The sequence below is a fragment of the Coregonus lavaretus genome, assembly GCF_964263955.1.
Source record: "Coregonus lavaretus genome assembly, chromosome: 11".
In the NCBI taxonomy this organism is placed as follows: Eukaryota; Metazoa; Chordata; class Actinopteri; order Salmoniformes; family Salmonidae; genus Coregonus; species Coregonus lavaretus.
The window spans coordinates 7,557,748-7,629,836 of NC_139998.1; the positions used below are offsets into that span (position 1 = coordinate 7,557,748).

The following is a 72,089-nucleotide window of genomic DNA, read 5'->3' on the forward strand; positions in this document are numbered from 1 at the left end:
AACTTCACCGCATCAAAGGGATGATGGACGGGGCCATGTACCGTCAAGTCTTGGGTGAGAACCTCCTTCCCTCAGCCAGGGCATTGAAAATGGGTCGTGGATGGGTATTCCAGCATGACAATGACCCAAAACACACGGCCAAGGCAACAAAGCAGTGGCTCAAGAAGAAGCACATTAAGGTCCTGGAGTGGCCTAGCCAGTCTCCAGACCTTAATCCCATAGAAAACCTGTGGAGGGAGCTGAAGGTTCGAGTTGCCAAACGTCAGCCTCGAAACCTGAATGACTTGGAGAAGATCTTCAAAGAGGAGTGGAACAAAATCCCTCCTGAGATGTGTGCAAACCTGGTGGCCAACTACAAGAAACGTCTGACCTCTGTGATTGCCAACAAGGGTTTTGCCACCAAAGTCATGTTTTGCAGAGCGGTCAAATACTTATTTCCCTCATTAAAATGCAAATCAATTTATAACATTTTTGACATGTGTTTTTCTGGATTTTTTTGTTGTTATTCTGTCTCTCACTGTTCAAATAAACCTACCATTAAAATTATAGACTGATCATGTCTTTGTCAGTGGGCAAACGTACAAAATCAGCAGGGGATCAAATACTTTTTTCACTCACTGTATAAACTAGGCTGTGTCAGAGGAAGGCCCCCCCCCCCCCCCCCCCCCCCTTTGTCTTTACACTGCTGCTACTCACTGTTGATTATCCATGCATAGTCACTTTACCCCTACCTACATGTACAAATTACCTCGACTAACCTGTACCCCCGCACATTGACTCAGTATCGGTACCCCCTATATATAGCCTCATTATTGTTATTTTATTGTGTTACCTTTTTAATTGTACTTTAGTTTATTTAGTAAATATTTTCTTAACTCTATTTTCTTAAAACTGCATTATTGGTTAAGGGCTTGTTAGTAAGTATTTCACGGTAAGGTCTACACCTGTTGTATTCGGCGAATGTGACAAATAACATTTTATTATTTGATTATATATATATATACAATTGTTTAAGACTACCAAGAAACACTCTGTGTGACCCTGATTGAGCCCACTGCAGTAAAAGTAATGCCAGTGGCATGTCATTGGTAAAAATAGAGGGCCTAGAGAGCTGCCCTACGATACACCACACCCTACATGTTTGACATTAGAGAAGCGTCCATTAAAGAAAACCCTCTGAGTTCTATTATACTGAACAAAAATAGAAACACAAAACATTCAACAATTTCAAAGATTTTACTGAGTTACAGTTCATTGAAGGAAATCAGTCAATTGAAATAAATAAATTAGGCCCTAATCTATGGATTTCACATAGATAAGGACTGGGCAGGAGCACAGCCATGGGTGGGCCTAGGAGGGCATTGGCCCACCCACTTGGGAGTCAGGCCCACCCACTGGGGAGCCAGGCCCAGCCAATCAGAATACGTTTTCCCAAAAAAAGGGCTTTATTACGGACAGAAATATTCCTCAGCACCCCCTCCTCAGACAAAGAAGCTGGATGTGGAGGTCCTGGGCTGGCGTGGTTACACGTGGTCTGCGGTTGTGAGGCCGGTTGGATGTTCTGCCAAATCTCTAAAATGATGTTGGAAGTGGCTTATGGTAGAGAACATAACATGCAATTCTATGGCAACAGCTCTGTTGGACATTCCTGCAGTCAGCATGCCTATTGCACGCTCCCTCAAAACTTGAGCCATCTGTGGCATTGTGTTGTGTGATAAAACTGCACATTTTAGAGTGGCCTTTTATTGTCTCCAGCAGAAGGTGCACCTATGTAATGATCATGCTGTTAAATCAGCTTCTTGATATGACACACCTGTCAGGTGGATGGATTATCTTGGCAAATTAGAAATGCTCACTAACAGGGATGTAAACAAATTTGTGCACAACATTTGAGAGAAATAAGCTTTTTGTGCATATGGAATATTTCTGGGATATTTTATTTCAGCTCATGAATCATGGAACCAACACTTTACATGTTGTGTTTATATTTTTGTTCAGTATTGATAGCTAACTCTGAATCCACGATATGGCAGAGGTTGAAAAGCAATAAAACATAAGTTCCCAACAACAGGTTATGGTCAATAATATCGAAGCCTGCACTGAAATCTAACAGTACAGCTTCCATAATCTTCTTATTATCAATTTATTTCAACCAATCATCAGTCATTTGTGTCAGTGCAGTACATGTTGGGTGCCCTTCTCTATAAGCATGTTGTCAATTTGTTTACAGTGAAATAGCATTGTATTTGGTCAAACAACATTTTTTCCAACAGTTTGCTAAGAGCTGGCAGCAAGCTGATAGGTCTGCTGTTAGAACCAGAAGGCATCTTTGCCACTCTTGGGTAGCGGATTGACTTTGGCTTCCCTCCAGGAGTGGCCATAGAGTCAGCTACCATCCTCAGTAGCTTTCCATCTAAGTTGTCAATGCCAGGAGGTTTGTCATCATTGATCGATAACAATCCTTTTTCCAGCTCTCCCACACTAATTTTACAAAATTCTAACTTACAATGTTTTTCTTTCATTATTTGTATTTTTATGCATGAATACGATGGATCACTGTTCGTTGTTGGCATTTCCTTCCTAAATATGCCCACTTTGCCACTGAAGTAATCATTAAAATAATTGGCAACATCAAATGGTTTTATGTTGAATAATCTGATTCGATGAAAGATGGAGTTGAATTTGTCTTTCTGCCCATCATTTCATTTAAAGTACTCCATCGTTTTTCCCCCATATCATTATTTATACAGTATCATTGATCTTGGCTTCATAATACAGTTAAATTTTATTTTTGTTGAGTTTAGTCACATTATTTCTCCATTTACAGTAAGTCAGCCAGTCAGATGTGCAGCCAGACTTATTTGCCACTCCTTTTGCCCAATCTCTTTCAACCATATAGTTTTTCAATTCCTCATCAATCCATGGAGCCTTAATAGTTCTAACAGTCAGTTTCTCAACAGGTGCATACAGTACTTACCAATAACTGGAAGGAGCAATTTCATAAATTTGTCAAATGCAGCATCTGGATGATGCTTATTAATCACATCAGACCAACAAATATTTCTAACATCATCCACATAAGAGTCACAGAAAAGTATTTTGTATGATCTCTTATACACTATTTTAGACCCAGCTTTTGGAACTTTGGCTCTCCTAGATATAGCCACTATATTGTGATCACTGCATCCAATGGTGTGTGCAAGTGTGTGTGTGGGATACGAACCCATAGGCGTGCGGATGAGGGTTTGCTTTTTGACGGTACCAAAGATATTTATAACTAACCCAAGACAGTTCATCTGTGTCGTTTGCAGTGGGAGCAAATAAAGCACAGGGGCAGAACAAGCAAAGAGGTGGGCAAAGCCAAGCACGAGCTAGCGAGATCCTATTTGCGGATTTTACCATGTATTTGAGTATTTCCGTCAGGCAACGCCTCCTCTGTGAAGTACCCGTGTGGACAATTTGACCTGGCAGTCTTTCTAAACAACAATTTTTTTTTTAACTAGCAAAGCGTCCAGTCTATAAAATTTAGTGGACTGTGTTCATAACATATTTTTGTTTTGGGAACAGAAAAATGTATTGAGACCAGTTTAATCGATGAGAAAATGTGCAGAATGTCGGCCCAGTTTCACCTAGTTCCAGCCTCTCCCACTGGACTTCCTTTCACTACCACATTTGGTGGTGAGAAAACGTTCTTAACGGATGCTTCATCTTTATAGTCCCTGTGACGTATCTGGGTTAACCCTTCTGTCTGTGACGGTACGCTTTTGACCGCACGCGCCTGGCTGAGGCTCTCTGACTCTATCCAATCACCGCACTCATGCTGTTGACCAATTATGAAACGGGGCATGGTTTCGGCTAACTCGTTTAGGGGAAAAAATACGCTTTCTAGAACGATAGGTGGCGGTTTGAGTTTTGATGTTGAGTCTTTGCCCGACAAAGTGATGTTAGGATATATAAGTTATCCTGTACAAGCTTTTGTGCCAAATACATTACGTTGTTAAAGGTGTCAAGCTTATGGGCATGTGGCAGCAGTGTGTAGGAGGGAGGTTCCTAGGTGTGAGAAGTGTGCAGAAGGGCATGAGACAAAGGAATGTGTAGCATTCGGGAAAGTAGTGGTATGTGTTAATTGTAGGGGTGGCCATGGGGCTGGGGATCAGAAATGCCCAGTGCGAGAGAGGCAGGTTGAGGTTTCCAGGGTTAGAGTAGTGCAGAAGTTGTCATATGCTGAGGCAGTGGAGAAAGTAGAGGAAGATGGGTCAAGGGGGAGGGATCCTGAGAGGAGTGGTGAGAGTAGTAGATCTGTACCAGTACAGAGGGATAGGCCAACAAGTGATATATGTTTCAGTGAGATTGGATTTTTAGCATTTATAGCAATGGTTATCAACTGTACTGCAGGGATGGAACGTAAGTCTCAGAAAATTGAGGTTGTGGTGGTAGCTGCAGAGAGGTATTTGAGTGTGCGAGACTTGGTGTCAGAAGAGTTTCAGGGTGTGTTAAGTGGTGGTGTCCCATCCTTTCAGGCTGTTGGCATGAAGTAGGACTAAATAGATTGAAATTGTGGTGTTTGTATGGTGTTTGTGTGGTGTTTTTTTATTTTTTAAATAAAAAAATTGGAGTGTAGTGTTAGATGGTAGGGTATTTGTTTATTTGTTTAGTCCCTTGTATAGCATGGCGTTTGCAACGCCAGAGTTGTGGGTTCGTTTCCCACGGGGGACCAGTATGAAAAAAAATGTATGCACTCACTATCTGTAAGTCGCTCTGGATAAGAGCGTCTGCTAAATATGTAAAATGCAAAATATATTTTAAAAAAGGGAGTTATACTCCAGTCTAATAAGTGGCGGTAATGCAACATTTATTGGATGCCAACCGCCGTTAAACCTCATCGAAGAAGAAGACGAAGAGGAAGAAGAAAAATAAGAAGATAGGTGGCGGTAAACTCAGCGTAACATACTGCACTCCGCCTATCAAACACCGACGAGGAAGAGGTACAATTTTGGTCGTGGTGTTTGTTGTCAAATGTTGCACATGCAGAAAGGTTTGGAAATATATTTTAAAAATCTACTATTTGATCGCAAAAAATGCAAGACTACCTTTAGTACTAATACACAGAGCACGTTCAGCTGGTAAATTCGTTTTTCCTAGCAACAGCTTCAGTGTAAGCTAGCTAGCAATTGCCAGCATCTCTGTTTGCTAGCTAGCTAGGCTAGCTAACTAACTATCCAATATTGTTCGTACTAGCTAGAGACGTTATCATTGCAATTGACTTAGGATGTTTATATAGCAACATTATTAATCATCAGGGTCGTATTTCATTACGCAGACTCTGTTGCAAATCGTTTCTTACACGGAAGCAAATGTAACGAAACTGGGAGGGCCCCTAGCTGCCTGAATTTTTCCAATAATAGAAACGGTCGTTTTAGCAAGTGTGTGGACTAATGATTACACCCCAGGGGTAATTCAGGTAGGTCCCTCCCCGTTTCCTTCCGTTTAAGAAACGTCGTAATGAATACGCCCCAGTTGAATTTGTTTACATGTGCTATTTCTCTTTCTGTGTCTTGTATCCTAGTTTTTGAATATCAATCACATTTGTATCAATACACTGCATAGACAACTCAATAATTGTTAAATATTCATCAATATTTACAGGTTTTACATTCTCCCAGTCCAACACCACATTGAGGAGCCCTTCAGCGACAAGGAGTAAGTTACCTACAGCTATACCACACTCCACTACAGTAACTGAAAAATCAGTGTGCACAATATGAAGGGACAGTTATACTGAAACCCTGATGCCTAGCTCAGATACTTTCATAGTTTGATTTGCCATCTCTCTGTTTGCTAGAGTATAAAAGTTATCTAAGTCTCCTTAGTGCACACACTGCCTGTACACACTGCACAAAGTTACTGTCTAATGAGGCATTCATGTGCTTGTGGGAAACTGGGAAGTCCGACATGATTGTGTTTAGTTGCTTTTGAAGTCGGACCAATTCTTCAACCAATAGGATTTCAGCTAGCTTGATCTCAGCGCAACCTCAGTCTCCAACTTAACAGTTCACAGGCGAAACGTCAAGGATTTCGTTGCCGACCCTAGGATTACAGCTTCTTGTCACACAAGTAGGGCTGTCGTAGTGACCGTATTACCGTATTCATGATCAAACAAGCAGTGGACAATTAACCCATTTTAGTTTGCGTCCCTTTGGGTTAATTATTGTCTAGGCTGTGATTGTATGCTTGTTGTCCCTTACTTGCAGTGGCATACAGGCGAGACCGAAGCCGAATCAGAGAGGCCTATGATGAGCTTATTTCAGAGAGAGCGGTAAGTGACTGGTCATTCTAGCACTTTGCACAAAGCACTCTTTGGGCAGACAGTGTAGATTACTTTTGCATATGTGTTGTCGTCACGTGAGTGTTTATTAGGCCATAGACCATCCTTCATGAAGTTGTCAATATAAAGAGATGTACAGATGTCTAGGTACGTTCATTCATAGAGTACATTAAGTCTCTCACTGCACTCGTGTTTTTTAAAGAAACTAATCCATGTCGTAATGCTTCTTGTTTAGGGAACATACCAGAGAGTTGTGAATGTTGTCGAGAGGAGGACTGCTGTGACAAGACCAGAGCAAGAATATGACAGAGAATTTGAATATGAAACCAAGCGGTATAGTGGCATTCAAAGTTACCAAGATGATGACCAGAGAGGGTACCCTAGCGACAACATTCACACAGGAAGTGATCGTGGATACCATGGTGACATGGTAGGGAGCATCCGAGGGAGGAACTCCCCACCCCCCCGACAGGTTGGTGAAGCTTTATAATGACCATTGTCATATTGATCTCAGAAAACAAAGATTTAGGTTACTTTCTTTGCAGTTGAACTGATATAAAAACTGACCGTTTAGATGGTAGCCTAGTTGAATATCAATAGATTGTCATTTTCAGCAGTCTGTTTGTATTATTCACACATTTCGACACAACCTCTATCTTTGTATGCAGGAGGACTACAGGGATCCATACTACAGGGGATCCAGAGATGATTGCCAGATGGGGCGTCAAGGAGAGATAAGGTAAATCAGGCTTGACCACGTCTATAAGATTGAGAGAGCCGTTGAATTAATACTTTGTTAATTCCTGTTTAAAGTACTGTGGTGGTTCTATACTATGAACCACCAGATGGCAGCAGTGTTCTACATTTCTCAAGCCACCATAATGATTAAGATTAGGATCACTTCATTGGTCAATTGCACACAAGGTCCCCTCCGAAAGACACATGTATATTCCGGTTTTGGAGCAGTGCGGGGGGCTGCCACACTGGGCGCACTGGGAGTTGTTGTTGTGGGAGGTTAAGTGCCTTGCTCAAGGGCACAACGGTAGGCAATGGCATCTAGGATTTGATACGGCTCGCCTCTCTAACTACGTTTTTGAGCAGTGTTTTTCAAATCATGTATGTGTCTTTGTTTAAAGCACAATTTGCATAACATGTAGCATTGATTAAAATCTCTAATTATTGCTTTTAATTATTGCAGCTCGGTAGGCATTTAAAACGTTCCACAGGGTTGCTGCCCCATGTTGATTCCAATGCATCCCACAGTTGTGTCAAGTTGGCTGGATGTCCTTTGGGTGGTGGACCATTCTTGATACACACGGGAAACTGTTGAGAGTGAAAAACCCAGCTGCGTTGCAGTTCTTGACACAAACCGGTGCGCCTGGCACCTACTACCATACCCCGTTCAAAGGCACTTAAATCATTTTTCTTGCCCATTCACCCTCTGAATAGCATACGTACACAATCCATGTCTCAAGGCTTAAAAATCCTTCTTTAACACGTCTCCTCCTCGTTATCTACACTGATTTTGAAGTGGATTTAACAAGTGACATCAATAAGGGATCATAGCTTTCACCTGGTCAGTCTGTCATGGAAAGAGCAGGTGTTCTTAATGTTTTGTATACTCAGTGTAAATCCCCACTCAAGATATTACATTTGACATATATCGCACAGTCACTGATTTTGAAGAGGGGTTGAAAACACTGAAGCGAATTTGCCAACCTGTCTCTGAGTTAATGCAAGGGAAATACTGAGAGGAGGCTCTTGGCTCTCGTTTCATACCATATTCCACTTATCAGCCACCACACTCCTCACTCCTTGCCTTGGAGAGCTTGTCAGCTCGACGCCATACAGAGCACAGCTAAAGCCAGTGGATCTGCTCTGCCCCTGTGCTGCCAAGACATCCGTCTAGCAGTGGCCCAATACAGAGTGCCAACAGTTCACAGGCCAAGACCCACCCCTCCTCATTCACTCCTCCCCAAGTGTCATACCAGACTCCAGACAGGGACAAAGGGCACCAGTGTCAACTCACTGAGCCAACAAGGCTAAACCCCCACAGGAAAACCATCTGGGCCGCCGGCCACTCCCTCTCCAGCCAAACAACCACCACCACACTCTCGGCTTTCCTCAGACTCGCTGTACAGCATACATGCGCTGTATGCTGTCTTCTGTGCGAGAGAGGGAGAGCAAGCTAACTATGGTGTAGTTTCTCACCTCTTCCTTCATTACTGCATCCAGTCCAATTATTTTTAGCATCCATAGTATGACACCTCACACATTTATCACAGACATGTGCTATTCTCTCTCCCACATTGGTTCTAGTTGGTTCACCATTGTCATTGCAGCTCCCTCGGCTTTTAAGCAACGGAACCTAATGGAGAGACTCATGGTGTGGTTTTGACAGGGTGGCAGGCGGGCATCTGGGTCTGGTTTTCCGCCATTAGTGTGGTCAGGAGGTTGACTGGAGGCCTCACCCTTGCAGTGTAGCCCACAGGAAGCAGCGGTCAGGAAGTCTTTGTTGGGTCTCTCTCCCCTGGCCGGAGGTGTTGAAGACTGAGGTGGCCAGACACCAGACGAACAGCAAGGCCACTCCACCACCACAACATTCTCCCCTTTCCCCTCAACACAAGACCTGGGCCTGGGTGCTGCTGTTCATGGTCTTCACAAGACTCCCACACACATTTTGATGGGGTGTGTGTCTGGGGGGGGGGGGGTACACACTGCAGGTGGGCCTTGGCGATAGAGGCAGGTGGGCGGCGGCGGATGGATTGCTCAATCTGCTCCATTGTGGAGCTCTTCACCTCGTGATGAATAGCAGATAATGAGTTAAAAATGGGGAGCCTGTTAAGTGCACTCATGTTATATTTGTGCACAGGGCTGATTGCAATGATATATTATTGATTTCACTATTCAGATAGATGATGGAGAGAGGGAGGCGTTGGCTGTAATAACCTTATGACTAAAGCCAATGACCTAAATTGATATTGTGTTTATATATTATTTATTTTCAAAATGAGTTAATTTAATGTTTAATTTGTTTGTGTAATGCTTTCAGTGTAATGGATTGTGGCTTTAAATGGCAACGCATTCCCTATTTAGAGGCTCTGGTCAAAAGTAGTGCACTATATAGGGAATAGAAGCGCTCTCAGATCTTCTTGAATACTTTCAAGCTTAGTCAGGCCAGGGTCTCCTTTTCCCGCTCTGGTATTATGCAGTTGTGTTTCTTCCTGGACCTGAAAGAGCTAGTGTTTAGTTTCCCTGTTATTGCAGGTGGGACTATGACACCCAGTTGTTCTGGTTATCTTTTTGATTACTCTTGCTCTCAGATCAGCATGTTTTATTCTCTCTGGTCTGCAAGGATATAACCTGCGTTTAGAGAACCTGTTCCTATGCTTTGAAGAACGGCTTTGAAAATGCAGCTATAGACATACTTGACCAGCAATTACATCTAGGAATTTTCTTCAGAAGATTACATTTGATGTATAGTGACCACAGAATTCCTTTTTCATAGCTTTTTTTATGGAAAGACGTGAGGTGAGTTTGAGGGATCGCTCACTGCAACGGTGGTAATTAACTTTATTTGGCAGGCTGAGCCTTGGCTACTTCAAACGGGCCTGGGGGCGTATATGATGGAGGCCTTGTTAGGCCTGCTCTTTGTTTGGGACATGGCCCTCGAAGTTCAAGCAGGGGTCATGAAAACCAGGTGCCGCTGGTTGGTTCATTTATACAGTTGCGGCCAAATAAACTCAGCAAAAAAAGAAACGTCCCTTTTTCAGGACCCTGTCTTTCAAAGATAATTCGTAAAAATCCAAATAACTTCACAGATCTTCATTGTAAAGGGTTTAAACACTGTTTCCCATGCTTGTTCAATGAACCATAAACAATTAATGAACATGCACCTGTGAAACGGTCGTTAAGACACTAACAGCTTACAGACGGTAGGCAATTAAGGTTACAGTTATGAAAACTTAGGACACTAAAGAGGCCTTTCTACTGACTCTGAAAAACATCAAAAGAAAGATGCCCAGGGTCCCTGCTCATCTGCGTGAACGTGCTTTAGGCATGCTGCAAGGAGGCATGAGGACTGCAGATGTGGCCAGGGCAATAAATTGCAATGTCCGTACTGAGAGACGCCTAAGGCAGCGCTACAGGGAGACAGGACGGACAGCTGATCGACCTCGCAGTGGCAGTCCACGTGTAACAACACCTATTGTAAGGCCTGTTGTAAGGCAGGTCCTCACCAGACATCACCGGCAACAACGTCGCCTATGGGCACAAACCCACTGTCGCTGGACCAGACAGGACTGGCAAAAAGTGCTCTTCACTGACGAGTCGCGGTTTTGTCTCACCAGGGGTGATGGTCGGATTCGCGTTTATTGTCGAAGGAATGAGCATTACACCGAGGGCTGTACTCTGGAGCGGGATCGATTTGGAGGTGGAGGGTCTGTCATGGTCTGGGGCGGTATGGCACAGCATCATCAGACTGAGCTTGAAATCGAAAAACACTTTTGGTCTCCACACCTTATTAGATTTCCAACATTGCAGAACCAAATTAATTTTTGTAAATTTTAGTTTACAAATTTTATTTCAAAAATTATAGACAAATGTCATGGGCAGAATTATTGGCGCCCCGGAGCTAGTACTTGGTTGCACAGGCTTTGGCCAAGATAACTACAGACAAATGGTTCTTGTAGCCGTCAATGTGCTTGCTGCACCTTTCTATTGGTAATTCGGCCTACTTTTCAGGAGCAAACTGCTCTAATTCTTCAACGTTTGAGGAGTGCCCTCCACCATCTGCTGTTTTCAGATCTCGCCATAGTGTTTGGATGTGATTCAGATCTGGACTCTTCGCTGGCCACTGGTTACTAACGTTATTTTATGCTCTGGGCATTTTTTTCCAATCCCACAAAAATCGCAACAAGCGCATATGCAAAGCCTTCACTTAATCCAGCGTCTGCCTGCCAGCTGGAAATCTTTGCCAGTAGGGGTGTGTAGGCTACCTGCCCCTTCCTCTCTGAAGCATAGGTTACTGTAGCCTACTGATGACTTTACATGCGTAATTCAGAAATTAGGGAGAGATGTTTTAGAGAAGAATGGATTAACTTTTGCAATGCTAGTTAAGGATACTATAGTTATCCCGTTTCACATTGGATTTATTAACTACAAAAAGTAATTATAAATATTTGCAGTGTTGACCCTTCTTTTTCAAGACCTCTGCAATCCGCCCTGGCATGCTGTCAATTAACTTCTGGGCCACATCCTGACTGATGGCAGCTCATTCTTGCATAATCAATGCTTGGAGTTTGTCAGAATTTGCTGGTTTTTGTTTGTGCACCCACCTCTTGAGGATTGACCACAAGTTCTCAATGGGATTAAGGTCTGGGGAGTTTCCTGGCCATGGACCCAAAATGTCGATGTTTTGTTCCCCGAGCCACTTAGTTATCACTTTTGCCTTATGGCAAGGTTCTCCATCATGCTGGAAAAGGCATTGTTCGTCACCAAACAGTTATTGGATGGTTGGGAGAAGTTGCTCTCGGAGGATGTGTTGGTACCACTCTTTATTCATGGCTGTGTTCTTAGGCAAAATTGTGAGTGAGCCCACTCCCTTGGCTGAGAAGCAACCCCACACATGAATGGTCTCAGGATGCTTTACTGTTGGCACGACACAGGCCTGATGGTAGCGCTCACCTTGTCTTCTCCGGACAAGCTTTTTTCCGGATGCCCCAAACAATCGGAAAGGGGATTCTTCAGAGAAAATGACTTTACCCCAGTCCTCAGAAGTCCAATCCCTGTACCTTTTGCAGAATATCAGTCTGTCCCTGATGTTTTTCCTGGAGAGAAGTGACTTCCTCGCTGCCCTTCTTGACACCAGGCCATCCTCCAAAAGTCTTCGCCTCACTGTGCATGCAGATGCACTCACACCTGCCTGCTGCCATTCCTGAGCAAGCTCTGCACTGGTGGTGCCCCGATCCCGCAGCTGAATCAACTTTAGGAGACGGTCCTGGCGCTTGCTGGACCTTCTTGGGCGCCCTGAAGCCTTCTTCACAACAATTGAACCTCTCTCCTTGAAGTTCTTGATGATCCGATAAATGATTGATTTAGGTGCAATTTTACTAGCAGCAGTATTGCCTGTGAAGCCCTTTTTGTGCAAATCAATGATGACGGCATGTGTTTCCTTGCAGGTATCCATGGTTAACAGAGGAAGAACAATGATTTCAAGCACCACCCTCCTTTTAAAGCTTCCAGTCTGTTATTCTAACTCTATCAGCATGACAGTGATCTCCAGCCTTGTCCTCGTCAACACTCTCACCTGTGTTAACGAGAGAATCACTGCCAATTTCAAATAAAAAAAACAAAATATACATTTACATAAGTACTCAGTACTTTTTTGAAGCACCTATGGCAGCAATTACAGCCTTGAGTCTTCTTAGGTATGACGCTACAAGCTTGGCACACCTGTATTTGGGGAGTTTCTCCCATTCTCTGCAGATCCTCTCAAGCTCTGTCAGGTTGGATGGGAAGCGTCACTGCACAGCTATATTCAGGTCTCTCCAGAAATGATTGATTGGGTTCAAGTCCGGGCTCTGGCTCGGCCACTCAAGGACATTCAGAGACTTGTCCCGAAGCCACTCCTGCATTGTCTTGGCTTTGTGCTTAAGGTCATTATCCTGTTGGAAGGTGAACCTTCACCCAAGTCTGAGGTTCTGAGCGCTCTGGAGCAGGTTTCAATCAAGGATCTCTCTGCATTTTGCTCCGTTCATCTTTCCCTCGATCCTGACTAGTCTCCCAGTCCCTGCCGCTAAAAAACATCCCCACAGCATGATGCTGCCACCACCATGCTTCACCGTAGAGATGGTGTCAGGTTTCTTCCGAACATGACGCTTGGCATTCAGGCCAAAGTGTTAAATCTTGGTTTCATCAGACCAGAGAATCTTGTTTCTCATGGTCTGAGAGTACTTTAGGTGCCTTTTGGCAAACTCCAAGAGGGCTGTCATGTGCCTTTTACTGAGGAGTGGCTTCCGTCTGGCCACTCTACCATAAAGGCTTGATTGCTGGAGTGCTGCAGAGATGGTTGTCCTTCTGGAAGGTTCTCCCATCTCCACAGAGGAACTCTTGGTTTTTGCTTTGACATGAACTGTCAACTGTGGGACCTTTTATATAGACAGGTGTGTGCCTTTTCAAATCATGTCCAATCAATAAATTTACCACAGGTGGACTCCAATCAAGTTGTAGAAACATCTCAAGGATGATTAATGGAAACAGGATGCACCTGAGCTTAATTTCGAGTCTCATAGCAAAGGGTATGAATACTAATGTTAATACGTTTTGTTTTTAATAATTTTGCAAACATTTTTTAAAACCTGTTTTCGTTTTGTCATTATGGGGTATTGTGTGTAGATTGAGGGGGGAAAAAAATAATTTAATCAATTTTAAAATAAGGCTGTAATGTAACAAAATGTGGAAAAAGTCAAGGGGGCTGAATACTTTCAGAATGCACTGTAGTGTATGGTGAAGTATTTACCTTAACATTTGATTGAGTTATACAAGTCTTGGTAACACTTGACACCCAGCGTCATAACACGTTATGACACGGTCATAACCATGTCATAACAGCTGACATGCATGTCCTTGGTTTTTTTCATTGGCAAGATTAGCAAATCTAGGCATGACATGCCAGCAACAAACGCTGACACTACACATCCAAGTATATCTGACCAAATTATGAAAGACAAGAATTGTAATTTTGAATTCCGTAAAGTTTGTGTGTGTGGAAGAGGTGAAAAAATTGTTGTCTATCAACAATGACAAGCCACCGGGGTCTGACAACTTGGATGGAAAATTACTGAGGCTAATAGCTGACGATATTGCCACTCTAGTTTGCCATATTTTCAAGTTAAGCATACTAGAAAGTGTGTGCCCTCAGGCCTGGATGGAAGAAAGTCATTCCGCTACCTAAGAATAATAAAGCCACCTTTACTGGCTCAAATAGCCCACCAATCAGCTTGTTACCAACCCTTAGTAAAGTTTTGGAAAAAATGGTGTTTGACCAGATACAATGCTATTTTACATTAAACAAATTGACAACCGACTTTCAGCACGCTCATAGGGAAGGACATTCAACAAGCAGAGCACTTACACAAATGCCTGACTGGCTGAGAGAAATTGATAATAAAAAGATTGTGGGTGTGGTTTTGTTAGACTTCAGTGCGGCTTTTAACATAGTCTGCTGCTGGAAAAGCTTGTGTTAGGGCTTTACACCCCTTGCTATATTGTGGATAAAGAGTTATCTGTCCAACAGAACACAGAGGGTGTTCTTTAATGGAAACCTCCAACATAATCCAGGTAGAATCAGGAATTCCCCAGGGCAGCTGTCTAGGCCCCTTACTTTTTGGATCTTTACTAATGACATGCCACTGGCTTTGATTAATGCATGTCAATCTCTCCTGGCTCAAAGTAAAGGAGAGATTGACTTCATCAATAGTATTTGTGAGAGGTATTGACATGTTGAAAGCACCGAGCTGTCTGTTTTTTAAACGACTAACACACAGCTCCGACACCCATGTACAGTTGAAGTCAGAAGTTTACATACACCTTAGCCAAATACATTTAAACTCAGTTTTTCACAATTCCTGACATTAACTCCTTGTAAAAATTCCCTGTCTTAGGTCAGTTAGGATCACCACTTTATTTTAAGAATGTGAAATGTCAGAATAATACTAGAGTGATTTCAGGTTTTATTTATTCTATCACATTCCCAGTGGGTCAGTAGTTTACATAGACTCAATTTGGTAGCTTTGCCTTTAAATTGTTTGACTTGGGTCAAACGTTTCAGGTAGCCTTCCACAAGCGTCCCACAATAAGTTGGGTGAATTTTGGCCCATTCCTCCTGACAGAGCTGGTGTAACTGAGTCAGGTTTGTAGGCCTCCTTGCTTGCACACGCTTTTTACATTTTAGTCATTTAGCAGACACTCTTAGCGACTTACAGGAGCAATTAGGGTTAAGTGCCTTGCTTAAGGGCACATCGACAGATTTTTTACTTAGTCGGCTCGGGGATTAGAACCAGCGACCTTTCGGTTACTGGCACAACGCTCTTACCCACTAAGCTACCTGCCATATAGTTATATTTTTGTTTCATCAGACCAGAGGACATTTCTCCAAAAAATATTATCCTTGTCCCCATGTGCAGTTGCAAACCGTAGTCTGGCTTTTTTATGGCGGTTTTGGAGCAGTGGCTTCTTCCTTGCTGAGCGGCCTTTCAGGTTGTGTCGATATAGGACTCGTTTTACTGTGGACATAGATACTTTTGTACCTGTTTCCTCCAGCATCTTCACAAGGTCCTTTTGCTGTTGTTCTGGGATTGATTTGCACTTTTCGCACCAAAGTACGTTAATCTCTAGGAGACAGAACACGTCTCCTTCCTGAGCGGTATGACTGCTGTGTGGTCCCATGGTGTTTATACTTGCGTACTATTGTTTGTACAGATGAACGTGGTACCTTCAGGCGTTTGGAAATTGCTCTCAGGGATGAACCAGACTTGTGGAGGTCTTGGCTGATTTCTTTTGATTTTCCTCTTTGTCAAGCAAAGAGGCACTAAGTTTGAAGGTAGGCCTTGAAATACATCCACAGGTTCACCTCCAATTGACTCAAATGATGTCAATTAGCCTATCAGAAGCTTCTAAAGCCATGACATAATTTTCTGGAATTTTACAAGCGGTTTAAAGGCACGGTCAACTTAGTGTATGTTAACTTCTGACCCACTGGAATTGTGATACAGTGAAATAATCTGTCTTTAAACAATTGTTGGAAAAATTACTTGTCATGCACAAAATAGATGTCCTAACCGACTTACCAAAACTATAGTTTGTTAACAAGAAATTTGTGGAGTGGTTAAAAAACAAGTTTTAATGACTCCAACCTAAGTGTATGTAAACTTCTGATTTCAACTGTATACCCCACAAGACATGCCACTGGAGGTCTCTTCACAGTCCCCAAGTCCAGAACAGACTATGTGAGGCGCACAGTACTACATAGAGCCTTGACTACATGGAACTCTATTCCACGTCAGGTAACTGATGCAAGCAATAGAATCAGATTTTTTTTTTTAAAGATAGAAATACACCTTATGGAACAGCGGGGACTCTGAAGCAACACAAACATAGGCACAGACACATGCATACCTACACGATAACATACGCACTATACACACACGTACACATGGATTTTGTGTTGTAGATATGTGGTAGTGGAGTATGGGCCTGAGGGGGCACAGTGTGTTGTGAATTCTGTAATGAATGTATTGTAATGTTTTAAAAATGGTATAACTGCCTTAATTTTGCCAGACCCCAGGAAGAGTAGCTGCTGCCTTGGCATAATAAATACAAATAATATGGTCATAACACTGTCATGATCCATATATTTACAGCTGTTGTGACATATATTGTGTTATTTTATGGATGGTTATGACGCCTATATAGAAGTGTCAAAACCCACATTTATTCAAATATGTTGTTTCCCTGTCAAGAAGTTTTGTTTTGAAAGTTTGTTTCTTTAGTCCTTTATTGTTGTAATGAATTCTTTAGTCATGTTTTTTTTCTCCATCATATTTTAATTAACTTGCAGAACATACTCTTTATGACAGTCACTGTCATGAAGCATTATGACCATCCTGTGTCACTTTAATTGGACTAAGAAAATACGCTTTCTGACACTGTCAAGAAGCATTATGACCATCATAATCATATAAGCCAGATAGGCCTATCACGTACCTGCCCTTATATCTGTCATCAGTCAAAAAGAAGGTGTATTGTCCTGTTCCTGAAAGCTGCTCCTGAAATCTACTCCTGCATGCAACCCAGTTATCAGCAACAGAGCATTCGATTAGGTTCATGTCTGACCTAACCAATGCACAATTACAATGATAATTTAATATGGTCAATTTCAGAAAACATACTGTTGACAAGTAGGCTATCGTGTAATGAAATATTTTGCGTAGTGTGGTTTTGTGCGTTTTGACACTCTTATGTAGGTGTCATAACCAGCCATAAAATAATGCAATATGTCACCATAGGTCTAAATATGTGTCATGCCAGTGTTATGACCATATAATGACAAGTTATGTCAGCTGTTGACATATTATGACCGTGTTATGACCGCGTCATAACGTGTTATGACGCTGGGTGTCAAGTAAATTGTTACCCGAGTATTTTTATTTTATTTTGTCATTTTAGGAACAGCAGCAGAGCGGGCTCCCACCCCAGCAGCAGAGTTCAAGGGTTAGCTCCTCTCTCGAGGACCGTGTCTCCAGCCTACCCCGACAGAGTAGACCCCAACCTGAGGCATGCCCTCATGTACTTGGGCCAAGGGTAGGCCCGTTCTTTCTAGTGCACTTAATTAATAGACCAAGTGGCAAGCACCAATGGACCGACCCGGTAACTTCAGTTGTTGTATACTGTTTTTCAAGATACAAAGCACTACTTATTTTGTTCTAAGTCCAGCAACTTCATTTTCATATCAAGTGGTTAGGATTTCTTCTTTCACTCGCTACACTCAGCGGTAATTAGAATCCAGGCGCTGATCATGTGTAGAGGCATAGCTTTACTTCTGTAATTGAGTGGACCTGAATGGATGGGCCCTTGAATCCCCTTCTCTCGCTCTTTGTCTGTTTTCTCAGGGAGAACCCTGAGGGTTTCAGGCGGAGGGTCCCGGGCCCCTACCCTGCAGGCCCTGCCGGGGACTCCTACACTACAGTACGGGACCGCTCTCCCATCAGAAGGGATACCCCACCAATACCAGGCCCCATTCTTATGCGCTCCGGGTCCAACACCAGCAGAAGGAGCTACTCCCCAGACAGGGACCAGAAGGGCTTCTCCTACCATCAGAAGGGTAACTTTGCATCCCCAATGGAACCATATTCCCTATATAGTACAGTCGTGGTCAAAGGTTTTGAGAATGACACAAATATTCATTTTCACAAAGTCTGCTGCCTCAGTTTTTATGATGGCAATTTGCATATACTCCAGAATGTCATGAAGAATGATCAGATGAATTACAATTAATTGCAAAGTCCCTCTTTGCCATGAAAATTAACTTAATCCCAAAAAAACATTTCCACTGCATTTCAGCCCTGCCACAAAAGGACCAGCTGCCATAATGTCAGTGATTCTCTCGTTAACACAGGTGAGAGTGTTGACGAGGACAAGGCTGGAGATCACTCTGTCATGCTGATTGAGTTAGAATAACAGTCTAGAATCTTTAAAAGGAGGGTGGTGCTTGAAATCATTGTTATTCCTCTGTTAACCATGTTAACATGTGCCGTCATCATTGCTTTGCACAAAAAGAGCTTCACAGGCAAGGATATTGCTGCTAGTAAGATTGCACCTAAATCAACCATTTATCGGATCATCAAGAACTTCAAGGAGAGAGGTTCAATTGTTGTGAAGAAGGCTTCAGGGCGCCCAAGAAGGTCCAGCAAGCGCCAGGACCGTCTCCTAAAGTTGATTCAGCTGCGGGATCGGGGCACCACCAGTGCAGAGCTTGCTCAGGAATGGCAGCAGGCAGGTGTGAGTGCATCTGCATGCACAGTGAGGCGAATACTTTTGGAGGATGGCCTGGTGTCAAGAAGGGCAGCGAGGAAGTCACTTCTCTCCAGGAAAAACATCAGGGACAGACTGATATTCTGCAAAAGGTACAGGGATTGGACTTCTGAGGACTGGGGTAAAGTCATTTTCTCTGAAGAATCCCCTTTCCGATTGTTTGGGGCATCCGGAAAAAAGCTTGTCCGGAGAAGACAAGGTGAGCGCTACCATCAGGCCTGTGTCGTGCCAACAGTAAAGCATCCTGAGACCATTCATGTGTGGGGTTGCTTCTCAGCCAAGGGAGTGGGCTCACTCACAATTTTGCCTAAGAACACAGCCATGAATAAAGAGTGGTACCAACACATCCTCCGAGAGCAACTTCTCCCAACCATCCAAGAACAGTTTGGTGACGAACAATGCCTTTTCCAGCATGATGGAGCACCTTGCCATAAGGCAAAAGTGATAACTTAGTGGCTCGGGGAACAAAACATCGACATTTTGGGACCATGGCCAGGAAACTCCCCAGACCTTAATCCCATTGAGAACTTGTGGTCAATCCTCAAGAGGTGGGGTGGACAAACAAAAACCAGCAAATTCTGACAAACTCTAAGCATTGATTATACAAGAATGGGCTGCCATCAGTCAGGATGTGGCCCAGAAGTTAATTGACAGCATGCCAGGGCGGATTGCAGAGGTCTTGAAAAAGAAGGGTCAACACTGCAAATATTGACTCTTTGCATAAAGCTTAATGTAATTGTCAATAAAAGCCTTTGACACTTATGGAATGCTTGTAATTATACTTCAGTATTACCATAGTAACGTCTAACAAAAATATCTAAAAACACTGAAGCAGCATACTTTGTGAAGACCAATACATTCTCAAAACTTTTGACCACGACTGTACACTTCTTTTGACCAGGTCCCATAGGGAAGCATCCTAAGTTTCCTTTGGTTTCTCTACTGAGGCGTCAGGCATATAGTTCAGCTGTCAATTACATTTACATTTTAGTCATTTAGCAGACGCTCTTATCCAGAGCGACTTACAGTTAGCGCATACATTATTTTTATCGAACCCACTACCCTGGCGTTGCAAACGCCATGCTCTACCAACTGAGCTACATCCCCTGCCGGCCATTCCCTCCCCTACCCTGGACGACACTGGGCCAATTGTGCGCCGCCCCATGAGTCTCCCGGTCGCGGCCGGCTACGACAGAGCCTGGATTCGAACCAGGATCTCTAGTGGCACAGCTAGCACTGCGATGCAGTGCCTTAGACCACTGCGCCACTGATTTAATAATATCAGATTTAATCAATCACTTTAGAGTCTGGCTCTGTTCCAGTGTCCATTCTAGCATATCACTTGGAATGAAGCAATGTAAAGGACATGCATTCTCTGTGTGGTACGCTAGTGTGGATACTGTAACCTCTTTGTTTGTATCTGCTGCCAGTCATTTTGCTGACCTTCTCTTTCTCACCCCTCTTCAGGGTATATCGAAGAGCCTCCCAGCCAGAGCAGAGAACCTGGTAAGTCTACACTTCTTATCCCTAAAGAACGTTGGCACGTTTTGAAGTGATGCTAAAACTAATATGTAGAGGCCCGGCCACACTCTGAGAGGAGCATCTGTTTTCAGTGGAGGTGTGTATTAAATAGAGGTGTTGGAACATTTTAATTACACACACATATACTGTGTATATGTACACACACAGGTTATAGAAGGCTGGGAAAAGGATAGCCTTGTTTTATTGAGGTGATTTGGCTTTTGATACAAGGTCTGACCTTTGCCTGGCGTGCACACTGAGCTAGCAGATGTCTTCAAGATCAAACCAGCACTCACTCCCAGTCCCATTACCTTCCCCTTTGAGTGGAGTGGAGCATGCATACCATTATGTTGTAGCCTAACTCTCTTTATGACAGGTCTCCCTTGTCATAGCGGTCTTCTGACCTCAATGGGACAACCTGGTTAAATACAAAGAGAACTATTACCTTTTTTTGTGTAGATTAACCAGGAATCTGCATATGTTAAGTTAGGCCTACCTTCAATTGAAGTGGGGAGATTTTGAGATTAAGAATATTGGCAAAGTAGGAGAATCAAGGAAAGTAACCGAGTGTCCTTAAATATCCCCATGTCTAATGCAGCCATTTCACACTTAGTTTTTTCACTGAAGAAGTCCTTTCTCATAATCACTGCAGAGGGGTTTTAAAGCCCACATTCTACTCTGTTATGCTACCGTGTAAAGAGAGCACAGAGGAAGCCTTCAGTTTAGTCTGAAGATCCCCCACCCCACCCCTATATTTGGGCTGCATATTCTATCCCCCTTTGAAGATGCAATAAAACTGGTCGAAAACACTTGTCCCTCCACCCCTGTCTGGAACACATCAAAGTGTACAGAAAGACACCGTTTGGGGTGACGATAAGGAATGCACACCACACAGGGCCCTGTAGGCCTCGTTTTACTGAAGATAATCCTGTACAATGTCTCTGAGTGAGCATTTGGAGTACAATGGCTTAGTGATGCACTTACTGAAAGCATGCTGCCTATAGGTTATGGTTCAGGTTTTTAGTGGCCAAATAGTACCTCTTGAAGACTATTCTACACTATATATACAAAAGTATGTGGACACCCCTTCAAATTAGTGGATTAGGCTATTTCAGCCACACCCGTTGCTGACAGGTGTATAAAATCGAGCGCACCGCCATGCAATCTCCATAGACAAACATTGGCAGTAGAATGACCTTACTGAAGACCTCAGTGATCCCAATGTGGCACCATTACAGGATGCCACCTTTCCAACAAGTCAGTTCATCAAATTTCTGCCCTGCTTGAGCTGCCCCGGTCAACTGTAAGTGCTGTTATTGTGAAGTAGAAATGTCTAGGAGCAGCAACGGCTCAGCCATGAAGTGGTAGGCCACACAAGCTCACAGAACAGGACCATCGAGTGCTGAACCGCGTAGCGCGTAGAAATCAACATTCACTAGCAAGTTCCAAACTGCCTCTGGAAGTAACTTCAGCACAATAACTGTTCATCGGGAGCTTCATGAAATGGGTTTCCATGGCCGAGCAGCCACACACAAGCCTAAGATCACCATGCGCAATGCCAAGCGTCGGCTGGAGTTGTGTAAAGCTCGCCGGCATTGGCCTCTGGAGCAGTGGAAACACATTTTCTGGAGTGATGAATCGCGCTTCACCATCTGGCAGTCCGATGGATTAATCTGGATTTGGCAGATGCCAGGAGAATGGTACCTGCCCGACTGCATAGTGCAAACTGTAAAGTTTGGTGGAGGAGGAATAATGGTCTTGGTCTGTTTTTCATGGTTCAGGCTAGCCCCTTAGTTCCAGTGAAGGGAAATCTTAACGCTACAGCATACAATGACATTCTAGACAATTCTGTGCTTCCAACTTTGTTGCAACAGTTTGGGGAAGGCCCTTTCCTGTTTCAGCATGACAATGCCCCCGCGCACAAAGCGAGGTCCATACAGAAATGGTTTGTCGAGATCGGTGTGGAAGAACTTGACTGGCCTGCACAGAGCCCTGCCCTCAACCCCATCGAACACCTTTGGGATGGATTGGAACGCCGACTGCGAGCCAGGCCTAATCGCCCAACATCAGTGCCCGACCTCACTAATGCTCTTGTGGCTGAATGGAAGCAAGTCCCCGCAGCAATGTTCCAACATCTAGTGGAAAGCCTTCCCAGAAGAGTGGAGGCTGTTATTGCAGCAAAGGGGGACCAACTCCATATTAATGCCCATGATTTTGGAATGAGATATTCGACGAGCAGGTGTCCACATAGTTTTGGTGAAGTATAGCCTAGCTTACATGATTAGTAGTGATGGGGGATAAACTGAATACAGTTACAATATTATTTTGGACGATATTATATCGATACTTTGACTCAAGTATTGATTTGTAAAATAAAAAATGAATATTTTTTTTGTATTTTTGCTAGGTAGCATTAACTAGCACCAGTTGGCTATACCTGTGCCAAAACTCTAGTATTTTTCATCCTGTAGCTTGTTCTCCATTTCTTTTGAAATAGTGAGCCAATGTGTTTAACACTTTTACTTCCATTACTGATTTAAAACTCATTTTCTCTCATGCAGCAGACATACTATATAGTGAGCAATATGTTTGGAACATCAAATCAAAGTAAAATTGCAGCATCGAATCGCAATACTGATAGTATCGTGATATCGTATCGTGAGGTCCCTAGCAATTCCAAGCCTTAATGATTAGACTATACAATATATCCTAACTTTTCTTTGTTTGGATTGGTAAGACACAACAATTAGCCCATTTTAAGCTGACAGAAATACCCTCTTAGGCCTGCTCTAATACATTGACTGTTGGTAGGGATTAGTCTTCTTATCAGCAGTCTTGCAGGGTTCTGTTTCTGACTTTCATTCATTCATTAGCCATTAGTGAGGTTTGATGTTTAATCTGCATTGATTCCTTTGCTGCTGCTTCACTGAAGTCATTACGTTTCTCTTTGATGGAACACACACACACAATCTTCTGGATGTCCCTCTTCTGGATTTGCAATTCATGAGCATCTGGCATCTGTCACTAATCATTTAAGTTAAACAGCAGCCTAGTTTCTTCTCCACATATTATGTGTGTCTGGTGAGTGTCATTCCAAGTTACCAGGTTTTCCTCAAAATGCAAATGCCTGATCTGTCATAGAGAGTTCTATATCTGTGGTCTGCGCTACTCTGTTCTTCAATAGCATTTGAATATCAATTCAGCCTGCAAACATTTTGCCTGAATAAACATCTCTCATTCAAATAATAATCAGTTAATAGTATCAGAGGAAATCCAGCACTCAATCAACTTCAAATGTTGCTGCATTTTGAACTAAGGAGCTGCTTTTTCATGGGTTACTTGGTGTCTCTCACAACCTGAGATCTCTGCAGTTTAGCTGGAAAATTTTTATAAAACATCCTGGAAGAAGTGTGTTTTTAATTTCACCTTGGCTCAGTCTCATCGCCATGGGAATAAAAACAAACATTTCCACCCAGCCATATTTGTTTTTTATAGACATATTGGAGCCGGCGGAGCATAATATTTCAATTTAGTCACAGCTGAACTTGTCGACCGCTATTGTGCAAGCTGTTCCGACGAGAACGTCAAATTAACAGAGATTTGTCTGTGCCGCGCTTGTCGACAGTACCATAGCATCTTGTCCTATCCATTGTTCACTGTACGAGAGCAATGAGTGATTGCATGGTGGATGACAATAGAGAATAAGTGGTGGTAGTTCCCCAGTGTGTTTTTAATACAGAGGATTTCAATGGAATTGTACTGCGCTTGGTGGTCCTGAGTTTTATTTTGAGTACCTTCCTTTTCTTGAATGATGTTTCTTTTGTTTTAAAATGTTTCTCAGTTCACTGCGTGAGTTATGTGAGTGTTTGACGGTTTCTATATTTCTCCTCTCCCTTCTCCTTCTATCCCTCGTCTGTCTTCATCCCTCTTCTTCTTCACTCCACAGGTAAGCCCAGGTTGCTAGGCCACAGCAAGAGTGCCTCCTTAGACGGATCTCCACACAGCGCTGTCTCAATCAGGGTACGACTGCAGAACTATGTTGGCCATAGCTCACTGCTCCTGATTCAGCTCAGCCTCTCGCATTCAGTTGATAGGATCGTTTTATTAAGCCTATATCAAAACGATATGTTACCCGTTAGAGTAGCAGCATGCCCTTTAGTAGCGTAATGCAAGTCCTGAAATGTAGAAGAATCTCTTAAGACCTGAACAACTGTTTTCCATCACTGGGTTGGATTATGGAATTCCATGAGACTCGATACATAGTTGCAGACAGTTGTTACCCATACAGGCAATTTTTTGTGTCGTCGTTTCAACATTGTCTGACCATCACATTTTCCATACTTTCGTATGGAAACACAATTTATCAACACAATTCATTGCCTTGTCATGGTGTATGGAATCTGTTGCAGATCCCTGTTCATGTCATTCATTCTAGAACCCACATCGCGGAGGAACAGTTGATGTACATTAAGTGGCCTGTCTCTATCTTGTGGTCTGACGATGTCACGATAGACGAAGACTGGAAGACTGCATTCACCGTGTATGACCCATTGCCTTGCCATGGATGAAAGCGTTCTGGATTCTGTAAACTAAAAGTAGTTGGTGTTTCAAAAGTTGCTTGTTTTCAATGCTAACACGGTCACAAAAGGCCTCCTCTCGCTCAAATTGACACTCGGAGATCTTATGTTTTTGTGTCTCATTTCCCTTTTAACACTAAATGATGCAGTATGATGCACTTACGTTGGTGGGCCTTCATCTTCGGCTGTCGACGGTCTTTGATCAAAGATGTTGAAGGAAAAACATTCTAGATCACTGTTGAGATGCGGCATACATATTCAAGCGTTTGTTGTGCTGAAAAACAAAATAACAGCAACAACAACCTTGTTGACTCTAATCGCTGTTGCCCTCGCATGCTTTGAATTTGAAACCAGAATCAGTTAAGCCATTTGAACTGCTGTGTCCTGCCTGGCACTCTAACCCATAAGCTTTAACCTTTACCCTCCCAGGAGGAACGTGACCCCACCCCAGCCCTGCTAGCGGAGCCGGAGGACACGGTGCCGGCCAAGGATGAGACAGACCAGACGCAGGAGGACAACTTCAAGACACGGCGCTCTCAAGCCATCGCAGCTAAAGCCCTCGAAATTGAGAAGGTAATACAGGTCCCACTATCCAACAACCCCCAACTGCTAGCTAGTAATTCTCTGCTACTCTGCTGGCTGTGTGGTAGAGTCCTGCATCGGGTTGGATACCCACGGTTCCCCGCAAAAAAAATCTGCTGGTTTGGAAAGATTTTTGTGTCATTGTGGACAAGGACAACAACCCGGTAGATGGATACACAGCCAGCAAAAAGTGCAATCAGGTATTTGTTTACGATAGGCTAATTCAGTTTAATATCAGTTAATTATTACGTTAATTCAGGCTTTTGTTCATTTAGACCATATGCAGGCCATATCATGTCTAAAAACGGCATGCTGGTAAAGGTTTGACTAGCCTAGGCTATAGCCTACAAAATACAATAATTTTTACAGCCTATATTCGATTCTGGGAATTGTTTTAATTAAACTATTTGATTATCTTAACAATTTTGAATGTAAATGTTTTTATGTCGGCTATAGGCTTTCATTCGGTAAGAAGGCTATTTGAGTCGTCAATGTGCCGCATCTTGTTGTAAAAATAAAAAGATATCGTTCTTAACACACGGGATGTTTCCTTTTATCCAAATGTTGACTAGACATGCATAGAGGGGAATCATAGGCTACTCTGGAGTCGTAAAAACTATTAAATCAATTGACGTTATTTGGCGGGGCACTGATCGGCTCTCGGAACAATTCTATGCGGGTGGGTCAGGTTGCGGATAAACATCTGTCCTGATTAGGGATGTTAACCGTTTAATCGGTTAGCCGATTTTGTGGAATTGTGTATTTTCGTTACTCATCATGCATCGTATTTATCACACGCACACAGTATAGAGCCTAGTTTGAGGAGAGGAATAGCCTACCACCTGTCAGACCGTGCGAAATTAGCTCCTCTAAAAGTCTGTAGGCTACCTGCTTTGGTATGCCCAGTCATTGCGCAAACAAATAACAATTCTAAATGTGATCGCGTGTTAAAAACGTTGGTGGCCACGATTTTAAAGCGGCTATTTTTTTATTTCACAATCTCAACTCGTAATTAAAGCGCACCTCCCATTCGGGTGTATAGGATATAGCCTGCCTACCGCTGACTATCAGCGCGTCAGCCACCACTTTGCAATGTGAGCTTGAGGCAGTAGAATTGTTTGAAACCTGAATGTTTTACTTTACTTCAAATAATGAGGCATGTCTTACCTTGCTTCAAAGTAGCCTTGCGAAAATCCATTCTTGGAAACGTGGAGGCAATTATTTTATAAAGACTTCCTCATGCCATTAATCAGCATTTCTCTCCTGTTCTATTGGTTTTCATATCAACCAAAGGCACAATCCTAGTCATATTAGCAACCCATCATAGCAACAACTATTAGATTCCCCCTCTTTCTACGTGTCTAATGTGAGATTTTAATCTCTGTCACAACTGTTCGCATTAGGTTTAGAACGGTGTTTTCTTCCAATTGCATTTTGGCAAATGTTTGAAAATGACGTTTTATTAGCTGCTTCATTACAGCAGTTGCATGTTCAATAATAGACTATAGCCTTTTGAACTGTAAGGCGATAGGCTTGCTATTGTTGAATGCTTCCATTAAGCTCTTAATGAAAAATGTCCGGTCCGTGCATGTATGTATGCTTATTACCAGAGAGGAAGAGGCAAAGCGAGAGGTTTTACACTCGCCAAAATAAGGCAAATAAGTTTCTGTGGGCTTATTTTGGGCCTAAGCTTCCCGCCTGCCTTTCCGCCTTGGGCCGACTCCCATTGTTAGAGCGGAAACATTAGCATCTCGTCATTATATACAGAGCTCTAGTAGTATTTTCTGTTGGTCACGTTATTTTACTTTTTTTTTTTAAATGTAACCGTTTGTTGATCGGTTAATGAGGGTCAATTAGTCTGCAGCAAAATTGACCAAAATGTGCATCCCTAGTCCTGATGTCGGGTATCGGGTGGGGCTTGGAATTGATGTGGGGCAGGTGCGGCTCCAAAAAATGGACCTGTGCAAGACTGCTATCTCTAGTCCGACTCCTAGGCCTGAACCGTTCCTCCATTTGGATTAGTGGCTCTCTGAAGCCCTATTTGCCTGCGAATGGCAGCTTGGGAAACATCATTTTGATTTGGCAGGGAGAGCGAGAGCACAGGGAGGGAGGGAAGATGAGAGGGGGAGGATGAGTTGGCAGAAAGGACTTAAGCATCTCTGGTTGTGACGCTCTACACAGGGCCTGCTATTTGAGTCTGCCAGCCCGGCCCTTCCCTCCACACACACACACACACACACACACACACTGTGCTGCACTACCACTTATCTGTTCCCGTTAAACCAGGGCAGGAATTGCCCTGCAGGATTCTGGCAGGCCACCCACGGTGTGGGTACTTCTTTTGCCATTACACACATGCGTACGCACACATAACACACACATGCTTACCCTGCCATTTCCTAACCAGGTCACAACAGCAGTTGTGTGGAGAGGTACCGGCTTGTAACATCTGTATTGACCTTAGCCAAATGCAGTCTGATCCCCCATCCCTGTACAGTGGAGGGCCAAGCCAAACTCACCAGACCAAATGGAAACCAAGATAAATGGGATTGGGAATTGAGCTGGGTTTGCATGGGGATGTGGCTGGGGTACAGGGCTGGGGATGGGAATAGAGATGTGGCTAACACTAGGGATGTGGTTGGGGCAGACAAAGTCTGGAGCTGGGGATAGGGTTTGGGATGGGATGAGGATGGGGCTGGGCACTGGCACGAGGTTCTGACCTCCATTGAGGCTGATTTAGTGCGATGGCTCCTGTCCATAGCTGTTTATTCAACTCCACATGGAGGGAAGAGACTGCCCGTTACTAACCACATCACCCCTGAGCCATGAGCACTCACTCCTTTATCACTCCTTTATGTCCTATACTGATCTTCAGAGGAGGCTGTTTTGAATGAGCACATTTTCAGTGAGACTGAGGGATGAAGTCTAGAAATATACACAACTCTCCATACGATTGGGATACTCATTGGGGTCAGTCAGGTCTGGAGATGTTTGTTATGTCTGGTTCATGTTCTCAAAATACAGCACTGTAGGGCTACCGTACCTATGTAATATGTGGCTGATTACGGGCTAGGAAAGCAAATGAGAAAACGGAGACATTTTATTTATGCTAAGTTCCTGTAACTTCCTCTCGGAAGGCTCCTGTGTTACATTAGCGGAATTACTTTTGAAAATGACAATCAAATTAAACAGATAACAAGCTAGCAGCAACCCTTGAACTTGTAAGCCTGTATCCCATCTTCTCCAATTTGGTTGATGGTACTACACCGTAAAGCATTAGCCTACAGGTGTTCCTCAGATATTTGGAGGATGGATGTACGACTATTTACATTTTGGTTAGAAACCTAGATTAAATATCAGAAACGATTTAACTGAATTTGAGTATCGAGACCAACGTTGCTGGCACTGATTTTCGGAAGAGTCCCTCCATTCATTATTTCAATCAGTGTAAACTAAACTTATCAATGTCTTCCCTGTTAGTCCCTCAGAGGGCGTCTGCTTCCCAAATGACACCCTATTCCCAATACAGTGCACTACTTTTGACCAGAGTAGTACACTATAAAGGGAATAGGGTGCCATTTGGGACTCAGACTAAGCGGTCCAGTCCGGTCTGCATCCAGTCCAGGCTGAGTGATTTAAATGGCTGTTTAAATAATATCCTCTAATGTGTACCAGGCCCTCCAGTCATTATATCCACTCATTACTCCACTTCCCTTATTAGCTCAGGACCCCTGCCTCTCTGCCTGCATCAGGGCTCATTTGAGCAGAGCTCCAGTATAGAATCACAGCTTTGTGAGTTCTGGATGTAAAATCTTCTAAAGACGAAACCCCCAACTCTGTATCCGTTACGCTTACACGCATACAAACACACACACCCACTGTACCCCCATAATTCAGACCTCCATGTCTGCTCCAAACGCCCCCTCATCCCTTCATCCCCTTTCTCAGCCATGGCTTCTTAAACCATCCTGTGTGGCCCTACCTCTCTCTAGTATCAGGTCTGGAGATCAGTCCCTGGCTCCCTCCGCTGGGAGGTAGGGAGGGAACCCAGGCAAAAAAAACACACACACACACACACACACACACACACACACACACACAGAGAGGGAGAGCAGGTTCGGGTCAAACCACCCTTCCTGTTTGGTTAAGTAACCAGGGACCGGTTCTGTCTGAGAGTTCACAGTACAGTTTGAGGAAACACTACTCCCTAAAATACTCTCTATTGTTATAAATACAGTGTGACACTCTTCCTCTCACACACATAGAAACACTCCAAGGGTGTTTGTGCGTCCTTAATAAAGTTTTTTTTTAAGCTCCAGTGATGTCTAGGGAAATGTATTTAATTTTGATTTCATTGTTCATCACAAGGCCCTTTTTTCACCCATTCCCACTTCTTCCTCCTCAAAGCTTCAAAGCATGTAGAAGAAGTGTATATAGGAAGTAAAGAAATGAAAATGTAATCACTGTCAACACACTGTAGTTTGGGAAAAGTTTAGGGAAGGTTTTGTTTTGAAAAATGGCAAACATAATCATCTCTAAGTAAATGGTGAGTAGGTCTGTTACGGAGACCGTATTACCGCCACACCAGCGGTCACGAGTCATGACCGCAGTCAAATTCCTTCTCCAAGCTCTGATGCTGCTGATGGTCATTAGTAGCCTACCAAACGTGCTAACTGCCTGGTACTCAGCACTCTATTGTCCCTCTAATCACTCTGACAGCAATGCAAATGTCATCAAAAATCAAATCAAACACTTCATGAGAGTCCATGAATTCATTTCTATAGGCTATGCAATTGAATGAGAAAACAGTTTTGATGGCCTCTATTAAAAAGAGGATCCCATCAGCTTTCTATAGGCTAGGCCTACTATATTTATTTCTCAACTTTCCTAATATTAAGCACTTTGCTTTGTTTTACAACAGGAGTATAGCCTACCTGTCTGGCAGGAAGAGTTCAGAAATCAATATTTGATGGAATAACCCTGATTTTTCAATCACAGCTTTCATGCGTCTTGGCATGCTCTCCACCAGTCTTTCACATTGATGTTGGGTGACTTTATGCCACTCCTGGCGCAAAAATTCAAGCAGCTCGGCTTTGTTTGATGGCTTGTCCTTCACAAAGACACATCTGCCCGATTCCAGCCTTGCTGAAGCACCCCCAGATCATCACCGATCCTCCACCAAATTTCACAGTGGGTGCGAGACACTGTGGCTTGTAGGCCTCTCCAGGTCTCTGTCTAACCATTAGACGACCAGGTGTTGGGCAAAGCTGAAAATTGGACTCATCAGAGAAGTTTGAGGCAGGTAGCTTAGTGGTTAAGAGCGTTGTGGCAGTAACCGAAAGGTCGCTGGTTCTAATCCCAAGCCGACTAGGTGAAAAATCTGTCTGTGCCCTTGAGCAAGGCACTTAACCCTAATTGCTCCTGTAAGTCGCTCTGGATAAGAGCGTCTGCTAAATGACTAAAATGTAAATGTAAGATGACCTTACTCCAGTCCTCTACGGTCTAATCCTTATGGTCTTTTGCAAACCTCAGCCTGGCTCTTCTTTGCATCTAATTGATGAAGGGCTTTTTTCTAGCTTTGCACGACTTCAGCCCTGCCCCTAGGAGCCTGTTTCGAACCGTCCTCGCCGTGCACTTCACCCCAGCTGCCGTTTGCCATTGTTTTTGTAGGTCACTTGATGTCATCCTACGGTTGTTGAGTGACATTCGAATGAGTTGGCGGTCATCCCGGTCAGTAGAGTCGTTTTCGCCCTCTGCCGGTCTGTAGCTTTGTTGTCCCCAATGTCTGCTGCTTGACCTTGTTCTTATGAACCGCCATCTCACTGTATCCCTCTGCCAGTAAAGCCAGAATTGAACCCTTCTTTTCCTCACTCAAAACTTTCCTTTTCAACTCTTTTGGCATGGTTAATAGTTATTTTTTGATTTAATATTACTTTTGAGGTACTATTAGCACTGTTTTTGCCATCCAGCTGGTCAAAAGGATAGTGATGACCACAGCAGTGGTTTTTATACTTTTCCTCGTTAAATAATATTTGGTTCAGGTGATCACCTAATCAGTACCTAATTCAGTAGAATGAGGTGTGCCTGTGTTGGAATTCAACAGACACTGGAATGGAATGGCTGTCATACATGTAGAGGTGCTGATTTAAGAAACATTTGCAGTTTTCTCTTAATTTTTTCCACAGCTGTATATTATTTAGTATTTGTAAAGACTAGATTAGCCTATCACTTGTGAATGATATATTATCACTTGTGAATGATGCCCAGCGTGTGCAGTAAGGCAGGAAACAGCGCATGCCTTTTATTGCAACTTTTTCAAATCATAGTTGTACACATCATGTAGCCTAGCCCGTAGGCCTATATGTTTTGTTAAGGTTTGTGTCACAACTAAAGTGGCCAAATAAAATTAAGCACATTAATCCGCTTTACAACCGGTGTAGAGCCTAACTGGCATACATAGGTGTGAGTTTCAAGTTTGGAGGAGATAATTTTCACCATAAAAATTCACATTTTATAATAAAGCATACATGCATAATTACATGCATAATCACATTTGCGGTCACTTTTGAGAACAGTGTTTTACCGCTAATTGCAGAAGGGAATTATAATGATTATATTCAGCCCAAGGGCTTAACGCCCACTTTGGCTGCAAAAGGCATTGATTTTTTGGGGTGCATTACGGCCACACAAGGGGGATGCTGTCGTAAAATTCAAGTCCTGGTGAGACTATTATCAAGTGCTTGTCAAATTGTGAATGAGAGACTGATGAAGTGTCGCATCATGCAGCTTTAGAATGTATTAAAAATCTAAACGTATAGCCCAACGTTTGTATCACAACTAAAGTTGCAGAAATAACTCTAAATTAAGCATATAGCACTCAGAAATCGTTTGGAGAAAATATCCTTTCTATTTTATTCAGCTATGTTCATATTCTTCATACTATAAAATAATGCCATGGAATTCTAAGCAAATCTTGTATGGTAAATGAACTAGTGTAGCCCACAGCCATATGGCATAGCCAGATCAGGACCTAACATAAGGACAACTCAGTGTTCTATTCTGTTCTTCTGAAATAGACAACATTTTCTTTGTGTCATGTTTCTTTAGACCTGTCTAAAATAAATAATGGATTCATTGTGATAGTGTAGGCTATATTAAATTGATTTATTATACATTTTAAAATGTAGATGTTCCAAAGGTCTGCATCAATGGCTTGTAGGCTATGCGTGGAAGCCAGGAGATGCTAAACGTGTTTATGTTAATTAACGGTTATTACCATGAGACCGGCAGTTATTTGCATGACAATCACCGGCTGACAAAATGTCATGACCGCCACAGCCCTAATGGTGAGTAGTGGGTACTATGAGATGTGACACTGCGCTGCATGCCTTTGTCTTGTTAATGTTACTGGTTTCTTTATGCATCTTTAAACATGGAACCAATTCTTCTCTCTTCACAGTTATGCTTATTCCCTCTGAGTTAAACAAAGAAAGCTCAGAATTCAAGTTAGTTAGCCTACATTTACAATTGTCAATGTATAGTGCTGAAAGTCACCTGAATTCAGTTTTGCTGTAATAGGACTATATGATTTGCACTGAGTGTACAAAACATTAGGAACACCTGCTCTTTCCATGACAGACTGACCAGGTGAATCCAGGTGAAAGCTATGATCCCTTATTGATGTCACTTGTTAAATCAACTTCAATCAGTGTAGATGAAGAGGAGGAAACAGGTTAAATAATGATTTTTAAGTCTTGAGACAATTGAGACATGGATTGTGTATTCAGAGGGTGAATGGGAAAGACAAAAGCTTTAAGTGCCTTGAGCGGGGTATGGTAGTAGGTGCCAGGCACACCGGTTTGAGTGTCAAGAATTGCAACGCTGCTGGGTTTTTCACGCTCAACAGTTTCCCGTGTGCATCAAGAATGGTCTACCACCCAAAGGACATCCAGCCAACTGTGGGAAGCATTGGGGTCAACATGGGCCAGCATAGCTCTAGAACACTTTTGACACCTTGTAGAGTCCATGCCTCGACGAATTGAGGCTGTTCTGAGGGCAAAAGTGGGGGTTGCGACTCAATATTAGGAAAGTGTTCCTAATGTTTTGTACACTCAGTGTATATTCCATGTTTGGTAAAACTGTTCCAAATGAAGTAGAAACGATTTGTCCCTCTTTGACTTGTAGGAGAATGTTGTTGAAAGAGGAACTTGACCCTGGGCTTACTTGGCAACACAGTGTGTTCCTAGTCTTTCACTTCCCTGTGGGTGGTGCCTGTAAATTTTTTAATAATTTTAGTCATTTAGCAGACGCTCTTATCCAGACCGACTTACAGTTAGTGAGTGCATCCATTATTAAGCTTTTTTTTTTTTTCATACTGTCATTGTCGCCCAGTGGCTACGGTTGACATGATGGGCCACAGACATTAAAGCATCAGTCTCTCAGGCCAACATATGCCACATATATTTTTGTCTGTTTTTTTTGTTGGTACTTTGTGCGCAGGTTTTACTCTACAATCGTGTCGAATTTTCTCTCTAGAATCTAACCCGGTTATGTGTTCTAGAATCTTGTCTACATCGGCAAAACACCTCTGCAGGTCATAGCAGTTCTGCTCCAGTTCTAAGGGCAGTCTACAGGGAGGAGAATGTGGGTTAGAGATGCGGGAATGAGCAGATAGCTGTGTCTGGGTTAACTACCTCAACATGCTGCAGCTAGTTGATCTGAGCTGAGCTGGGGGTTATTTTCAGGGTGGAGGAGAGACTCAGACAAGCGAGAGGGGGAGAGGGAGACTGATGAGAGAGAATGCTGCTGGAGACCTTGAGACGTCTGGAGGCATTGATGCTCTTTTAATTTAGTTAATTAGCAGGTAGAGCAGAGAAGAGAGACCCCTCATTTAGTCTCACTGGAGAGTATGGTGGAGTGTGTATAATTTCACTTAACTGTCTTTACCTAGTTTGCCTAACTTTGCTCTACCCCACCCTAGCGTAAAAAATCCCTCAGGTGGTAGTTGTGCTTGGTGACAGTTCGTGAACAGGAATCGTCAGTAGCATATGGCTCAAGATGCGCTTAAACCACAATATAGGCCAAATGGTCAGTCAATGAGCAGCATTACTTATTTCTGTGCTTTTGTAGTTACTGTACCTGGAATTTGCTTGTTATTATTCACTATTGTGTAGAACAGTCTCTCTCTGTCAGTTTGGCCTTCTGAGAGCCCTGTGGTTGTTTGCTAGTGACCATGTTTCATCCAGGATACAGTATGTCCTGTTCTGAACCTGTGAGTTACAGCATCATAAACATCACATCCTCCTCTTTATCTGTACCGCATTGTCAGACTCACCTCCCACACACACACTTTTTTGCTCCTAGCTGAAAGTGTCCTGGAACAAGGCCTAATTTTATATGGTCAAGCCCAGCTGTCCTTAGACCACTCTGCAACTCATATATTTAGTTTGTGCAGTCAGAAGATAACACATCTGAAAAAGTACACATTTTCTTTGCTTAAGTTGTTCTAAAGTAGAAAACAAGAATACTAAAGCCCAGATTCACAAAATGGCTACAGGGTCTTAACATGACATACTTTTTTACCTCTTAAGGAAGCATCCTGGGACTTCTTGATTAGATCACTACTGTAAAGAAATAGGTCACAGGAATCTCTTGCTGTTCTGTGAAATTGATGCGGAGAATGGCCCCCTGTAGCTCAGTTGGTAGAGCATGGCGCTTGCAACGCCAGGGTTGTGGGTTCGATTCCCACGGGGGGCCAGTATGTTGAAAAAAATACAACGTATGCACTCACTAACTGTAAGTCGCTCTGGATAAAAGCGTCTGCTAAATGACTAAAATGTAAATGTAAAATGTTATTCCTGTAATGAAACAGCTTTTACCACTGGAAAAAAGTTTGCCACTGACTAAAAATAGTTTGAGACTACTGCAGCTCAGTGACTACAAAATACTTTCTATCTTTAATGAAGCTAGCATACAGTTATTGTGATTATTTTAGAGTGACTAAATAACCAAGGCTTGAATTCAAAGCACATTACACACATGGTATAAAGTGTTTATTGGTGCTAAAAGCAACAGTAAAGTTAAACTTACCACCAGCCAGCTCCAGTGAACTTTCATCAAGCATTTTCAATATGCTCTGAAGAGTGGTGAGGACTGTGGAAACTTGGCAGGATTAGATTAGCTGAACCCTTGAGCTCCCTGTGCCCTCTCTTTGGAAGAGCACTCCATAGGGCACTTTCATAGTACACTTCAGAGGAGACTTGTTAGAATCCACTGAAACCCACAGCTGAACCCTTGTCCCAGACTGCTCCCTTTGTAAGGGCACTTCATAAGGCACTTTGGTGTGAAAGCCAGGGCCAGACCTGCTGACTGCTGACCTCCAGGAAGGATCAAATAAGGGGACACACACACATAGTGGGTCTGTTCACTTCAACCCCCAGGTGTTAAAGACCTAGTGCCCAATGGGCTAGCACCTGGCTGGGACCCCAGCCCTGCTTTAATAGAGGTTAACAGCCCTTTCTAGTGTGGTAGTAAACCAGAGCTGCCTGCTGGACCTGAGGGCCTGTTTTGTTACCATGTGGTGTGAAAGAACTGAGCAGCTAACGCTAACAGACTCTTAATATAACACCTTCACTCCCTTCTGTTCCAATGGATGGTTGGACACACACACACATCGGCTCGCTCTCACACACATGCACACACCTGTTTCGTTGAATACACCTACTTGCCAGAAATGTGGGTTCATGAAGTTCACAGTGAAGTGTTGGAACAAGGACTAGGTCTGAACCCATAAAAACTGTGTTCGCTACTTGTGCTACAGCTATTAAATACACTTTGAAGCAAAGGTGTCACTGCACAACTTTGTTCAGTTGTATTTGTGTAAGACGCTGGCTTCTCCTGCTTCTAATAGTGCATGTGTTGATTGTTTTAATAGTTTGTTAACATTTATTGATTGATTTACATTTACGTCATTTAGCAGACGCTCTTATCCATGTCTGCCTTTGTACTTCGTATTGTCGACTATGTGGTGATGATCAATCAATTTCCCTTGGTATTAATGAAGTTATTTTACTAAGTACTACTATGTTTCAGAACATTGTTCACTTTATGGTTTGTACACATTTCTAATGTAATGATTTGTTGCTGTGTGTGTCTCTAGCTATACAAGCGGGACTGCGAGACGTTTGGCACGGTTGTCAAGATGCTGGTGGTCAAGGAGCCTAGTCTGGAGAAGCTGCTCCAGAACCCTCTGAAAGACAATCTGATTGAGATCAGGGAGCGTTGTCTTGACGACCTCCGACACTTTATCATAGAGCTGGACCAGGTCATAAAGCCCAAACCGTCAATGTGAGGGGGGAACCACGAAGCCCTTATTACGTGCAGGAACTGATGGACCAGAGGTGGAGTTTGTGTGGTGGTATAGAGACTGTGAGGAGGCAACCTAGTGTGGCATCCTCTCCACACTGTGCCATTAAGAAGAAATCATATTCATATTGAAGTACCAATTTAGTTTTTTTGTTTTTGTAAATTATTTTGACTTTTACTCCTTTTTCTCCCCAATTTTGTGATATCCAAATTGGTAGTTACAGTCTTGTCCCATCACTGCAACTCCCGTACGGACTCGGGAGAGGCGAAGGTCAAGAGCCATGTGTCCTCCGAAACATGACCCTGCCAAGATATTCAAGTACATTTTGAAGAAAAAACTAACAATTGTAAACTAAAAGAAAAATTGTTGATTTTATAATTGGAAACATGCTTATTTGAGAATATATATTTTATCGAATTTGAGGTCACTTTAGAGGGTTCATATATGTATATATATATTTTTTTTGTTATTTTTTTTTGTGCTGTTATATAGATTTCAGACTTGAGAAGACAATTCAGGTGTGGTTCCTTTAAACCTCATGTCCAGCAGTCATTTCTTCTCTCCTTAGTTACACACATATTGCAGAACTCCACTTCTGGCTTTCTGACCAAGTGTTAAATAACCGAATCATGCAGATTTTTTTAAAAGCACACACTGTGTGTGTGTTATATATATATATATATATATTACACACACACACACAGTGTGTGCTTTTAAAAAATCTGCATGTGTATATATATACACACAGAAGGAATGTAGAGAATACGCTTTTTGGAGAAATTCAGTCATCAACATTTAAGTGTACTGTAATGAAGAGTTATGAGTGGTGTTTTCAATACCTACAGTTCTCTCCAGAAAAATTGTGTCCGAAAACAAGATTTTTGAATGTTTTGCATTTACAAGTGTTCACTGTCATGTTTTACATTCTTAAATTCTTTGTTCCTTTTTCTATTTTTTAATAAAGTTATTTAACTTTCAGCATTTTCTGTTCCTCTACACTATAGTCATTCTTCATACACATACTAGTTCTGTACCAACTTTTTGGGGACATTGCTCTCCTTTTGGAATAAACAAAAAACCTGACATGTTATAATATATTTTTTATTACAATTATTATCATCAATCTTAGCCTTATATTCCAGTTTTTACATTTATACAGATGACTGATCTGTTTACAATATAATATAACCCATAAATAAAATAGTCAACCCAACCAGGCCCTATATAGTACATATGCTATCCCCACTTGTCAGGGCAGCAAATGCGTACCGGTAAGCCTAAATACAAAAGAAGCACATACGTGGAAATAGCTGATGTCATCATACTTGTATTCTGTAATAACTTCGCTGGTGGAAACTCCTATCATACTTTTCATTTTTAAAACCTTGGTTAGCAAAAGAGTAGATCCTATAATAACTGCAATCAGTTTAGTCTTTCAATGCCATTCCACTACAAACAAAAAATCTCATGGAACTCGAGGTTATAAAAAAATATCAGTTTTGTATTTGAACTTTACAATATATGCATTAATTTCTATCTGCACTGTTAAATAGTATTTTCAGTTGGTCTCTAAATCCTGCTTTATAAATACATTTGTTCCAAGTTATTTTGTGTGTTACTTTGTTGACAATTCATAATATTGCAGAAACTTTTTTTCTAATAAAATTATGAAGCGCTTCGAAATACAACTACATGTCTGTTTTTTGCAATCCATCTCAAGGAGAAGACCAGAGCCATATTAACATGTAGTACACCCAGTTGGCAAGATAATTTTGGCATTTGTAGCAAGCAGGCAGGCCATTTCCATATTCCAAACAGTGGCAACAACAAGTGATGCAGACAGAGTATATTTTAAAAGGGGACTTATGAAATTATACAGTTTTTCCCCTTGTGCCCCTTCTTCTTTTTGGACTTAGTCCGTGGGACTTCCCCGTAAGGTGGGGAGGGCAGGCCTGCCACGGGGCTGGGCAGGTCATCATAGTAGTGTCTGTGTGGCCGAGGCTGGGGGATGGGCTGCCCCAGGAAGAAGCCTTCCTCCTCAGACTCCGAGGAGGAAGACGAGCAGGTGGAGCACCAGTCATCCTCGTCCCTGTCCCCACACAACCCCAGGAACCTCTCCATGGCTGGGCCCTGCTGGAGCCCGTAGTCTGAGGTGGCGGGGTGGGGATGGGGGTGACCAGGTTGGCCCTGGCCATACCTCTGCTGGTTGGGCAGGAAGGTCTGCTGCTGGGGCCCCTTGTGGCCAAGGCCGTGGCTCCCATGGCCTCTATGGTTCTCTCTGAAGTAAATGCGGTTGGCCCTCTCCTTGGGCACCAGGTGGAGAGCATTGTCGGAGCGGGACTTGCGGCTGCGGCGCCTCCTGTGGTGGCGGCCCAAGCTAAGAAGCTCCTGGTCCTTCTCTTCAAAGTGGTAGGCCCGCCGCCGCGTCCGCTCGCTCATGGGGGGCTGGCGCATTGGCAGGTCACCATAGCGACTGTTGTCAACGACATCTGGGGAGAACTTGACCTGTTGGGGTCGGGACTGGGAGCGAGTCCTCCTCAACTCCGGGACGTGAGGTGGCTTTGGGGGAGAGGGAAGAGGAGCCTCCTCTTCCTCTGGTACATTCTCCTCCACCTGTTCCAGCTCGGACGTAAGGCTCTTCAGGGAATCGGCACTGCGGTGTAACGTGGAGGAGTTGAGAGTTCCCATGTTGCTTGTGTTCTCACAGTTCTCTGCCTCGAGCTCCTGGAAGTTTTGTAAGGAGTAGACCAGAGGGCGCTCTTTACTGTCTCCATTTACTGACGCCGCTGGAAGAAGAGAAGGAGAGAGAATGAGAATACATGTTTGTACAAGGTGTCTATTCACCACAATACTGTTTCAAATAACAATCTGCCATCACATAACATTGAACAGTAGGATGCTACACAGATCAAGACCTGGTTAAGCCAAGTCCTGGACTAAAAGGCTATTCCAATGGAGATGTAACATGTCTTACCGGTAATGTTGGACAGTGCCAGTGAGTCCATGGAGTCCCTCACGCTCTGATCCGTCTGTTTCAGCCCGTCTGTGATACACTCCAGAGAGTCATCATACCACTGCTTTTCCTCCCTCTGGAAGCCTGTATCCCCGACGCTACCAGCCCTGTGCTCCATCTCCAGCTCCTGGAGCTTTCGGCTGCTAGCAGGGCCTGGGTGGCTACCGTAGGCCGAATCCCCTAACCCATCCTGGGACTGAGCCCAGTACATATCTGCCTGGTACTTCTTACTGGCCAGGCTTTCGCTGCCTGACCCTCCTCCACCACCTCCTCTGATACCGCCCCTCCCAGCCCTAGAGCCCTGAGGCTCACACTGTTTCATCTTGACCTCTGCCTCGGTCATCCACAGATCTGTTGGGGGTCTGGAGTCGACCGTCTCACCCTGCTGGAAGACACCTTGCTCCCCAAACTTGAGCAGCAGCTGTGTCATGTAGTCCTCGTGCTCGGCCCACTCCTCTTCCTCCCGGTCCTCGGGGGCCTCCGTGTCCTCCCTCCCCTTCCAGAATCGCTCCTCGTCGGTTAAACCCAGGTGGGCCAACTTGTTGGTGAGGGTGTCTGTGTTGCCGGCATCACCGGTGAACCCAGGGAACTTGTAGTTGATGGAGGGTGAGAAGAGGAGCGACTGGCGGCACTGGTCGGCCGAGCGGCTGCTCTTGCCCATGCGGACGCTGCGGCGGGATTCGCGGGAGCGAGCCGACTGGAAGGCGGAGTCGGAGGAATCAGAGGTGTGGACGTCCTCTCCCAGACTGCAGGCCTTGGAGCAGTAGATACGGCCCTGCTTGGGCAGGAAGGGACAGCCAAGTAGAGAACTCTTACACTGGGCACAGCAGAAACAACCCTCGGTGGCGTGCCAGTGGAGACCGTCATACGTCATCTGGGCATTGTCCACCCCTAGTGGAGAGGAGAAAGGTTTCGGTTAACACAGATGTGAGGGAAAAGTTGTTTTGTGTATTTTGTGAAACACTTTTGTGGTGTGATTCCCTGAATCATCGTCAAGTTCCTCCTAGGCATATGTCATATAACATGTTTATACTGGCTGAGAATAATGACGTTACCTTATTTTGATCTTTTGCATTGGATTACTAAAACTCTCTCACTGCCTAAAAAACATTGATATCTAACACTTTACTATTTCAGTTTATTTTAGTTTCTGGCATTTCTTTTACAATGGCAGAAGCAGTGGTCTGTCTGCTTGTCTGCAGTGGTCAGGGCTTACCGATGTGTTCTCTGCAGGCCTCGCAGTACTCAGCGAAGAGAGAACCGAAGCAGCCGCAGCAATATGGCCGCCCATCCTTCATGATATAACGCTGTCCCCCCAGCACCGTCTCACACTCGAAACAGGAGAAGTGCTTCATGTGCCAGTGACGCCCCTCCGCCTCGGTGCACTCATCAGAAAAGATAACCTGAAGACAGGCACATTAACAAATAGTTTGATGAGAAGTGCGTGGCATGGTTTGGTCTTGCGGTTATTGCTGTTGCCTTCAGAGAACATACAGTGAGGGGAAAAAAGTATTTGATCCCCTGCTGATTTTGTACGTTTGCCCATTGACAAAGAAATGAGATCAGTTTATAATTTTAATGGTAGGTTTATTTGAACAGTGAGAGACAGAATAACAACAAAAAAATCCTGAAAAATGCAGGTCAAAAATGTTATAAATTGATTTGTATTTTAATGAGGGAAATAAGTATTTGACCCCCTCTAAATCAGAAAGATTTCTGGCTCCCAGGTGTCTTTTATACAGGTAACAAACTGAGATTAGGAGCACACTCTTAAAGGGAGTGCTCCTAATCTCAGCTTGTTACCTGTATAAAAGACACCTGTCCACAGAAGCAATCAATCAATCAGATTCCAAACTCTCCACCATGGCCAAGACCAAAGAGCTCTCCAAGGATGTCAGGGACAAGATTATAGACCTACACAAGGCTGGAATGGGCTACAAGACCATCACAAAGCAGCTTGGTGAGAAGGTGACAACAGTTGGTGCGATTATTCACAAATGGAAGAAACACAAAAGAACTGTCAATCTCCCTCGGCCTGGGGCTCCATGCAAGATCTCACCTCGTGGAGTTGCAATGATCATGAGAATGGTGAGGAATCAGCCCAGAACTACACGGGAGGATCTTGTCAATGATCTCAAGGCAGCTGGGACCATAGTCACCAAGAAAACAATTGGTCACACACTACGCCGTGAAGGACTGAAATCCTGCAGCGCCCGCAAGGTCCCCCTGCTCAAGAAAGCACATATACATGCCCGTCTGAAGTTTGCCAATGAACATCTGAATGATTCCGAGGAGAACTGGGTGAAAGTGTTGTGGTCAGATGAGACCAAAATTGAGCTCTTTGGCATCAACTCAACTCGCCATGTTTGGAGGAGGAGGAATGCTGCCTATGACCCCAAGAACACCATCCCCACCGTCAAACATGGAGGTGGAAACATTATGCTTTGGGGGTGTTTTTCTGCTAAGGGGACAGGACAACTTCACCGCATCAAAGGGACGATGGACAGGGCCATGTACCGTCAAATCTTGGGTGAGAACCTCCTTCCCTCAGCCAGGGCATTGAAAATGGGTCGTGGATGGGTATTCCAGCATGACAATGACCCAAAACACACGGCCAAGACAACAAAGGAGTGGCTCAAGAAGAAGCACATTAAGGTCCTGGAGTAGCCTAGCCAGTCTCCAGACCTTAATCCCATAGAAAATCTGTGGAGGGAGCTGAAGGTTCTAGTTGCCAAACGTCAGCCTCGAAACCTTAATGACTTGGAGAAGATCTGCAAAGAGGAGTGGGACAAAATCCCTCCTGAGATGTGTGCAAACCTGGTGTCCAACTACAAGAAAATGTCTGACCTCTGTGATTGCCAACAAGAGATTTGCCACCAAGTACTAAGTTATGTTTTGCAGAGGGGTCAAATACTTATTTCCCTAATTAAAATGCAAATCAATTTATAACATGTGTTTTTCTGGATTTTTTTGTTGTTATTCTGTCTCTCACTTTTCAAATAAACCTACCATTAAAATTATAGACTGATCATTTCTTTGTCAGTGGGCAAACGTACAAAATCAGCAGGGATCAAATACTTTTTTCCCTCACTGTATGCAAGTGTTGGTGTGAGTTCGATTCCGACCTAGCGTGGTTTTAGGAGCAATGCATGGTGTGCGCCACACAGTGGCTCTTCACACCCACAAACGTCTCACCTCGTCGCAGGCTGAGCATCGTGGTTTGAGCAGTTCAGCGTGGTGTCGGCCACAGTGGATCTTTCCGTCCTGGTAGAAGTAGATGAGGTCCACCAGCAGTTCGCTACACATGGAGCACGCAAAGCATGCTGGGTGCCAGACCAGCCCAGGACCCGCTCTGGAGGCAAACACCGCCATCTCACCACCGTTGACGCTCTCCCCACACTGTAATAAAAACAACAACACGGATAGGAACAGAGTTTCACTCTCAAACTAGAGATTGTATACAGTAGTATTGTACTAAGCTCATAAAATTATTATACATAATTTTTCATCTAGAATTAAATCGGTATACATTTAATTGAAATGACCATTCAAGACCAGTAAAAATTGCATATTGTATTTTTAAATGTCAAAGTGCTGACATTTTGAAAACATGAATCCCATTACTAATTCAATGTGTGGTTGACTGCCACATGTCCTCATTTATGGCTAAATGCCCTGCTTCTGTAACCTCCAGTCTGGACTGTGTAGTTGTGGCCTATCCTTTCTATCATATCCTACAGCATAGGCTCTACCCTGGATACTAACTAGGGTGCAGTGTTGGGGAGTAGTGAACTACATGTAGTTCAACTAGTAATTTAATTACATTTTGCTGTAGCTTGGTGGTAGTTGAACTAAATTCAAATGTAGTATTTTCAGTAGTTAATTACTTTTCTGTCATGTAACACTACTTATTTTACAAAAATAAAATCTGGTTGGAGAAGGAATTTCCTTTTGTTTTAGCATCATATCTGCATAATTCTCACTTGAAACATAGTTTTTGTGTTTAATAGGCTAAATTACACATTCTGTTAGCATTTAACTCCAGAGTGATCTGTTCTGCAATTTGTAGTCTGACATTTCGGATTTAGATATGATAATTTATCACAAAGTAGTTTGGATGTAGTGAACTACTTTTTCAAAGTAACTTTAGCTAAGTAAAGGGTAGCTTAACTTATTCCAGTGTAATTGGCAGCTTGTTAAACTATACAGTATTTTCAGAGTAGCTTCCCAACACTGCTAGGGTGTCATATGGCCACTAAGCCTCCTTGTCCCCATGCCATGCTGGGGAGAAAAGGGGGGTTGAGAGACGTGGCCAATTCCCTTCCATCTGTGAGACCGCGTCAGTACAGAACATGGCATCTGGTGTTATTATGGGAATTATGACCGTTGGGCTAACTGTGGTCCACTCTGGTCCCACTGCGGTCAGGTTCTTGTTTGTTTGTCTCTGTTTGCCATGTGGGGACACAGGCCTTGCTTTTAACACTGGGACTCCACTCATACACACATATACACAGTCTCTCTCTCTCTCGCTCTCGCTCTCACACACACACAGTACTTACACACGGCAAAAGCTAAAGCAGGCAGTGAGCAAGCGTCAGTGCTGATGAGAAAACAGACGTTATCTTTGAGTGGAGTGAGTGAGGTTGACTGGAGGGAGAGCCACCAGAGAGCTGTGTTTTGACAAGGTTTAATGGTCAACCCCAGGCTGCTCAGGACCCATTTGTAAATTCACTAAATAAAACTCTGAACATGGAGCGAGCACAGCAGAGCGCAGTACAGTCAGCCAACCTTCTAACTACTCTCCAAACAACTGAGAGGCTTTTTTAGATTATAGACTGCATGGCTGAAAATCCAGCAGACGTTTAGGGATCTCTGACATGGAGCTTCATATCTTTGTCTGTGTTGTAGCCTTATATTCACAATGGGATAAACAACAGGCTACATCTCTCTGTTATCCGCTTCTCAATAGTATACGTAAGTTACTTGAGTAATATGGATCAGTGTGTTCCTGTTTGGGACTGAGGTAAGGAGAGTGATGGCGTGAGAGAGGGAGAGCGGGGACGTACATGTTCACAGACGCTGTTTAGCAGGGCCTGAGGCAGCAGTTTGAGGGAGCCCCTCCCCAGCGCCTCCTTCTTCCTCTGGACACTGAACATGTGGAGCTCCTTCTTCTCCTCCTCACTGAGAGACTGGCAGTACCGCACCTGGAGGGAGGGGGAGAGAGAGGGAGGGAGGGAGGGGGAGAGAGAGAGGCAGGGGGAGAGAGAGAGGGAGGGGGAGAGAGAGAGGGAGGGAGGGAGGGGGAGAGAGAGAGAGAGAGGGAGAGAGAGAGAGAGAGAGAGAGAGAGAGAGAGAGAGAGAGAGAGAGAGAGAGAGAGAGAGAGAGGGAGGGAGGGAGGGAGGGAGGGAGGGAGGGAGGGAGGGAGAAGAAACAGTCAAACACAGGGAAAGTGGGCTTTTATTGTACAACACAAACAGAACAAAGAGTGACAACCAACATGAGGGAGTGGAGTCGACATCAAGTCAAACTAGGTGGAAATAGGTATTTTAGTGTTTTAGTAAAACACACAGATCAGTCCTTCAATCATCATAAGACAGAGGGAGAGAGTTGAGCTGGAGCTGAGCTGCATTCAAGGGCATGTTCAACAAAGCCCTCCACCTCCGTCATCCCCAAACCTCCACCCTAAGCCTGGCTTAGCTCTGACTGAGAACCCTTTTATTGTATTTTTTAACACCCCTTTTTGATGTCTCCCTCCTAAACCGCTAACAAGGGAAAGCAGACATTTACAGTTTACACAAACAAGGGTTGTGTTCAGAGTGAAATCACGAGAGGGCAGGCAACAAAGAGACGCAGGGTAGGCAGCCCTGGCAGCTCAGGCAGTGGTGCAACTGTTAGTGGTGGTGGTGGTGGTGGCACACAAAGACTTTCTCTTTCAGCAGCATCCCCCGTCCCACAGTTCTGTCCCCATAAAGACCACAGCTATGACAGGAATCCTGCTAGCAGGGGCTCCCAGCAAACATTATAAAATCATCAAGTCAAAAGACGTATTGTGCCCACGCCATTTCAGTCTGTGACCCAGTGTGGGACCAAGGGACTAAAAACTCTGTGATGCTGCCAACGTGAATGCCAAGTCATCCCACGCATGAGCAGAATGGCATGAAGCTATAGGTGACAGGGATGGGGTCAATTCCATTTCAACTCAGTCAATTGGAAGTCAAATTACATTTTCTCATTGCTTGGAGAATTGGACTTTAAGTTTATTTCTAGTCTGAATTGAAATGGAATTGACACCAACCCTGGTATGTGGTAAGGTGGTCTTAACCAGAGGTTAACTAAAAGGCAGGGAAGGACAAGGGTCGGACACAGCTCTTCAAACAACATTGAGTCAGAGAAAGGGGACGGGAAGGATGAACTTTGGGAAAATGGGTGCAGTCCTTCTGTGAGACCTGCCCTGTTACGATGCCTTTAATGAAAGGGCTCGCTGGGATGCATTTTATTACACCCACAGAGTATAGACACACACCGTTTATGAACTACACACACACACACCCATGCATGCACATACACACACTCTTTGGGGTCCATCTTTTACCTCATTGTCATGTGGAGGCAGTTGATACAGGAGTTGTTTGATTCTGAACTTCTCTCCAGGACTGTTAACATAAGGAACCTTGTCCTCAGGCAGACAGGAGAAATACAGCTGCACCTGGACCACAGACAGCAGAAGAGAGATGTTAGAGACAGTAACAAACACATCTTTCTTTTAGTATGTGTGTTTGGTCCTTGTGAGAATTGAACCTTGGCGTTGGTAGCGCCATGCTTCCACCTCCCACACAAACAAATTAGCCTGGAAGGTTGCCTATACTGTGAAGTAACATGAAAGTCAAATGAACATAAAAACAGCCCTGACCTTTTTCTAGTTCCCTGTTGAAAGAAGAGCACCTTCACATATTTCTCTTAACCTATTTCAATGGCCCAGATAGTTGTTTTTCAGTACATTAGGAATTATAATATACCTACCCAGCCTGTCCCTGGATAATGGGCTGCGTGTGTGTATGTACGTGCAGTGGGTGGGTGCGTGCGTGCATTTGTGTGTCCCTACCCTAAAAGTGATCACAGCGCGGGCTCCTTTTTCTTGTGAGACAGACAGACTTGTCAAGCACCACCCCAAAGCCACTTAGAGACAGGAAGTGTATATTTCTATTTACACACTCTGGCATGGAAAAGTCTGCTAGTGATTAGTAGAGATCTGGCAGATCAGATGCTGGAGGAGGCCTTTAGTAGTGGATCAGGCCCCATTGCCCACCTCGTCCTGCTGGTTGCTGGCAACATCAGGGCTCAGCTTGGAGCGGGCCTCGACACAAACAGAGTCCACTTGTGTTATGTGGCACTCTCCCAAGTACCGGGGAGGCCTCCTTCCCTTACTCTATCCCCCTCTCCCTCCCTTTAAACAGCATACGTGGAAGCAATGAAGGGTGATGGGGGGAGAGAAGGGACCGAAGCAACAGGAGACCCCTGGCTCTAAATCCTCCCCTTTTGTGTGTAAATGCGTGGGTTAACTGTAATGCCTTTACAGCAGCTATTCTGTGGAAGGGCCCTGTAGTGCACATTATGGGGTGATCACTACAATGGAGAAACACACAGCCCTGGAGGAAGGGTGTCAGTCAGTGTACTGTTCTGTAACCCCTGGCCTGCGGAGGTGGATATAGGGGGCAATAGATTGTGGGGGTAAATTGCCGCCCCCCCTAGACTGGCCGAGCAGCAGGAAGCCCCCTCTAAACAGGAGACAAGAACATCCCACCTTTTTATCTGGTGTCTGTAATGACCCTCCCTCGTAAAGTAGCCTTCAGTGGTGGTCAACGGCCCCGAGGGGCAAAGTAGTAACCAGCCCAGTGGCCCCAAGGGTCAAAGTGCCATGGTGACAGTTAAACAGTTAAAGACATGCAGCTTTGTCCTGCTTCAGGTTGACAAGCATACGGCAAGCCCTCCCCCTGCACTGCCCACCACCCCAATAACCTGAGGAGGCCTGGTAACTTACCTAATGGAGTTATGACAAGGAGAATAATGACAGAGAAAGCTACTGTGGCATTTTTCAGCTCCTCTCTAAACAAGCGAATCTGCTTCTGGGTCCTTCTATGGTCTAATGTGGCTCAGTTGATAAGAGCATGACACTAGAAACGGCAAGGTTGTGGGTTCAATTCCCACTAGTAATCATCACATACTACTTTGTGTCATTTTGTGGAACAGGGGAACAGCAGTTGTATTGCATATGTGACATATTAGTGCCATTTAGTGTTGAATATTTACATTTGAGTCTTACAGTTAGTGAGTGCATATAAGGGGCATTTATTAGAACTGGGGGTGTTGTGTAGATTTTGGCACGTCTCACCTGTTCTGGTCTGAGGCCAGGCGGTACCCAGGCGTACTCCTCCAAGGCACAGCCGGAGTCGTCGTCTGACGTGGAGCTCCTCTGGAAGCCATAGTTCAGCTGACCTTTGACCTTCTGCTCCATCACAGCCCGTGGGCCCCGCACCCCGGCCTGGTAACCACACGCACTCTCCAGGTTCATCACACACCACGCCTTCTACTGCAGAGAGAAAGAAGGAGAGAGAAAGAGAGAGGGATGTGTTACTTCAGGGTGAAAGTATAAGCTTTTCACACTACTGAGCCGAGCCGAGCCAAACCAAGCTGTACTGATATGGACTGGTAATGCATCCACTATAGTTGCTAGAAAACATGCTGAACCTCCTCCCCCCCCCCAAATCGTTCCAGTAATCTCATTCTCAGCAGTCACCGAGTCACTTTACCACCACTTTCATGTGGGATGTTTTCCCCGAAAGGCGCTGAGGTAACACTTAAGTTTTTCTGGTTACGATTTGCCTTTACGATTCACTATTTTTGCCATTATGGCAGTGTTTCATCATGATGTATCCCCCTCATGTGGCTTGGGTCGAGAACCATTATAAAATTCCCACATATTGCAAGTTTATTTTATGAGGTGATGTCTTCAATTGTTGTGAGACCTTTACAGACTGCTTTTAATAAAGTACCTGAATTCTACATCGACAATGGACTGCACATTCCATCTTCATACTGTAATTACTTTTCCTTCCAGCACAGACGTGAGAGCAAAACCAGACCTAGCAGGCTCACACATTAAAATCTCACCTTATCACCTTATCTGTACAGCACATGCTTCAAAGACAGATGAGTTATACACTGAGTGTACAAAACATTAAGAACACCTGCTTTTTCCATGACATAGACTGACCAGGTGAATCCATGTGAAAGCTATGATCCCTTATTGATGCCACTTGTTAAATCCACTTCAAATCAGTATAGATGAAGGGGAGGAGACAGGTTAAATAATGATTTTTAAGCCTCGAGACAATTCAGACATGGATTGTGTATGTGTGCCATTCAGAGGGTGAATGGGCAAGACAACAGATATACAGTGCATTCGGAAAGTATTCAGACCCCTTAACTTTTTCCACATTGTTACAATAGAGCCTTATTCAAAAATGTATAAAAAAAAAAAAAAATTCCTTCATCAATCTACACACAACACCCCATAATGACAAAGCAAAAACAGGTTTTTATAAATGTCAATATCACATTTACATAAGTATCCAGACATTTTACTCAGTACTTTGTTGAAGCACCTTTGGCTGCTATTACAGACTCTAGTCTTTTTGGGTATGACGCTACAAGCTTCGTTTCACTTGTATGTGGGGAGTTTCTCCCATTCTTCTCTGCAGATCCTCTCAAGCTCTGTCAGGTTGGATGGGGAGCGTCGCTGCACAGCTATTTTCAGGTCTCTCCAGAGATGTTAGATAGGATTAAAGTCTGGGCTTTGGCTGGGTCACTCAAGAACATTCAGAGACTTGTCCCGAAGCCACTCCTGCATTGTCTTGGCTGTGTGCTTAGGGTCGTTGTCCTGTTTGAAGGTGAACCTTCACCCCAGTCTGAGGTCCTGAGTGCTCTGGAGCAGGTTTTCATCAAGGATCTCTCTGTACTTTGCTCCGTTCATCATTCCCTCGATCCTTACTAGTCTCCCAGTCCCTGCCACTGAAAAACATCCCCACAGGATGTTGCTGCCAACACCATGCTTCACTGTATGGATGGTGCCAGGTTTCCTCCAGACATGACGCTTGTCATTCAGGCCAAAGAGTTCAATCTTGGTTTCATCAGACCAGAGAATCTTGTTTCTCATGGTCAGAGTCCTTTAGGTGCCTTTTGGCAAACTCCAAGTGGGCTGTCGTGCCTTTTACTGAGGAGTGGCTTCCATCTGGCCACTCTACCATAAAGGCCTGATTGGTGGAGTGCTGCAGAGATGGTTGTCCTTCTGGAAGATTAATCCCATCTCCACAGAGGAACTCTGGAGCTCTGTCAGAGTGACCATCGGGTTCTTGGTCACCTCCCTGACCAAGGCCCTTCTCCCCCAATTGCTCATTTTGGCCAGGCAGCCAGCTCTACGAAGAGTCTTGGTGGTTCCAAACTTCTTCCATTTAAGAATGATGTAGGTCACTGTGTTCTTGGGGACCTTCAATGCCACAGAAATGTTTTTGTACCCTTCCCCAGATCTGTGCCTCGACACAATCCTGTCTCTGAGCTCTACTGACAATTCCTACGACCTCATGGCTTGGTTTTTTCTCTGACATGCACTGACAACTGTGGGACCTTATATAGACAGGCGTGTGCCTTTCCAAATCTTGTTCAATCAATTGAATTTACCACAGGTGGACTCAAGGATGATCAATGGAAACCGGATGCACCTGAGCTCAATTTCGAGTCTCATTGCAAAGGGTCTGAATACTTATGTAAATACGTTTTATTAAATTTTTTATAAATTAGCAAACATTTCTAAACACCTGTTTTCGGTTTGTCATTATGGGGTATTGTGTGTAGATTGATGAGGATTTTTATTTATTTAATCCATTTTAGAATAAGGCTGTAACGTAACAAAATGTGAAAAAAGTCAAGGGGTCTGAATACTTTCCGAATGCACTGTAAGTGACTTTGAACAGGGTATGGTAGTAGGTGCCAGGCGCACCGGTTTGTGTCAAGAACTGCAACGCTGCTGGGTTTTCACGCATAACAGTTTCCCGTGTGTATCGAGAATGGTCCACCACCCAAAGGACATCCAGACAACTTACATTTACATTACATTTTAGTCATTTAGCAGACGCTCTTATCCAGAGCGACTTACAGTTAGTGAATACATATGTTTTTTGTTTTTTTTCATACTGGTCCCCCGTGGGAATCGAACCCACAACCCTGGCGTTGCAAACGCCATGCTCTATCAACTGAGCTACATCCCTGCCGGCCATTCCCTCCCCTACCCTGGACAACGCTAGGCCAATTGTGCGCTGCCCATGAGTCTCCCGGTCGCGGCCGGCTGCGACAGAGCCTGGATTCGAACCAGGATCTCTAGTGGCACAGCTAGCACTGCGATGCAGTGCCTTAGACCACTGCGCCACTCAGGAGACTGTGGGAAGCATTGGAGTCAACATGGGCCAGCATTCCTGTGGAACGCTTTCAACACCTTGTAGAGTCCATACCCCGACGAATTGAGGATGTTCTGAGGGCAAAAGGGGGGAGGGGGTGCAACTCAATATTAGGAAGGTGTTCTTAATGTTTTGTACACTCAGTGTAGCTCATCATGGCGCTATGTCTCTACATGACTGAGGCTAACATATGTAAGGCTAAAGCTATGGCTGCATCCCAAATGGCACACTACAGTATATTGTGTAGTACTTTTGACCAGAGCTCTATGAGCCCTGTTTAAAAGTAATGCACTATCTAGGGAATATTCTCTCCAGCTGAAGAATGGCGCTGGAGGGAATAGTGGCAGCTCCTGACCAATTGTTCTAGTTTGTGTATTTTTTTTGTGCTAATCTTAACTTTTTTTGTACATAATGTTTCCGCCATCGTTTCTTATGACCGCAAAGAGATTCTGGAGTCTCGAGGTTCCGCTAGCCTGAGTTAAAATACCTCATGATAAGCTGTAGACCATACTATTTACCAAAAGATTTAACATCTATATTTTTACCACCACAAATCGATGCTAAGACCGCACTCAACGAGCTGTATCGGGCCATAAGCAAACAAGGAAATGCTCACCCAGAGGCAGCGCTCCTAGTGGCCAGTGACTTTAATGCAGGAAAACTGAAATCCGTTTTACCTCATTTCTACCAGCATGTCACCTGTGCAACTAGAAGCAAAAAAACTCTAGATCACCTTTACCCCACACACAGAGACACATACAAAGCTCTCCCTCGCCCTTCATTTGGCAAATCTGACCATAACTCTATCTTCCTGATTCTTGCTTACAAGCAAAAACCCAAACAGGATGTACCAGTACCAGATGACTGAAGTGGTCAGATGAAGCGGATGCTAAGCTACAGGACTATTTCTCTAGCACAGACTGGAATATGTTCCGGGATTCATCCGATGGCATTAAGGCACATCAATCACCGGCTTCATTAATAAGTGCATTGATGATGTCGTCCCTACAGTGACCGTACGTACATATCCCAACCAGAACCCATGGAATACAGGCAACATCCGCACTGAGCTAAAGGCTAGAGCTGCCGATTTCAAGGAGCGGGACACTAACCCGGATGCTTATAAGAAATCCCACTACACCTTCTGACGAACCATCAAACAGGCAAAGCATCAATACAGCACCAAGATTGAATCCTACTACACCGGCTCTATTGCTCGTCGGATGTGGCAGGGTTTGCAAACTATCACGGATTACAAGCTGTCCAGTGATCCGAGTTTACCAGACGAGCTAAATTCTTTCTACGCTTGCTTCGAGGCTAGCAACACTGAACCATGCATGAGGGCACCAGCTGTTCCGGACGACTGTGTGATCACGCTCTCCGTAGCCGATGTGAGTTAATATTCACAAGGCCGCAGGGCCAGACGGATTACCAGGATGCGTACTCAGAGCATGCACTGACCAGCTGGCATGTGTCTTCACAGACATTTTCAACCTCTCCCTACATGTTTCAAGCTGACCCCCATAGTCCCTGTGCCCACGAACGCCAAGGTAACCTGTTTAAATGACTATCGCCCTGTAGCACTCACCTCTGTAGCCATGAAATGCTCTGAAAGGCTGGTCATGGCTCACATCAACACCATCATCCCAGACATTCTGGACCCACTCCAATTTGCATACCACCCCAACAGATCCACAGATGACGCACTCTCTATTGCACTCCACACTGCCCTTTCCCACCTGGACAAAAGGAACACTTATGTGGGAATGCTGTTCATTGACTACAGCTCAGCATTCAACACCATAGTTCCCTCCAAACTCATCACTAAGTAAAGGACCCTGGGATTAAACACCTCCCTATGCAACTGGATCCTGGCTGGCCACCCCCAGTGGGTGAGGGTAGGCAACAACACATCCGCCACGCTGACCCTCAACTTGGGGGCCCCTCAGGGGTGTGTGCTTAGGTCCCTCCTGTACTCCCTGTTCACCCACGACTGTGTGGCCGTGCACGACTCCAACACCATCATGACGTTTTCAGACAACACTACGGTGGTAGGCCTGATCACCGACAACGATGAGATAGCCTACAGGGAGGAGGTCAGAGACCTGGCAGTGTGGTGCCAGGACAACAACCTCTCCCTCAACGTCAGCAAGACAAAAGGAGCTGATCGTATACTACAGGAAATGGAGGGCCGAGCACGCCTCCATCCACATCGATGGGGCTGTAGTGGAGCAGGTCGAGAGCTTCAAGTTCCTCGGTGTCCACATCACTAAGGAATTATCATGGTCCGCTTGGTATGGCAACTGCTTGGCATCCGACCGCAAGGCGCTACAGAGGGTAGTGCGTAAGGCCAAGTACATCACTGGGGCCGAGCTCACTGCCATCCAGGACCGGTGTCAGAGGAAGGCCCTAAAAATTTTCAAAGACTCCAGTCACCCAAGTCATAGACTGTTCGCTCTGCTACCGCACGGCAAGCGTTCTGGAACCAACAGGACACTCAACACCTTCTACCCCCAAGCCATAAGACTGCTAAATAGTTAGTCTGGGTAGCTATTGGTTAACTATTTAACTATCTGCATTGACCCTTTTTGCACAAACTATTTTGACTCATCACATGCGCTGCTGTTACTGTTTATTATCGATCCTCTTGCCTAGTCACTTTATCCCTACCTATATGTACATATCTACCTCAATTACCTCGTACCCCTGCACATCGACTCGGTACTGGTACCCTGTGTATATAGCCATGTTATCGTTACTCGATGTGTATTTATTTTTTCAAATTTTTTCTCTCTACATTGCTGGGAAGGGCCGTAAGTAAGCATTTCACTGTTAGTCTACACCTGTTGTTAACAAAGCATGTGACCTATCATGTGACCTGTGGTCCTCTGTAGCTCAGCTGGTAGAGCACGGCGCTTGTAACGCCAAGGTAGTGGGTTCGATCCCCGGGACCACCCATACACAAAAATGTATGCACGCATGACTGTAAGTCGCTTTGGATAAAAGTGTCTGCTAAATGGCATATTATTATTATTATTATTATTAAATTTGATTTGATTTCATACATCGACGTATCGCTCTATAGGAGGCTAACATATGGGATGTAAGATCTTAAGATAAAGGGTTCATCACTGTAGCTGTAGCTCTGTATAAAACAACAGTACCCAGGATGCACAACTCCCTGTGGATCCCAGTGCCATATGGGGAATGTCCAAAGCCCCTGCTCTTTGCCCCTCTCTCCCTCTCTCTCCTTTTTCTTTCCTTCCCTCCCCTCTTCTCCTCGGCTGTTTGTTTTTCAACCTGCCACAGCGAGAGAGAGAAGAGGGTGTCTGTCTGTCTCTCTGATCATCCTTTCATCTTTGGAATGGATAGAGGGAAGAGACAGAGGGGACTCATGGGAGGTCAGGGCGCTGTCTGTCAGACAGGTGAGGAAGAGCGGGACGGATGGATAAATGGAAAGATGGGGACAGAAGAGTGGACCCTGACATGGACAGATAGAAATAGGGCAGATGGATCAAAGAATGACTCACACCGACGCTGACCCAGCACACGCACGCAAGCGCGCACACGCACGCAAGCGCGCACACGCCCGCAAGCGCGCAAGCGCATGCACGCACAAAACACACACACACACCCACAGTCCCACACACACCCACACATACACACAGCTGACCAGCCACACAGGACAGCAGTGTGTGTCTAGGGAGATACATTGAGAAGTGGAAATGCAAGGGGACTACTCTGTCATGTCACTGAAATCACTGAGCTGAGGCAGCAGGTTTCAGGACCTCCTCAGTTCTTTGAGTGTAGCCTACATTTCAAGAGAGGAATGACAAAACAGCTTTGACATACAATACATTTTTGCTCTGTAAGGGTGGAAGGAAAACACATTTATTGGGCATACAACGTTCAAGTAGTACAGTTCTACTAATACTACAACGGCGATGACGACCACTACTACTACTACTACTACTCCCACTACATACTATACGAATTCTACTCTGAGCTGTACAAGCCATGCTGAAAGGCCTTGTATGACAGTAATCCCCCCCCCCACCCCCCATAAAAAAGTGTGGTTGTCCCACTGGCAATCCTAAGTTGAATGCACCAATTTGTAAGTCGCTCTGGATAAGAGCGTCTGCTAAATGACTTAAATGTAAATACAGGCATGGGGTAAATGAATAGGCAGTTGTGACCATTTCTCAAAAGAAGGGCCACAGCTCTACAGCTCTGACTGTGAGACTTCACAGCCCTCCCCAGCCAGTGGTCAGCACCCCCCCCCTTGTACCCCTGCCTCCACCCCCCACGGCTGGGCAGGGCACACAGGGCTGGGGAGGGCTGTGGGGGACACAGCTGAGAAAACCAGCCACACTTGACTGGTGCCTTTGAAGAAGTCAGGCGTGACAGTAGTTGGCCAGAACCTCCCTCTCTCTCTCTCTCTCAGAATGCCATATATGCATGCATACCTGAGAGTGTGTGGTTCTCTCTCACACACACACACACACACAGTGCAGCACAGTCCGCATGCATAGTGCCTGGACCTGAGGAATGAGTGATTAACTGCCCAACACAGGGCAGGCAGACAGGCTGCTACCAAACAGCTATTCATACCCACAGAACAACACTCCACTTAAGGACAGCCTGCCTGCCTGAACACAATCCCACCCTCCCAATAACCCATATCTCACTCATGCCAACAACTGGCATGCCTGCCTTCCACAAGGCTGCTCACACACAACAAGACACACACAGCGCATCCACTCAGACACGAGCATGATGGATGATGCCTGTAGAAGTGGATGCTTCAGCGTTGTACCATGATGCATGTCTGCATTATGCTAGGAGCTGTCAAGTCAGGCAGGTGGGGTTGGTACGACAGACACCTCCCACATAAAACACCTTGCGAAGCAGCTTCAACAATAGAGCCTTTCATAGTGAATCAACTGTGGAAGGCATGTTACATCAAGAGCCTGGTTATCTCTAGTGTCTCTCCCTCTCTGTGTGTCCCCCCCCCCTCCTCTCCTGAAGATGATCTCTGTTATCTCTGCTGCATTCATGGTGGTTAGAGTCTTTCAAACCAAAATAACCTGTCTTCAGTCAGAGGTGCGAAATAAGACACTTCTTGTTCTATTCATATCTATTGACTTGCAAATGAGACTGAAATAACTTTTAAAATGTGGCCTTGTTTGAGGAGCGAGGGTGTAGTGGGTTGGATGTTTCAGGGGAGATCAAGGCTAACTATAGAGAAAGTTCAGCCAGAGAGTAGAGCAGAGTAGCTTTATGAAGAAGGTGGGGGATACATATGACTTACATTAGAGAGAAAGAGAGGGAGAGAGAGAATGAGAGAGATGTTTTCTCTCTTCACTGATCTCTCAGAGCAGAACCTCCCTCAGAAGAATGTCAAGTCTGAGATATAGCTTGATCCAGATAGGTGAAACATGAATACAGGATACTGAGACAATACCTCATGTGTTTAGCAATGCCTTTCCCTGAACCACATCTGCAAGTATGCTAATTCTCACCTCAGATGTCAGCCAACTTTGTTTCAATCTACTGACTGACTGGAACCATCGTACCCACACTGAATTCTGACAAACTCTCAAACCTCTACGGGCTGAGTTGAAAAGATAGCTCATACAAGGGACTTGTGGTTAGTTCCTGTGCCCCCCTCTCGCTCGCTCGCCTCCCACCCAGTCCCTCCCGGCTAGGGGCTACGAGGTCTCTGTGTTGGCAAATCAGTCAGATATGCATCTGATGCTCCCAAAGTAAAGCCATGTTAACAAGCATCTTTACAAAGGCTGTTAAACATTCAAGACAGGTTAGAGGTAGACCATGCTGGAGCAACCAGTGACTATTGACTCCTATGGAAATGCTAAATGCGCTATGAATTACAATGAAGAGGAAACCTCAGTCATGGTATGAGGAAAATGACAGGGGATGTGCTGCTTCCCTACAGCCAGCATAGAGAGGGGATACCACAAGTGTCCTGAGATATGCTTCATGTTCTCTGCAGATTTAGTGAAGTGGCAGTCCCGCAAGATGATTTAAACCATGAGTCATGTTTGGCAACCACTCAGTTCAATGACATTTCCCATCTAAACTCATTGATTGAATGGTGTCCTCCAAATATAGACACTATTGTGTAAATATGCACACTACTAATCTCCTACAATAGATGAACAACCTTTGTGAGAAGAAGAGGGAAAATAACCAGCTGCTGGTCTGAATTACTGTCTTAATTCTTCAAAGAGATGCGTGATGGACAATCCCACAACCCAACAAACACACTGATCACACGTGGCTCTCTGTCAGTGGATCTGGACGGTACGTGTTTGATTCAGCACAGACTCATCCACAGACTCATTCTGGATAGGGTCTAGTGCATCCCAAATGACACCCTATTCCCTATTTAAAAGTAGTGCACTATATAGGGAATATGGTGTCATTTAGGATGGACCCTAGGTCTACTTGGAGAGAAAACAATATATTCAGTTCAAAAGTCTCAGGTTCTCCCGTTCATATTCAGACAAGTCTGTTTTTCTCTGTCTGTCGAACAAGATGTTTCTCTAGTCAAGATGTGCGGAACAGATTATTTCAAATCCAATGAACATGTACACTCAGATTACAACTTGTCACCTGCTGGCACTTCATAAAACCAGCCCCTTGTACGATACCTGGCACTTAAATAAAGAAACACAAGCCTACATACAAACCATCCTGAAAATGTAAAAATATTTCAGATTTGAAACAATTGGATCTTTGTGAATCAACTCTGTCATGCAATTTTTTCACATTAAATAAAAACTTGTCATCCAATACATATATTATCCAACTATCCAATGTACCGAAACCATGAGCAGAAAGAACTGTCCAAATTATTTTACAAAAAGTAATCTGGAAAATACCACGAGAATACGATTGACATCAACTTTAAAATAGGAGTTTCTCACAACCCTGTCTGTCACATATCAAAGAGTTCCTGGCAGGCTACAGTTTGGCTGACCTCTGTGCCTCCCGCCATCGCAGGGGGGTGTTATTCCAAGATCAAATGGGTGTGAGAGAGGGAACTTCTAACCCTGCCTGCCATGCACTGTGAGAGGGACCACCTGCACGCGACAGCCTGCCTGGCCTGCACCCGGTTCTCAACACACATGCTGCTGCCACACAGCTAGCTCAACATCAACCACACTACGGATCAAATTCATATAGCATTACAGGACCCAACATCTCAGACTCAGTATGCCTACATTTCCATTACCAATGTCCATCCTAGCATACCACTTAGAATGCATGCATATTAAAGCTTTTTTTCCCTAAAAAGGGACAGAGTAAACATATTTTTTTTTAACCATCTTACCAATAAAACAGTTAAAATCACTATTTAAATCCAGTTGAAACCTAGAAGTCACTGCTAAGTGTGAGACATTTAAAAATGACAAAATATCCCAAAATGTATTTTTTCTGCCATACCGGTACAACTAGGATACATGCCATTGAAAATCTGATTTTTTTCATCCACTACTGTAAAATTCATTTGGCAGAGCCCTTAGTGGTCTTACCTCTGTGCAGAAAGCTCTCCTGAGCAGGCTCTGATCACTACTCAATCCTGTCCGTTATTCTCCACTGGCTCTGGGCTACATGTCTCTCGGCTCAGCCTCTCCTCTTTCAATCTCCCTCTATTGTAGCTAAAAAAATCCAGGACAGCAACCTCTCCTCTTTCAGCTTCTGCTGGCTCAGCCCCCTCTCCAGTCTCCCACTACTATAGCTCACAATCCAAGACAGGAGTCTGCTTCTCTCCTCTCTCCAGTCTCCCTCTACATCCAGGACAGTAAACTAGCTCCCCCTCCTCTGCCTTCTCTCCTTATTCCAGAGCTGTCAGCACAGCCACAGTCCATATCAAAGCAGGGAAAGACTGTAAAACCAGAGAGGCGTGTGTTCTGTGTGTGTAAAAGGACTGTTTGAGGGTGTGTGTGGGAGGCTGTTCAACCAGATAACCATCCCACTACTCCCACACTCTCCCTCCTCCCCTAAACCCCTCTTCCCACCCCCTAACCCCTAACCCAGCCACTCAGAGGCAGGGCCAGTCTCAGGGTGTCTCCGCCCTTTGGTGACCCTCCTCTCACACTTCAAACACACATCAAATGAGAACCACCAAAATGAGAACCACCAGTGAGCCTTCCCCACAGGAACTCTTTCCCTGACGAGCGCATCACATCACATCACATCACATCAGCGACAAATGCCACAGCTTGGGTTACCACCAGACTGATGGTGGTCAACCCCACGGCCACAATGGCTCTCACATGACATTCCTAACTCTCCTTCCCCTATTAAACTGTTGCAGGAACTGAGAAAAGTGGTCAGTGTTGTTTCCATTGTATTTCTCAGTTTGAGTGTGCTAAGAAAACATTTCCCATCACATGACCATTGACCACTTCTCCCTGTCCCCTACGATACTAAACGACTGCCTGCTAAAAGTCCTCCCTTCCTGTCCCAGTCAACAATGACGTCAGCAAGACCCCATCACAGAGACAGAATAATGCAACTCTCGGTTCAATCCACAGGGGCGCTTTACATAAGAATAATAGAAGTTGTCTCTATAGTCTCAATACAAATGAACCACTTCCACAAGGAAGCTTTATTATCAGCTTGTCTCAGTGGGTAGGAGGTCAGACAGTTTAGACAGAGAGAGGATAATAAACTTTTCTAAGTATCATAAGCTTACAATTTCAGCTCTGAAAACTGTGTAGGGTTGAAAGGTCACATTGGCACCAGTTCACTGACAAATGTGCTGGAACCATTGTACCGAATTTATGATGTGTTGAGTATTGTGTATTGCCTCTGTTCATTGGCCTTTGGCTAAGGAACTACTGACAAACTCCACCCGATAGGAGCAAGCACGACAGCAGGGCTGGGGTCAATTCCATGTGAATTCAGTCAATTCAGGAAGTAAAATGAAATTCCAAACTCCCTGACTGAATTGAAATTAAATTGAACCCAACTTCACAGGACAGTTGACCTCTCCCTCTCTGTCCCCTTCTCGTCCTTCGGAAAGGAATGTGTGAAAGGTGTAGAAGCTCTTCCTGTTGTCTATTGCCTCAGGTTGAGGCTGAGGTTGTGGAGACTGTCACTCTGGGCTTCCTCTGTGGTGGCTGGAGGTCTGTCCATGTCTAAACAAAGTTCCTAGCTCCTCTGGGGACATCATTATGGGGGACACCACATGCCTAGCCACCTCAGAGTTAGGGAAACATCAGGCTTTATCCTAATATGGATGCTTGTTGATTTCACTGAAAATAAACCTTGTGTATATGCTTTTTCTTTTGCATGTGTGTGTGTGCTGTGTGTGTGTGTCTGTGGACAAAGCCATTATTGCAGCCAAGGCCGGGGAGCCCCACTGACACACCACACAGCAGGTCGCAGTGCAGGCCACAGCCCTTTGTACCGACACAAATGACCTTCCGCCCCTGTCCCATTAGCAAGTTATAGAGGGAGGGACAACTCTGCATCCTGCCTGCAGGCTATTCAGGCCAAGACAAGGTTGAGTTGGAAAAACATCAGTTACAGAAATTCTATAGAATAGTGGTAAGAAACAGATACAAATTGTTAAGTGGTTTTAACAGAAAGTCACTAAACGGGATGTTATATCTACAAACTATGGAAATCTGACTGTAGATTTCTACATTGGCTATGTGGCGATATTGAAATTGTCAGACTTCCTTCTCATCTTGATTGGAAGAAAGTTGACTAACTGGTTAGAGGTTCAAAGGGCCAATACACATGGAAGAGTGTTGCAGTGGCACCCGTGGATTGCAAGTCACGTCTCTGAAATTTGCCTGAATCCATATACATTCAATTCACATCACCAATCTTTCAGAAATTATACAACTCTTTTAAGTTTTATGACTGAATCTATCAATACATAGTTTCAAGTCAAGTCAATGGCAAAAGATGTAAACCATTTTGGCCATGTGTTCATCATGTGTTTCATGCATATGTTTCTTATTCCACTCTACCAGACACAGTACATAAAAAAGGAAAACATTGATAGATAGTCTTCCATTCTGACGCTGGCTGTGCTACAACTCCATTGTTTGAAAGGGGTCTCTGACAATTTCACAGTTCAAGGTTTGACCACAAGACAAGCCCAACACCCCTCACCTGTGTGTGTGTGTGTGTGTGTGCCTCACACACCCCTGACCTGTGACCCTTAGGGGTCATCCATAAATGTCAACCCCCGGGGAATTTACAGCCCCAGATACACTACACACACACACACACACACACACACACACACACACACACATGACCAAGCTGCACCTCACACCTGGTCTCTGGTCCGTATCACCTTCTACTGCTGTTAAACAACACCCCACAAGCTCACCTCGCTGTCATTGCCCTCCAGTTAGAGTCTAGCTATAGCATGCCTCGACAATGACAGGACAGACCTAACGTCAAGAGTCTGGAGGCAGGACCAACACCAAACTATAATAAAACAACACACAACATTCTTCAGTGGTCAAACTGGCCTCGCCCTTGAACACAGACTCGTAAAACCAAAAGTCTGGGGCAGCAAGCACAATCCCACGGGGTTGTAAGATGCTCAGTAAAATCTTTCACAATTGTGCAGTAGAATGAGTTCATGACCTATGTATCACAATTCACATTAGTTGGCATGTGTGGCTCAGTTGGTAATGTCGTGGGTTCAATTCCCACAGGGATCACATACACATACTAACAATGTGCACTGCTTTCTTGCAGGCTTCCTTTGATAAAAGCATCTGCTAAGTGGCATATAGCCTATTATATATCCTCAACTCTACCCCATCACAGAGGCTATAAAGCAGAACAGTGTAGGGGCAACGAGAAGGTCATGACAATCTCGGCTATGGGTCTCCTCTCCCCCGCAGTGCACAGCACAGTGTAGTATACCCTAACAGTTTAGGGTTAGTTTACAGTTTACTGTCGTCGTTCAGGGCCCATTGTTGAGAATAGCATCCAGTGATGTGTGAGTTACCTTATCATAAAAGCTATAAGCCTGACTGTCTCATTCTCAAGGCTTTTAATGGCCTGCCAATGCACCTAGGGTATTACCAGGAGAGGAGCCTGACACAAAGCCCCAGAGTCATAAAGATAAATAAACCCCTATCACTCTACTGTCATAACAATCAATTTTACGCCCTGAAAGAGGAGGGAGAAAAGGGTCAACTGGTGGTGGTGGTGGAGCTACAGTAGCAGAACAGTCATTGGTGGAACAGGCAGCGTTGATATTGACTTAGCTAGATTGGTGCTGATAAACCCAGGTCAGATAGACCATGGTGGGATGGGACTTGGAGGCTTGTTAGCCCTATAACCCTCAGATAACCCATTTTAACAGTTTTCACACAGCTAGGCAGGCACATCGCCGGTACATGTGAACACAGAGCATTGAGAACAGTGAGAGCACATCGCTTCCTTTTTAATGTCAAAATACATTGGTATTCATCACTCCAGCAAGCGTCATTAATCATTCTATTTTGCAATAGCTGCATCTGAACTTTTAAACCTTACCTGCAAATGGATTACGGTCCATAATGGTATTAAGTTATACAAGCAAAATAAGGTTTCCAGTATATGACGTCAGACATTGTGAGGGAATATGTAACAAATTAATTTGTAAGCATGCAAAGGAATGGAATGTACAGAGATATTCTATTCCACTACCAGGATAGTGTTCCAATCATGGAACTCCTCCATGCATGTCATTGAATTGCATTGCAAAAGCAATACCTACAGAACACATCTAATTGCATCACCAACACTGTTACAGTATAATCTAGGTCTAGGGGTCCATCCCAAATGACACCCTATTCCCTATATAGTGCACTACTTTTATGGGCCCTGGTCAAAAGTAGTGCACTAAATAGGGAATAGGGTGCCATTTGGGACGCACACCTAGGATAGTCAGGGATAGGTTAGTCATCGTATTTCACCCTCAATTTGACACCCTCTCATCCAGGTGTAAAGTGGGGAGCTCATTGGATACAATGGGAAGTATAGAGCGACAGAGCTCCTCAGGGCTGTTAAAGGGAGGAATAACCTTTATTTGAGGACACTATCACTGAACAAAGGACCATGGCAGTCGACACACAGCAGAGACTAGGGCTGAAAGGAAAGGTCTTATACTACACACAGCAGAGACTGAAGCTAAATGGGAAGTATACTACACACTTACTAGCACAAAAGCTGCTGCCATAGCAAAGGAGCAAAGGAAGAAGACTTCCATGTGTGGTCCTGCTCTTGTTGACTTTAAAATGACAGTTCAACAGTTCGGTTAAGGTTAAGTTGAGCGCTCTGGTGAGTTTGTGAGAACTCTGGTGAGTAAAAATGTATACAGTATTCCATATAGCAAGTGAACTTGAAACTTTGTTCAATTCGAATATCTTTCTTTTGAAAAAGTTTATTTATTTCCGTATCTGAGAGACGGCATTTCGTTTTTATGCTTATGTCAGTAGTATACCTGCAGGCTATAGGTGTTATAGAACATGTGAGAGTGCTTGGTAATGATTTTCCTGTTGGACCAGCACCCAGTTGGTCAACATCCAGGTTCAGAATGGGACTACTGCTCTCTGAGAACCTCCGACCAGACTTCTAGCTGACCTCAGCGTCAGAAGGACACACAACCCGCCCGCTACATTTGACACACAAAAAGACCGAAACAACTGCAACTAAACACCTCACACATCTGGGACTTACTTCTCCTCCCGCTATCCTCAGAGTTAAATACTTTATCCCCATGCATGGTGAGGGACACACAGAGGAGGAGGGAAACCATTTCCTGTTCGTTTCTAGCCCAAAGCTAAACTGGCACATGATCCGGACCGCCTAGTTGAACCCGCCAGGGTTTAGAGCGCTCCGAGGCTAGTCGTTGTAACGAAGGAGGCCGTAAAAGAAATACAATTATCCATTTCCTTGGAAGCGTTTTCCCGACGACCCACAAAGGCTTCAAAAGGCAAACGATGGCATTCAACAATACTCTCTCAGCACAGTCAGGGATCCCATCATACGCACAAATAAAATAATATTGTATTTGTCACATGTGCCGAATACAACAGGTGTAGTAGACCTTACAGTGAAATGTATTTTTAAAAAGTAAGTAAGAAACATTTGCTAAATAAACTAAAGGAAAAATAGTAACACAATAAAATGACAATAACGAGGCTATATACAAGGGGTACCGGTATCGAGTCAATGGGAAGTGGTACGGGAAGTGGTACGGGTTAGTCGAGGGAATTGAGGTAACATGTACATGTAGGTAGGGGTAAAGTGACTGCATAGATAATAAACAGAGAGTAGCAGCAGCGTATGTGTGAAGGAATGTGAATATATGTGTGTGTGTGTGTGTGTGTTGGAGTGTCAGTGTAGCATGTGTGAGTGTGTGGTTAGAGTCCAGTGAGTCCAAGAGAGTCAGAGCAACTAATAAGAATAAGAATACAATAAGGGGGTCAATGCAAATAGTCTGGGTAGCCATTTGATTAACTGTTCAGTAGTCTTATGGCTTGGTGGTAGAAGCTGGTAAGGAGCCTTTTGGTCCCAGACTTCCACTCCGGCACCATGTGCTGTGCGGTAGCAGAGAGAACAGTCTATGACTTGGGTGGTTGGAGAATTTGATCATTTTTAGGGCCTTCCTCTGACACCGCCTAGTATAGAGGTCCTGGATGGCTGGGCTGTACTGATGTACTGGGCCGTACGCACTACCCTCTGTAGCGCATTGCAGTCGGATGCCGAGCAGTTGCCATAGCAAGTGCTGATGCAACCAGTCAGTATGCTCTCGATGGTGCAGCTGTAGAACTTTTTGAGGTTTTGAGGTCCCATGCCAAATATTTTCAGCCTCCTGAGGGGGAATAGGCATTGTCGTCCCTCTTCACGACTGTTGGTGTGTTTGCACCATGATAGGTCCTTAGTGATGTGGACACCAAGCAACTTGAAGCTCTCGACCCGCTCCACTACAGCCCCGCCGATGTGAATGGAGTCGTGCTCTGCCTTTCCTGTAGTCCACCGTCGTGTTTCCTGTAGTGAACACCTCGCCCTCCTTCTGCTACTGGATCCTGGACTTCCTGACGGGCCGCCCCTAGGTGGTGAGGGTAGGCAACAACACATCTGCCACACTGACCCTCACCATCTGGGGGAGGCCAGGATCCAGTTGCAGAGGGAGGTATTCAGTCCCAGGGTCCTTATTTAGTGATGATCTTTGACAGCACTATGGTGTTGAATGCTGAGCTGTAGTCAATGAACAGCATTCTCACATAGGTGTTCCTTCTGTCCAGGTGGGAAAGGGCAGTGTGGAGTGCAATAGAGATTGCGTCATCTGTGGATCTGTTGGTGCGGTATGCGAATTCAAGTCAGTCCAGGGATTCTGGGATGATGGTGTTGATGTGAGCCATGACCAGTCTGTCAAAGCATTTCATGGCTACAGATGTGAGTGCTACAGGGCTGTAGTCATTTAGGCACGTTACCTTGGCATTCTTGGGCATTTCTCATAAGCGTCCAGATTAGTGTCCAGCTCCTTGAAAGCGGAAGCTCTAGCCTTTAGCTCAGTGCGGATGTTTCCTGAAATCCATTACTTCTGGTTGGGATATGTACGTACGGTCACTGTGGTATTTCTCCTCAATGCCATCAGATGAATCCCGGAACATATTTCAGTCTGTGCTAGCGAAACAGTCCTGTAGCTTAGCATCCGCTTCATCTGACCTCTTCCGCATTGAGCGCGTCACTGGTACTTCCTGTTTGAGTTTTGCTTGAAAGCAGGAATCAGGAGGACAGAGTTATGGTCAGAGTTATGCTCAGATTTGTCAAATGGAGGGTGAGGTAGAGCTTTGTACGCGGCTCTGTGTGTGGCGTAAAGGTGATCTAGACTTATTTTTTCTCTAGTTTACATGTTGGTAGAAATGACGTAAAACGGATTTCAGTTTTCCTGCATTAAAGTCCCTGTCCACTAGGAGCGGCGCCTCTGGATGAGTATTTTCTTGTTTGCTTATGGCCTTATACAACTTGTTGAGTGCGGTCAGCATCGGTTTGTGGTGGTAAATAGACAGCTGCGAAGAATATAGATGAAAACTCTCTTGGTAAATAGTGTGGTCTACAGCTTATCATGAGGTACTCTAACTCAGGCGAGCAAAACCTTGAGGCTTCCTTAATATTGGAGATTGCGCACCAGCCTTTGTTGACAAAGAGACAAACACCACCCACCCCCCGGAGGCTGCTGTCCTGTCTTGCCGATGCACGGAAAACCCAGCTAACTGTATATTATCCATGTCCTTGTTCAGCCACGACTCTGTGAAACAGAATATTACAGTTTTTAATGTCCCATTGAATGGATAGTCTCAAACGGTTTATTTTCCAGTGATTACACATTCGCCAGTAGAATGTAGGATAAAGGCCTCTGAAACAGCGTCTCCTCTTCATACGAATGTCAGGGATTTGGGCCTGGTCTGGGAAGAGCAGTATAGCCTTCGCGCCCAACTCATTAAAGAAAAATCCTTGTCCAGTTCGAGGTGAGTAATCGCTGTTCTGATGTCCAGAAGCTCTTTTCGGTTACGGGAAACGATGGGGGGAAAATTACGTACAAGAAAAGTTAAAAACAGCGTCAAAAAAACACACAAAATAGCACAATTGGTCAGGAGCCCATAAAACAGCGGCCATCCCCTCCGGCGCCATTCCTAACACAATCATGAACATTCCTGGAAGAACACTGGCTCCGTTAGCTACAGTATTTTATAACAGGCTAATTAAACATGCTCCAGCACCACTGCACAGAGGGATCTCTGACACAGTCAGTAGGGATGCTTCATTCTACTTAAGGTGGTAGTAAAAAACAGAACAGAAAGAAGAGGAGAAAAGAAAAGAGGCTGAATTATACCCATCCTTCCATAGCCCCCATGGCCTTCCTCCCCTGGCTCTGATGTTGACCTCTTCACCTCTAAATGTGGATGGCTAGCTAGCGGTCACAGGTAGCCTAGAGAGGGGTCTAGGGTTAAGGTTCAGGGGACATAGAAGTCCCAGACCCCATTATTAGACTTCTGTCCAGGGGCCAGGGGTGAAGTATGAGACGTCCATCATCACCAGACAGTTTGCGCCGGTTGAGTAGACAGCTATGTTTGACCGTGGCCATGGGCAGGGCTCGGGGGACCAGTGTCCAGGACTGTCTATAGCTGGGGGTCGCATTGTGGACAACAGGAGAGGTCAGAGGCCGCCACAGAGGGGTAAATCATGAAATACACCAAGAATCTCACTGCCGATAGGTACTTATTACACGGGAAGCCGTTCCTTCTCTTGCTAGAATAAAAGCGGTACCTGCTGTGTGCTGACCCAATAGCGATGAATCTACCGATTCTACTTGTAGAATTGCAATACTCGTCAGTGGCCAAAAACTTGACTTTGAGCCAAATCGGTAGATTGGTCTACCATAGCCTCAACAGCACTCTGTAGGGTAGCCCCATTGTGTAGCCGGAGGACAGCTAGCTTCTGTCCTCCTCTGGGTACATTGACTTCAATACAAAACCTAGGAGGCTTATGGTTTTCACCCCCTTCCATAGACTTACACAGTAATTATGACAACTTCCGGAGGACGTCCTCCAACCTTTCAGAGCTCTTGCAACATGAACTGACATGTTGTCCACCCAATCAAAGGATCAGAGAATGAATCTAATACTGAAAGTATAAGCTACAGCTAGCTATCACTGCAGTGCATAAAATGTGGTGAGTAGTTGACTCAAAGAGAGCGAAAGACAATAGTTGAACAGTTTTGAACAAATTAATTTCCTCCAAAATTAAGGAGAAGCAAGAGAGAGAGAGAAAGAGCTAGCTATATTTCATAGTATAAATATATTTTTTACTTTCACTTTCATTTACTTAGCTAGAGATTGCAGCTAGCTAGTTTAGCCTACTCAAACACCTGGTTCAAACAGAGAGGGATGCTATGTTAGTTATGCAACACTGGAACTCTTCCAAGTCAAGGTAAGCTTTTGGTTTAATTAAATGTATTGCCACCGGGGCCCGCCGGTGTAACTGCTAGCTGTACACTGTACTGCATGATTGTAGCGGGTTTAGGGCTGTCCCCGACGAAAAAAAATATTGGTTGACCGAAAGTCGTCTGCTCTTTTGACCAATCGTTTTTTTAACATGTATTTTTCCATATATAGACACACCCTATTTGTTTTAATAAAATCAACTATATGCATTGAGCTTGTCTGATGCTTCAAGCTTACTGATTGATGAAATAATACACCAATGACTCAAGAGGGAGCCAGAAATCTAGATAACCTGAACCAACCATTCTCCTCCTGCTGGCTTTCGCAGACTCTGCAATTACTCTCCAGAAGTTGCCGGTAATAGCCTACATAAGGAGTCGGCAACCTTTCTCATGTGGAATGCCAATTTATCTTACCATTTCTACCGATTTGCGTGCCAGTTATGGTTTTCATATGCACAATTTCGTGGAAAAGTTTCATTTAATTTATAATAATGTCTTCATATCTCAAAATCATGTGGTTAATCAAAATTCTATCCAAATCTAAATGAAAATGATAAAAACATAAAAAGTAACTTCTATTGCCATTGCCATTTATGTGCAGGTAGAAAATATATTGATTTAAAATAAAATCCTATAAATCACATTGGCTATGCATAGCCTTACTGCAACGAACTTGAAACATTGTATCAACTATTAACTTGGGTCCAGCCCGAAGCGAAGCGCTAGAGTTTCCTGCGCCAGTGAGCTCGGGACAGACACAGCTGTAGGCTATTTGAGCAAGGGAAAAGAAGCAGTGCTTGACTTGGGCAAGAGCTCACTGGAACTGAGTACCAGCACCTAAAATGTTCTATTGCATGAGCTCCTGTTCCTCTTATAAAATATTAGCTCAAAACTATTGTGGAGCTCCTGCACCTAAATATAAACAGTACCAGCACCCAAAATGAGTACTGCAACCTATTTCAGTCCAAGTCAAGCACTGATAAGAAGTCAATCAGGTAGGCCTATTTTATGACGTTTCCACTGGATCAAAGCATGACTTTGTTTCTCGCTTTCACAATGATTTGTTATCGAAAGGAAGAGAGCTGGAAATATTTTTCAAATACATTGAGGAACTATTGTCATTCTCAAAGGATGTAAAACCGACTTTCTTTGCTTGCTGTTTGAGGTGAAGAAAACATTACTTTGAGAAGCTCCACAGCTCATTAGTGGTGCGTTAAACCAATCATAAATACTATCAGCTTCACAAATGGGCACATTTATATGCCTACATTTGCACGCAGGCCAGGTAGACTATAGGCCTATATACTTCTATGCGTTATCAGGTGCGAGTCCTTACTAAACATTGACAGGAGCGCTCTAAACAAAAGATAATGAATGAATTGGTAAAACTCGTAAATGGAACGAAATAAACCAAAACGTGTTTCTCACAACTGTAGCATAGGTTGTGCGCTCTGCAAACAATGTGTTCCTCTCTGACAATGAAAACGGTAAGACTGGAATAATAATACATTGAATGCATTAACAGAAATTACCATAACCAAACAAACATTGTAGATTAGGAATTATAGGAATTAACGGTAAATGTACTACTGGTGATATATGTAAATGGGGAAGTGATATACACTAACAATCAAACGCAAACAATTCACACAATTAAGTTATGAAAAATGTACACTACCAGTCAAAAGTTTGGTCACACCTACTCATTCCAGGGTTTTTCTTAATTTTTACTATTTTCTACATTGTAGAATAATAGTGAAGACATCTATACTATGAAATAACACATATGGAATCATGTAGTAACCAAAAAGGTATTAAACAAATCAAACTATATTTGATATTTGATATTCTTCAAAGTAGCCACCCTTTGCGTTGATGACAGTTTTGCACACTCTTGGCATTCTCTCAACCAGCTTCATGAGGTAGTCACCTGGAATGCATTTCAATTAACAATGGAATTTGAATGACAGTCATCCAATATGCTGTAATAGAAATAAGACCATGCTCATTAAAAAATAATGGTCCTCCCTCATCTTAAAACGGCACCGAGTGCCACTGATATCCACGGATGAGCCAGTCACACTTCATATGCAATGTAGGCTATGGGATGGTAGCAAGCACAGATGCAATGCACACAACACTAAATACTTCCTCCAAGCTAGCTAACCACTGTATATTGACAATGGATGATCTAGTTTCTATGAAACAGCTGCATGTGTTAGCTTCCGAGTTAGTACAGTCCTTAGCTAGCTAGCTATGTTGTGCTAGCTAGCGAATATGCTAACGGTAGCTAGCTAAACATTTGACTATGGGCTGGCACTGGAAGTATGGGATTATGGAGAGTGAATTAAATTGTTTCTTCGTCATCTTGCTAGGTAGTTATCTAGCTGTGGCCATCTGCCTAATATCAACAAGGGCTTTCTACAAAATAGCAACATTAGCGCAGATACACTACATTACATTTTACATTTTAGTCATTTAGCAGACGCTCTTATCCAGAACGACTTACAGTTAGTGAGTGCATACAATTATTATTTTTTATTTTTTTTATACTGGCCCCCCGTGGGAATCGAACCCACAACCCTGGCGTTGCAAACGCCATGCTCTACCAACTGAGCTACATCCCTGCCGGCCATTCCCTCCCCTACCCTGGGCCAATTGTGCGCCGCCCCATGGGTCTCCCGGTCGCGGCCGGCTATGACAGAGCCTGGATTCGAACCAGGATCTCTAGTGGCACAGCTAGCACTGCGATGCAGTGCCTTAGACCACTGCGCCACTCGGGAGACATGACCAAAAGTATGTGGACACTTGCTTGTCGAACATCTCATTTCAAAATCATGGACATTAATATGGAGTTGGTCCCCCCCCTTTGCTGCCATAACAGTCTCCACTCTTCTGGGAAGGCTTTCCACTATATGATGTTGGAACATTGCTGCGGGGACTTGCTTCCATTCAGCCACAAGAGTATTAGTGAGGTTGGACACTGATGTTGGGTGATTAGGCCTGACTCGCAGTCAGTGTTCCAATTCATCCAAAAGCTGTTCGATGGGGTTGAGGTCAGGGCTCTGTGCAGGCCAGTCAAGTTCTTCCACACCGATCTCGACAAACCATTTCTGTATGGACCTCGCTTTGTGCACGGGGGCATTGTCATGCTAAAACAGAAAAGGGCCTTCCCCAAACTGTTGCCACAAAGTTGGAAGCACAGAATAGTCTAGAATGTCATTGTATGCTGTAGCGTTAACATTTCCCTTCACTGGAACTAAGGGCCCGAACCATGAAAAACAGCCCCAGACCATTATTCCTCCACTATGCATTCGGGGCAGGTAGCGTTCGCCTGGCATCCGCCAAATCCAGATTTGTCAGTCGGACTGCCAGTTGTGGCGGCAAGCTTTACACCACTCCAGCCAATGCTTGGCATTGCGCATGGGGATCTTAGGCTTGTGTGCGGCTGCTCGGCCATGGAAACCCATTTCTTGAAGCTCCCGACGAACAGTTCTTGTGCTGACGTTGCTTCTAGAGGCAGTTTGGAACTCGGTAGTGAGTGTTGCAACTGAAGACAGATGATTTTTAGCACTCGGCGATCCTGTTCTTTGAACTTG

General features: G+C 44.3%; 2 protein-coding genes across 3 annotated transcripts; one reads left to right on the plus strand and one right to left on the minus strand.

Annotated features, from left to right (window-relative positions):
• Positions 1 to 4,958: 4,958 nt before the first annotated feature.
• Positions 4,959 to 37,162, plus strand: LOC311137088 (periphilin-1-like). 2 transcript variants are annotated; one of them, XM_084171420.1, is made up of 11 exons: positions 4,965 to 5,035; positions 5,647 to 5,700; positions 6,252 to 6,316; positions 6,561 to 6,797; positions 6,994 to 7,064; positions 17,552 to 17,686; positions 17,995 to 18,206; positions 20,384 to 20,422; positions 24,384 to 24,457; positions 25,444 to 25,587; positions 36,755 to 37,162. In XM_084171420.1, exons 1-11 carry the CDS (start codon positions 5,017 to 5,019, stop codon positions 36,944 to 36,946), a joined length of 1,242 nt encoding a protein of 413 aa, XP_084027546.1. In that variant the 5' UTR covers positions 4,965 to 5,016; the 3' UTR covers positions 36,947 to 37,162. The 2 variants fall into 2 exon arrangements, with proteins under 2 accessions (XP_084027547.1, XP_084027546.1); XM_084171421.1 differs by lacking the exon at positions 17,552 to 17,686 and having other exon boundaries at positions 4,959 to 5,035.
• A 1,662-nt stretch (positions 37,163 to 38,824) lies between these two features.
• Positions 38,825 to 59,116, minus strand: LOC311137364 (prickle-like protein 1; the record flags this gene model as incomplete). Its single annotated transcript, XM_084171812.1, has 8 exons — positions 59,042 to 59,116; positions 48,365 to 48,562; positions 46,568 to 46,681; positions 45,041 to 45,178; positions 43,170 to 43,373; positions 41,191 to 41,377; positions 39,936 to 40,865; positions 38,825 to 39,747 (listed from the first exon to the last, which is right to left on the minus strand). Exons 2-8 carry the CDS (start codon positions 48,542 to 48,544, stop codon positions 38,825 to 38,827), a joined length of 2,676 nt encoding a protein of 891 aa, XP_084027938.1. The 5' UTR covers positions 48,545 to 48,562; positions 59,042 to 59,116.
• Positions 59,117 to 72,089: the final 12,973 nt, after the last annotated feature.

Bases quoted from the DNA above. Each gene is read 5' to 3' on its own strand.
- LOC311137088 (XM_084171420.1), top strand. The intron at 5,701-6,251 runs GTAAGTTACCTA...CCTTACTTGCAG, and splicing joins GAGCCCTTCAGCGACAAGGA to TGGCATACAGGCGAGACCGA. The intron at 25,588-36,754 runs GTAATACAGGTC...GTGTGTCTCTAG, and splicing joins AAGCCCTCGAAATTGAGAAG to CTATACAAGCGGGACTGCGA.